Genomic DNA, 72,089 nt, shown 5'->3' with positions numbered 1-72,089 from the left:
TCTGTTCCGTTGCCTACCAAACACAGGGATCGCCGGTTTGAATCCCCATATTACCTCCGGCTTGGTCGGGCATCCCTACAGACACAATTGGCTATGTCTGCGGTTGGGAAGTCGGATTTGGGTATGTGTCCTGGTTGCTGAACTAGCGCCTCCTCTGGTCGGTTGGGGCACCAGTTCAGGGGGGAGCAGGAACTGGGGGGAATAGTGTGATCCTCCCATGCGCTACGTCCCCCTGGCGAAACTCCTTAGTGCCAGGTGAAAAGAAGTGGCTGGCGACTCGACTCCACATGGACCAGAGGAGGCATGTGGTAGTCTCCAGCCCTCCTCGGATCAGCAGAGGGGGTGGAGTAGCGACCGGGATGGCTCAGAAGGGTGGGGTAATTGGACGGGTACAATTGGGGCAGAAAAAGGGGGGGAAAAAAAGAATATAATCATCTTCCACTAGATCTCTGGTCATAAACTCCAAGGAATAACAAGTAAAAGACAAAGTCGTCTGATTCCTCATTAATTCGTTACCACGTTAAAGTCACCATTTCTGACCTCTCCTGTAAATGTTGAGCATCTGTTCATCCATCCATCCATCCATCCATCCATCCATCCATCCATCCATCCATCCATCCATCCATCCATCCATCCATCCATCCATCCATCCATCCATCCATCCATCCATCCATCCATCCAAGCCTTGCTCTTTTAAACAGTGTTGATAGATTTGCATGTCTGACATCACTTGTGATGAGTGACAGATTGACTTTTCATCTCGCACAAAGGAATTCCTTAAGGTGTGTAGGGTCCTTGATACCCCCACCATCACCACACAGACACACAGTCGGTCACACACACCCGAGGGGAGAACAGTATCTTGAGTGTGTGGGTCCAGTGGTGTTAAAATGCAAGACAAATAACCTCCAGAGCGGTACAGCAACACTCAGAACAGGAGTCAGATGGCCTGACTCAGCCGTCATGTCTACAAAACTGAATCCACTTTACTTTGTGTGTGTGTGTGTGTGTGTGTGTGTCTGTGTGTGTATATGTGTGTGTGTGCATATGTGTGTGCTGTGAAGTGTACTGGGTGATGCAGTGAGTGTATGGAGGTGCAGTGTGCGGTTTGAATGAGTGCGCGTGTGTGCGTATGTATATAAACTATATAAGGCTCTGTAAAGTATGAGGGGCGTTATGATGTGGTGTGTGTGTGTGTGTGTATATGTGTGTTTCTGTGGGTCCTCTGGCAGTAACTGAATCCCAGGCAGGCACTGATCCTTAACATTTTAGGATTCAGTGCTTCTACCCAACAGTTTCATATAATCCCCTCAAGCTACTGCTTATTGCTTTACCGTGGGTGGGACACAGATATACAAACTCACACACACACACACACACACACACACGCACACACTCAAACACATTTGCACCCATTTTCACACTATCCACATATATAGATGTACATGCACACACTCTCTCACACACATGTAAACACACTTGCACAAACATTCAAATTCATGTCCTTACACTTGTGCATACATACAAATTGCCATAAAATCACATATGCAAACACATGAAGAAACATGCACACACATGCACACACATGTTCACACACACACACACATTTCAAATATTAGTTTTGCAGCTCAGCACATATGTCACGTCATATAAATGATGAAAGTACAGTGAGATCCTTGATGAAAACCTGCTCCAGAGCACTCAGGTCCTCAGACTGGGACGAAGGTTTACCTTTCAACACGACACGACCCTAAGCACACAGCCAAGACAACGAAGGAGTGGCTTCGGGACAAGTCTGTGAATGTCCTTGAGTGGCCCAGCCAGAGCCCAGACTTGAACCCCATTGCACATCTCTGTAAAGACCTCAAAATAACTGTGCAGCGATGCTCCCCATCTAACCTTACAGAGCTCGAGAGAATCTGCAGAGAAGAATGGGAGAAATACCCCAAATATAGGTGTGCCAAGCTTGTAGGTTCATACCGAAGAAGACTTGAGGCTGTAATCGCTGCCAAGGCTGCCTCAACCAAGTACTGAGTAAACGGTGTCAATACTTATGTACAGCAATATTTCAGTTTTTTATTTTTAATACATTTGCAAAAATTTCTACAAAACCTTTTTTGCTTTGTCATTATGGGGTATTGTATGTAGATTAATGACAACAAAAAAGGAATTTAATCCATTTTGGAATAAGGCAGTAACATAACAAAATGTGGGGAAAGTGAAGGGGTGTGAATACTTTCCGAATGCACTGTAGACGTACCTTTAACAAAGTTTTTTATTGAAAAAATTGCAGCAGTTCATGTTCCTTTTACTGCGACTGAGGCTTAATCTGTCTTGAAGATATAGCATACAGATTCGATTTATCCAAGTCTACCATATCAAGAATATTCCTATGGATGCTAGACATTGCCTTTGTTAGGTTTTCATTTTTGATTAGATGGTCAGAAAGAGAAGAAATATGGAAAACAATACTACTAACATTTCGACCGCATTTTGGGACCAAAGAAACAGTAGTGATAGACTTCTTTGAAGATTTGTGGAGAAACCTTTGAGTTTACTTGCAAGGGCACAAACATTTTCAACACATAAGCATCACAATTCCGTAAAATTTTTTATTGGAATTTCTCCACAAGGAGTTATAACATTAATCTCTAACACATGGGAATTGTTGGACTTCAGCTCACTCTACCAACTCATCTTCATCTATGTGAGAGGGTAGCCCTGCGTGTTTGTTGATAAAGCAATAGGAGAAGATGTTCGGTCTCAAAACCATCCGTTTTATTTATCAGTAAATGGATAAAGCATACAGAGCTCTGGGTCTAGATCTTCCTATCCCTGACAAACAACCGATTGTGTCAGTTCACGAAGTCTGACTATCTCTCCTTTCCCTGACCCAGTCTTTATACGATACAAAGTGTTGACTGAATATGGATGTGTGGTCTTCTTTCTGATTGGTCCGTTCATCTGACTCCGTTTCCGCCTCACTGATATCCGGACTCCAGGTAATCTTCTTCTCCATCTGCTGTGACCTCCTTGTTGCAGCTGCCGTCGTAAAATCCTGTTCCTATCTCTGAAACCACAAATCACAGCACATCTCGTCTCCACTCCCCCCTGACCACAACACTTCCATTGTTCCCCTTCCCATTCAGAGTCGCCAACCCTATCCAAGGTCAGCGACCCTCACACCTTCCATGGTGATAGACATCTTGTCTCTACTCCCCCTTGACCACAACACCCTTACTGCTCCCTTTGTTATTCAGAGTCGCTAACCTTATCTAAGGTCAGTGACCCTCACACCTAATTTACTCTGCATTCCTCTGTCTACTAACATACTCAGTACTTTTCCACTGCCACTATAGACCCTCATGTCCTTGTAACAAGCCCTGTTCCTCATGCATATGTTTTCCCAATGATTAATATATCCTTATATCCCTTATTCCAATTAATACGTTGTAATCATCATTATTAAACATCACACCATTACATTTATCTACAAGTGGAAGAGCCAGTGATAAATTCATCACTGAAAATTGTGGACTGCTGGATAATCTACTGCCAGGTGATGTCATTCTTACAGATAGGGGATTTAATATTGAAGAAAGTGGTGCCCGTTATTATGGAGAAGTTAAAATCCCAGCATTTACTAGAGGGAAGAAGCAACTTGCTGCACATGATGTGGAGAGTACATGAAAAATTGCCTCCATAAGGATTCACATTGAGAGAGTGATTGGACTTGTGCGTAGAAAATACAGAATTCTGCAGTCTACCCTTCCAACAGGCTGTTTAAATAAAAAATATGTTAATGGTGTAACAACAATTGATAAAATTGCTTTGGGTTCTTGTACCTTATCAAATACTTGCACTAGCATAGTTCTTACAGAATAAATTGGGTTTCAGACTTTCCTTGTAAAGTACTTAGTTACAAGTTCTGGTAGTAGGCAGTTCTTAAAAAATGAAGATGCTTCAGCAACAGTAGTTTTCCACATCTCTTTATCAGACAGGATTCTTTCAATAAATACATCTTTTTCTGTCCACAAGACAAAACCTCCATAGATGGCTTCTTTATACAGACTGATTGGGCTCTGTACCTGGTAATAATATGCGTGAGATCTTGATAATTGCATACTGCCACTACACTCAACAAGGCAAAACTTTTTTTCTTTTTTAGGCCAGCTTCAATGCTCGAGTCATGTGTGCAAAAAGAGCACTTTATTTCTAATGAACCAATCCCACAACAAGAACAATATGTGATTCCGTCTGGGGATACACCCATGAAGGGTAGATCCTTTGAAACCACAAAGCCACAGTCCTTTACTTGAAAATTTGTGTATTTTGTAGCCATTATATCTTTGTATGCATCAAGTGCCACTTTTTCATGGGTGCATCCCCATCTTGTTGCCACAGTAGTGAAACTATATATAAGTGAGGGTAACAAATTCTCTAGATCAGGCTTTGGGAAGGGCATGTAACAAATAAAGAATCTTGAATCTTGATATTTATCCTACAGTAAGGAGATATGTTACATTACATTACATTACAGTAATTCAGCTGACACTTTTATCCAAAGTGACTTACAATAAGTGCATTTAATGTAGGAAATCAGGAGAACTACTAGTCATTAGAGGTCATAAGTACATCTTCTCTCTAAACAAGCATCTAAGAGCAAAATCAGTGCTAAAGTAAAAGCGCAAGAAAGATTTTTTTTTTAATGAGTGAATACAATAAGTGCTAAGAGCAAGTAACAAGGTAGTAGTTCTTGAAGAGGTGTTTTCAACCTGCGCCGAAAGATGGGCAGTGACTCCGCTGTCCTGACATTAGTGGGGAGTTCATTCCACCACTGTGTGGCCAGGACAGAAAACAGCTGCGACCGGCACGATCGGCAGCAGGGGCCTCTGAGCAATGGGGCAACCAGGCATCCCGAGGCAGCAGAGCGAAGTGGGGTGTAGGGTGTAGGGCTTGACCATGGCCTGGAGATAGGAAGGAACTGTTCCTTTCACTACCCTGTAGGCTAGCACCAGAGTCTTAAACTGGATGCGAGCAGCTACTGGGATCCAGTGTAGGGACATGAGAATGGGAGTTGTGTGGGAGAACTTAGGGCGGTTGAACACCAGACGAGCTGCAGCTTTCTGAACAAGCTCTAGAGGTCTGATGGCCGACGCTGGGGCTCCAGCAAGGAGGGAGTTGTCATAGTCCAGCTGGGAGATGATCAGAGCCTGGATGGGCACCTGTGCCATCTCGTTAGTGAGGAATGGGCGAGTCCTCCTGATGTTATAGAGCAGAAATCTGCAGGAGCGAGCAACCGATGCAATGTTTGCAGCAAATGACAGTTGGTCGTCCAGGATCACACCCAGACTCCTTGCAGTCTGAGTTGGCGTCACCATGGTGTTGTCAATGGTGATGGCCAGGTCTTGGTGAGGGCAACCTTTCCCTGGGAGGAACATCAGCTCTGTCTTGTCCAGATTGAGCTTCAGGTGGTGTGTTGCCATCCACTCCGAGATATCAGTCAAGCACGCAGTAATGCGTGTCTCTACTTGTGTGTCAGAGGGAGGAAAGGACAAGATCAGCTGGGTGTCATCGGCATAACAATGGTAAGAGAAGTCATGCGAGCGAATAACAGAACCAAGGGATGTCGTGTACAGGGAGAAAAGGAGAGGACCCAGAACCGAACCTTGTGGAATGCCTGTAGTCAGTCTGCGAGGGTTCAACACAGATCCCCTCCACGTCACCTGGTAGGAGCGGCCTGTCAGGTAAGATGCAAACATCGAGATTGCAGAGCCTGTGACACCCAGCCCCTCGAGGGTAGAGAGGAGGATCTGGTGGTTCACTATGTCGAAAGCAGCTGACAGGTCCAGGAGTATCAGGACAGAGGAGAGAGAGTTTGCTCTCACAGTGTGCAGCGATTCTGTCACTGCAAGGGGGGCTGTCTCTGTCGAGTGACCTACCCTGAACCCAGACTGGTTGGGGTCCAGGAGGTTGTTCTGGTGGAGGTACAAAGAAAGTTGGTTAAAGACTGCACGTTCGAGAGTTTTGGATAGAAAGGGTAGAAGGTAAACCGGTCTGTAGTTTTTGACGTCAGAGCGGTTAAGTGATGGTTTCTTGAGAAGGGGGTGACTCTAGCAGTCTTGAAGGCAGATGGAAGGCATCCTGCCTGGAGGGAGGTGTTGATGAAGTGGGTTAGAAAGGGAAGGAGTTCAGGTGCTATAGACTGAAGAAGAGGGGAGGGGACTGGGTCAAGGGAGCATGTGGTGGGGCGACTGGATGTGATGAGGTTGAGGACCTCATCGGGGGAGAGGGGAGCGAGGTGGGATAGGGTGGGATGTGGAGAGATGAGGGCGGGTGCAGAGGGTGGGCTAGTGCAAGGAGCGCTAACCGGGTGGTGAGAAAAGGAGGATCTGATGTCGTTTACCTCCTTGTCAGTGAAGGTAGCGAAATCATCAGGGAGAAGGGAGGAAGTAGGGGGAGGAGGTGGGGGTTGAAGAAGTGTAGAGAAGGTTTTAAAGAGTTTCTTAGGATTAGAGGAAGAGGATAGGATTTTAGAGCGATAGAAGGCAGCTTTAGTAGCAGAAAGGGAGGAGGAGAAAGTGGAAAGAAGAGATTAGAAGTTGAGAAGGTCCTCTGAGAGTTTGCCTTGTCTCCATTTGCACTCTGCCACTCTTAGGCTCCGTCTGTCAGTACGTACTGAGTCGGACAGCCAAGGGGCAGGTGGAGTTGGGCGTGCAGGCCTGGAGGTGAGGGGACAGAGATTGTCCAGACCAGTGCTTAATTTGTAAATGAGGAGGTCCCGGAGCACCGAGAGGGTGCTGCTCCGGTAGGTTAGGGGTGAGAAAAAAAGTAATGGAACGCTTTTTAAAAATGCACAAAACAGTGCTTTTCATGATGCTGAAACAGCTATGCAACAGTCACGTGCTTTTCGACCAATAATTTTATTGTTGCTTTTATTAAATAGACGGGCCTAACCTAATCTGATGTGACAACGGCAGTAGACACATGTACAGGAGCAAAGTTCGCCAAGTTAATGCCAAGCTAAAGAAACTTTCAAATGTTTAGACAAAAAACATTAAACAACTTGCCAGCATACAATGCATATAAGCTATGGTGCTTGAATTACGCAATTTGACCCGATACATTGATCACCATCACAAAACTATAAGGCTCAATTAACAACACTGCGGAAAATAATTTTTAAAAAGTACCTTTTATTTATTTGTCCAAAACAGCCCACAAAACGTCAATAGAGCTTTCAGCGTCCTTCTCCCTGCTTCTTACTTTCTCCTAGTGTCCTGTGCAGTTCTATGTCCTTTAGTAATCCATGACCTCACATATAGAATGGGGTTGAACAGGGTGAGCGGTGGTCCAGCGAGGCAAAGAAAGAGTAGCATGGAGATGGTGGATGTGCAAAGAGATGACCTGTTGGTGGTGCAGAGTAGGTTCATCTGGGAAAAGCCCCTCTCACACTCTGCACTTGAGATGGTGACAGTGTTGACTGCTGCCAAGAGGTCTTTCAGTCCATCTGGGACACATTTCCCACCATTGTCCCTATATTCTCTATATGCCCGAATGACATTCCGTGCGCCATCGATTCTAAACTGCTGGCAGAGTCTTTCGACTTCATCTTCCCCAAACGGTGCCCCAGGGTCATCCCACCAATACTGTAGGAAGAGCACTTTTAAATCATCAATTAACTCATTGTATCCTGTTCGGTATTTCCCTTGTGTTAGCATACATTTCTCCAGATTCCTTGCCAGGCTTCCAAAAAACGCCCTCTGGTCCAAGTTTCTATTGCTCGTTCGTCCTGTATGTAGGGGTACACCTTGAAAAAAGTTCTTTTCGATTGCCCTCTGGCTCGTTATCCTCCTGCTTGTCATGTTTGCTAGTAGCAAGTGCTGCCATGCTTGTGCTAGCTGCTGCTGTGCTGTGCTGTGGCCTTCCTTGTTGGTCTTCCGAAATTACCATGGCTTTCTTAGGGTTTGGCTGACCTGCTGGTCTGAACAAACTAAACACATTTGACTGTCTTTTTGACATTTTTTAATCAATGGCTATTGATAGAGTAGGCGGCTAGTTGTTGTGAGTCTAATGTTGCGGTAATGTTAGCTCCTGTGACACGGCGTGCACTGTGTGACTTCAGTGACTGTCGTTTCTCTCGCTCTCTCTCTCTCGCTCTTTAAAAAAAATAGCTGATTTAAAATGCATCAAACGTAGGCAAACAAGGGATTTACGAAAAACATCAATGGGAAATAATAGAGTGACAGAGCAGATAACACTAAATATTAGAGAAAATGTCTTTACAGATTTTTATAGTGACGAAAGAGGTGGCAGAGCCAATCAAATAGGTACCGGTCCAAATCTGGGAGGTCCCAGAGCGCGCTCCGGCTTGCTCCGGCACAAATTAAGCCCTGATCCGGAGAAGAGAGGGTAGAGAGAAGAAGATCATTAGCAGTGACAGGGGGTAGGAGAGAGAAAGATTCAGGTGTAGGGAGGATAGAGATAACAGAGGAAAAAAGGTCAGTGCTGGAGAGAGAGCGGAGGTGTCTATGGGTGGAAACCATGTGGGTAGGGGGAGGCGCTGAAGGGGGAGAAGAGAGGGAGAGAGAGTAGGACATGAAATAGTGGTCAGAGAGCTGGTGGAGAGTAACAGAGTGATTGGAAATAGGACAGTGTCTAGTAAAGATAAGGCACAGCTGGTTGCCAGCCTTGTGGGTAGGAGGAGAAGGTGAGAGGTGAAGGTCAAAGGAGGAGAGGAAAGAGAGAAGAGTGTGAGAAAAAGAGTACACATCTGACAGAGCAGTGGGTGTGGTAGTGTTTTCTGGCGTGATCCAGGTCTCATTTAGAGCAAGAAAGTTGAGGGAGAACAAGGATGCATAGCCTGAGATAAACTCAGTTTTCGGCACCGCAGACTGGCAATTCCAGAGCCTTCCTGTCACCACTTGCTCAACGTGAGTGGAGAGAGTGGGATAGATGAGATTGGTAGGGTTACAGCGCCTAGGAGTGACCCAATGTCTATGCCAGCCCCGGGAAGAGGAAATGACAGGAATGCGAAGGAAACACATATAGTCTATACTAGGTACACAAAATAGAGATTACTGACCGGATCTAAAAAGAGCAGTCCTTGCTTGACTCAGTCTGCCTTGAAATGTAGCCAAAGCTTAGATTTTGCCTGTTCCCGAGTTATCTCCTCAACACATTTAATTTGCTCATCAGTTACACTCAGGTCAGTCTTTCCACAATGATCAATTAATTGTTCGTATGTCATGGCGTATGTTTCTTCATCATTTAGTTCTGATAAAACCTTTGGCATCTACCTATTCAATGATGCTAGGATGTCACTATCTGAATATGGCTCAATCAGTGAAAGAATAAATTTTTTTCCAAAAAAGTTGAAAAGTTTGTTTCCACTGAGACGTTTGTAAAACTTTGTAATTTCATCATGTGTTGGAGGAGGTGCTGCAGTAGTGGAAGATTGCTGGGTATTTCTTTGCCTCACTTCCCTTTGATCAATTGTAAGGTCCAAGTTTTTCTTCTTACATTTAGGGGCAGTGAAGTCTGTTTTAGACACCGTACTGTAGGGTACCTTTTCCAAAAACAGAGGAAGCATCCAGTATGCCTTCTTCTCTGTGCATGTCTTCGAATCCCTAATTTTTACTGTTGCCTCTATGGCAAAGAAGAGAGCTGCAACATGAGTACATGGCTCACTAAGGCCTGCCATACAATTGCAATGTCCAACTAATATTTGCCCATCCTTTTTTGAAATTATCCAGGGGTGGAGGCTGTTTCATTCATTCTTTGTGAGTGGCATACCTGGAAAAAAGTAAGAAAATAAATTATAATTGAATAGCATTTAAAGTAGGCATCTAAAGCATCAAACAAATTGCACATTCCTTGTTAATAATTAAAGCAAATTATATCAAAATAAACAATGAAAGCGAAGTTTGTTTAAGTTTGGACAATAACTTTAACCCCTGCTTTATTGGACAGGGTCCATTTCAAATGAATGCATAGTACAGAAGAATGAAATATTTTCTCAAGTTATCTTACCCTGCAGCAAACAAGGACATTCCCATTAGAGACTTTAAGCAATGATATTTCTTTAACCCATCCACACAAAAATTGATTGTAGGCCTCTAGACTCCTGAAATTCTTGAGTTCTTCATGGGTGTAGGCACTCTTTGTAAATAGCAGGTAGTTAATAATATCTGGATATGTTATTGTAGGATAATCAGCTACGCTTGTGGTCCAGTTCTTTTTAGGAACAACATATGGATCCGTGCCATCCACTAAGCTTATCTTCTCTCAATATTGTTTTTTTGCTTTTGGCTCGACTTAATTAAATTAGTTCTTTAGACATGCCATTATAGTTCTAAATGATTGATATATTGGGCTATACAAATAAAATTGACTTGGCTTGAATCCCAAATAGCAAGCAAAGAACAAAACTTCTTTCAGTAAGTCAGAGCCAGCAAGGTACTTATCAAGTTTAAAAAAAACAAAACTGTTCTCTAGATAACAAATGGCAGCAGACAATAATTTTACGAAGTAATAATTTACTTTTCTTAACTTTTAAACGCACTTTCGAGCAAAAAAAAAGCGGCAAGAATACACATTGCATTGAATAAACAAACGGTTGCTACATGTATCCACAACTAGATTGTGATCCAATATGGTGGCAACGATAAAGTCATGTGGCCAATGAGAATAATGAATTGCCTTGCTGAAGGGCCGTGGGTCTAGACATACTCTTAACTTGTGTGATTTGGGCTTGTATCTACCTACCAGATTGCAGTAACCGTTCACTTTCAGTGCATCCCCCCCCCCCCCCATAACCAGTTAGCTTGCGGTTGTCAGTCATTACTGGTGTGCTGGGCGTGAGTGGCAAAGTCTTTGTCAGGTATCACATTCGCTTGCGCATTTGTATCCAGTTTGAATGGCAGTTTAAGATTCTTTGATCCCAGACCTATGTCTATATGCACTCTCCTCATCTTTACTCTCTGCCATGACTGTCTATGAACAGCTGAATCAAAATAAATATCTTCCTTAACCATGTGTACATTTCGGTGCCCTGTTCTATTTGGAGTGTGAGTCTTGGATTTACATACTCTTGCAAAGTGGTTGAATTTTCTGCATTTTAAGCACCGTTTTCCCTTTGCTGGGCATTGGGTTTGCTTGTGGTGCCCTCCACACGCATCACAGGCTTTGTTATACATCTTCTGGTCTTTGCTTGGCCTGTCTGCTAACATTAGCTTTGCTAATATTTTTCACTGCCTGACTTCCCAGCCTTACGGTGTACTGCGTGAACTTCATGGCTCTTGTTAGCCATAGCTTTTAGCTGCACTTGTGATAGCTCGTAGGAGCAGGCTATATTGATTGCCGCATTCGGCGTTAGCTCTGGTCCCTGACTAAGCAATTTTTCGTGCATGCTATGTGAGTTAGTAGCAAATACTATGCGGTCCCTGACGATCTCTTCACTATTTGCATAATCACAGTCCTTAAAGAGCAGTTTGAGCTCCGATACAAAGTGCACCAATGACTCACCACTCCCCTGCATCTTCTCATAGAATTTGTACCTGGCGAAGACTGGGTTAGCTTTCGGCGTGAGGTATGCTGAAAACCCGTCGTAGTACGTGTTTAACACTTTTGCATTGTCCTCCGTTAATGTCCAAGTATTACTTATGTCCCTTCCTTTGTCCCTGATCCACAGCAGGAGAAAACTGCATTTTTCCTCCTCCTTTTTTTCTTTTGAGCAAGCCCGTAAACATGAGCTTGGCATGTTGTTTGAATCGCCACCACACATCAGGTAGGTTGGATGATTCACAGTTCATCCGTGGGGTAGGGACACCAAAAGCTTCCATCTTTTTTGTTCTTTTTTTTTTTTCAAGTGGGTGAGCAGTTTTAACTACTTTAAGTTAATTACTCTAACACCATGTTGTGACTATTTTATATAAATTACTCGGTACATGCAATGTCTGAAGCTCAAGGTATCCTGTTTATTCTTCATGCTATGCATGGTCTACTGTGAAGCAGCTGTGGTAACAACCAGTGTTTTTAAATTCAAAAATCACATTTGAGCGGAGCACAATCTACAATAGGGTGATTTGGAGAGTGGGGTTTAGAAAGATAAGGGATTTAGTGTATGAGTATGTACCAGGGTTGATGAGGGCACAGGTACTGGTATATGGGGTGATGAAATGTGGTTGGGAACGGTGGAGAGGATATTTGGAAAGATCAAGGGGCGGATGCCTAGAGAATGGGTCAGTATGATTGTGTGAGGGAGAGGCTGTGTTGGATGAGGAAGGAGAGATAGAAATGTATGTGGGAGAAGGAGAGAGGAGAGTGAGTCTGAGTGTGAAAACAAAAGTGATGTATAGATGTTTAAGAGGGGAAGAAGTGAGAAGACCTGCTGTGGAGAAAGTGTGGGAGAGGGTTATGAATGAGATGGATGTAGGGAGGATATGGAGAAATCTGGGACTGAAGTGGAAGTGTTGAATGTGAGAATTTTGATTTTTTTTTTTATTAAGGCACAATAGGGTGTTCAATAATGTAATTAGTAAGTTTGATGTAAATGTGAAGAAAGAATGTGGTGTGGGAGTGGAAACGTTTATGCATGAGTTTGTTGAATGCTGTGAGCTGGAGGGATACATGTTGAAAATGAAAGAATTAATTAGTAGATGTTGGCGAGGTGGGTTTGACAGAATGGAATGGAGAGAATTGTGGTTGTTTGGGGTGGCTGGCAAAGTGAATGGCTGTAATGTTAATTTATTAGATTGTTTTAAGACATGCAAGGTTTGCTGTCAAGCTAAGGAGGAATATAGCCCATTACAAAAAGAGGAAAGCTGAGGTGTGGAATATTTTTAGGAGTGTAATGGAAAAAGATGTTAATATATTGTATGGTTATGTTAGAGAAGAATAGTTTGTAGAGGGGAGCACTTTTGTTGTGATTGGGGAAGGAGGGAGGGTAACGTTGGATTTTGGTTAAATAGTATACTGTGTGTCGTATATGTGCATTTTTTGTTTGGTTTCTTTGATTTGGTGGGGGGTCTGTAGGCTGGAAGCCATGCCAAGGCCTACAGGTTGCCTCACTATTTTCTGTTTTGTCTACCTGTGTTGTAATTTTTGAATCTTGTCCTCTGATTCTGTAGAGTTTGATGGGTTTGTGAAATGTTTTATTTCCCTATTGGTTTGGTATGTGTGGTGTATTTTGAATGTTTTTTTCTATAGAATAAAAGAAAAGAAAATCTATTGCGCAGGTCAAATTCAAGTACTTTTCCGGTTCTAGTGCATTTCACAATAAAGGTCGTATTTGTAGCTGTACTAAACATTACAGAAAAGAGCTCTTGTAACCATAAAATGCCCTCAGTGTCCCTTTTCCCCCCTCTTAAGTGTTTCACTAACTGGGTAGGATAATTTAGTGTGATTGTTCCTTATCTGGCAATTTCCTGCGAACCTGTTATGTCAATCCTATATAATGAAATCTGAAGCAGCTGGTCACACCACTTCCAGGTTTCCCTCAGAATGCTTCACCAATGGGACTGGCTCGCCATCATGTTTCAGCTAAGAATTAATCCAAGCTGCAAATCCGGGTCATCCATAAACTAATCTTGAGTTTCCAGAGTAAGAAAAAAATACAATCTCAACTTCCCTTGCAGACATGACAAAGTTCAAAACATTAAAACACAAAAAAACAAAAACAACTGATCATCTAGTTGGACTTTATAACTTGTTTTCTCTTATCAACTAGAATTTGTTTTTCTAGCTGGGTGACTGCACATGCTTCCCTTTGTCTCTCAATGGGTAGAAAAAATATGGCGCTCTCTCCCGAGCTGATGGGATGCTCCGAGGGTCAAACATCCTGACTTGTGAGGGGTTCACCATTATACTTTTATGTGGGTTACAGTTCCATCGACTCCAATGTGAAGCTTTCGGCCTCATTAATGAATGAATTACTAGTGGTTGAATTGGGAATTCTGGTCTCTTGCACACACAGTATACATACCTTCCTTCTCTCCATTACAAACGCTAGCTCTCTCTCCCTTTACCAGTCATAGTGCCAACATTCAAAGTTTTGACTCTCACCACCACACTCCACCACACTGCCTCTGGACATGCCTTCCCCCTCTCCTTCCCTTTCGCCCATCAGTAGTAGTAGTAGAAGTAGTTTTTTATTGAAACATTTAAATTCTACATACAACACATAAAACAAAAGAAAGAGAGGGGAGGTAAAAAAGAAAATTAAGAAAATTGAAATTCAATGCATAAATGAAAGGGGGGGGGATCCTAGGGGTTCTCTGCAAGTTCAAGTTCTATCAAGTCAGAGAGTTCCATAGCATTCTTCTTCTCCATTAACCTCAGTGATGAGAAATAATGACAGTTACCTATGAAATATGCAGAAGTTTTGGCTGCGTTTTCAGGAATCTGTTCTTATATAAAAAGAACTTTCCAAGAATAATAATTGTGTTACTTGCCAAATCATGTGTTCCTTCTTTCAGAAGCATACCAAAAAGCACATTCTCTTTTTTTAGATCAGAGAAATTGTCATATTTAGGAAACAACCAGTAATGAAGAGGTTCCCAAAAGGCACCAGCAAACGGACATTCATAAAACACATGTTCTCTTGTTTCAATGTGTTCATTGCAAAATTAGCAGTTGTTACAGTCTAAACCAAATCGATGTCTTAAAAATTCTATAGAAGGATATATTCCATTGAGAATTTTAAAGTGCACTTCATTTACTTTTGTTGCAATTGGAAACTTTGTTGAATTTTGTTCTAAATTTTTCAGGTTCATCTTTGGAGAAATATTGTAAAATTGAGTTTCTGTTTGATGAAAATGATATAATTCTTTGACAGACTCTCCAGATTGTGGTATTAGGCAATTTTAGTAGTAGTAGTAGTAGTAGTAGTAGTAGTAGTAGTAGTAACAGTGGTTGAATTCTGCTTCCGGCCTCACCCAGTACCGGTGTGGGAAGATGGCGGCGCAAATTCTTGTTTGCGGCGGCCTCACCCAATATTGTCCATGCAGTGTCTTTGTCCACGTCTGTGTCAGGAGGATTCGCCCATTCCTCACCGACGAGACGGCACAGGTGCTCATCCAGGCTCTGGTCGTCTCCCGGCTGGACTACGGCAACTCCCTCCTTGCTGGCACCCTGGCGGCGGCCATCATACCTCTAGAGCTTGTTCAGAAAGCTGCAGCTCGTCTAGTGTTCAACTGCCCTAAGTTCTCCCACACAACTCCCCTTCTCATGTCCCTACACTGGCTCCCATTAGCTGCTCGCATCCAGTTTAAGACTCTGGTGCTAGCCTACAGGGCAGTGAAAGGAACAGCTCCTTCCTATCTCAAGGTCATGGTCAAGCCCTACACCCCCACCCGACCACTTCGCTCTGCTGCCTCAGGACGCCTGGTTGCCCCGTCGCTCAGGGACCCCTGCTGCCGATCAACCCAGTCACGGCTCTTTTCTGTCCTGGCCACACAGTGGCGGAATGAACTCCCCACTGATGTCAGGACAGCGGAGTTGCTGCCCATCTTTTGGCGCAGGTTGAAAACTCACCTGTTCAAGAACTACTACCCTGTTACTTGCTCTTAGCACTTACTGTATTCACTCATTAAAAAAAATCTCTTTCTTGCGCTTTTACTTTAGCACTGGTTTTGCTCTTAGATGCTTGTTTAGAGAGAAGATGCACTTATGACCTCTGATGACTTGTAGTTAAATGCACTACGTTAAATGCACGTATTGTAAGTCGCTTTGGATAGAAGTGTCGGTAAAATGACTGTAATGTAATGTCTTCATTTGATGGCTGGCAGAGCTGACGCTGGATCAGCTGGGAGAGCTTGGTCTGTTGCGTCCTGTGGCCCAAGGGACCATGGCCCTGCCTGGAGCTGCGCCCGAGGAGTTAACACTGAAGGTGGTTTGACAGGACGCGGAAGCGGTGCAGGCTAACCTAACTGCTAGCCCATGTGGACCGGCATTTCTGATAACGCCTAGGGTAGTCTGGCGGCGGCATCACCTGGCGTTGACTGTGTTTTTGGTGTCGTTGTGTGGTGAGGTGTGTCAAGGGTGTCTGGCTGGAAGAGCTGGCATTGGATTGGCTGAGGGAGCCTGGTCTGCTGCGTCTGGTGGGCCCAAGGACCACGGCCCTGCCCAGAGATGCGCCCAAAGAGGAAACACTGAGGGTGGTCTAACAGAACACGGAAGTGGGGCAGGCTAACTGACTGCTAGCCCATGCAGACCGGCAGTTCCAACAGTCATCCTGGGCCAGGGTGACTGTTGGAACTGTTTTTTTTGTTTTTTTGTTTTGTTTAGGTTGGATATATGTGTTAGTTTGGATATGTGTGTTCTTGTAGTTTTTGGATTGTATTTTTGTCTTTGTGTTGCACCATTGTGGGCTGGGGTAAACAATGTTGCGTTTCATTTCATGTACGCAAATACATGAAATGAAATGACAAAGTGGTCCTGATTCCTGAATTGGGAATACAAAGCTCCCCGAGACTGTAACTGTGGTTGAGGGCTATAGGCTACAGGTAGTCCCCGGGTGACGAATACCCAATGGACGGACTAGTTTGCGCGACGCTCACTGCGCGTTTCAGGCGGTTCGTCGGCCTGAGGGAGAACAACGTCACACCGTCGTTGCGGCATTTTAGGTCAGATCGCATAAACGTTGTGTGCGTTGTGTTTTGACTTTTACCCTCGTAATCATGGCTTCAAAGCATAAATCTGATGCAAGTGATGGTGATGCCTCGAAGAAAAGGAAAACGATCACGACTGAAATGAAAGTGGAAATAATAAAGCATCTGGAGAGAGGTGAAACGCTCGTACAAATCCCCCCCCCCCACTTACCTTGTGAGGTGGGGAGGCGAGCCTCGAGCGGGCTCTCGTTTCTGGTGTCAAACGGCCGGCCTCCGCCGGTCGCGACCCACTCCAGGGGCAGTGGCAGGTGGGGAGTTTGAAATGTAAAAATGTTTCTTTAATGTTTTTTATACCTATACACACCTCTCTCTCAATTATAAATACTGTGCTGTAGTTACATTTATTATTATTACTGCATTATTATATTGTTTTAGGTAAAATATATACTAAGACATTTGACTAATTGACGCTAGATGTGAGCTGTATGCAACTGTTCCAACTTACATATGCCGGCTGCCATTCCCCTCATCACATTTTCTTTTTATATATCTTATAAATCCGTATAATTTTTTTTACATGATGATGCTGGTCACGTGGCTTGGGTCCTGGACTCTTCTGGTGGCGCCTGGGCACTGCTTGGCATCCTGCGCATCATATTCTTCATACGTTTTATAAGTTCGTCATAATTGTTTTTATCCTCTTTCAATGTTGTATTGTGTAAATTGTGTAAACACAACACTCATTGCACGTTGTCCATCTTGGGACAACTGTTGCTCTCCCTGAGGTTTCTTCCTATTTTTTCTCCCTGTTAAAGGTTGTTTTTTTTTTAGGGAGTTGTTCCTTATCTGATTAGAGGGTCTAAGGACAGGATGTTGTGTTGCTGTTAACCCCACTGAGGCAAATTTGTAATTTGTGATATTGGGCTATACAAATAAAATTGACTTGACTTGACATACAAATTCGTTTTACGAACAGACTCAAAAATGGAACTCGTTCGAAATCCAGGGACTGCCTGTATAAATAAACATGACTTGATTTATGTTTTTGTAAATCACTTTTTTCTGTGGGTTTCTTTGTTGTTGAACAAACATAGACTGTGCTATAAAATGTGTAAATGATACGTGTGTATATTTATTTATTTTATTTAACCAGGAGGATCCCGTTGAGATTACAAACCTCTTTTTCAAGGGAGACCTGGCCAAGATAGGCAGCACAGTTACAAAATCACACAGTTGCAAAATTACACATTTGAAAACACAAACAAAAGACAAAAAAATTAGAAAAAAGTAAATTACAAGCAGATTATAAAAAACAAGTGCATGTTGTGAAATCAGCTTCAAGTACTCTCAATTTGGATTTAAAACGGCTCAGTGGGATTAACTCTGTAAATTCCCAGTCATTCTGCAACATATTCCAGGTTAAAGGTGCAGAATGAACAAAAGCCTTTTTACCCAATTCAGTGCGGGCATATGGAACAGAAAGCAACACATAGTCAAGACAACGAAAGGAGTAAGGGCCATCCAGCACTTCTCAGTGCAGTTAAGTCACAGATGTAGGAAGGCAGTAGACCGAAGATTGCCTTATATATAAAATTATACCAATGACTGAGCCTTCAGGTGGCCAGAGCAGGCCATCCCACCCGAGCATACAACTCACCGTGATGTGTCAATGATTTGCAATTGGTAATAAATCTCAAAGAAGAATGGTAGGCAGTGTCTAACGTGTGGAGACTTTGAGCAGAAGCATTCAGATACAAAAGATCTCCATAATCCAACACAGGTAAAAAGGTGGCAGCAACAAGTCGCTTTTTTACATTTAAAGAAAAACACAACTTATTTCGAAAATAAAAAAGATTAAAATGTATATATATACACTACCGTTCAAAAGTTTGGGATCACCCAAACAATTTTGTGTTTTCCATGAAAAGTCACACTTATTCACCACCATATGTTGTGAAATGAATAGAAAATAGAGTCAAGACATTGACAAGGTTAGAAATAATGATTTGTATTTGAAATAAGATTTTTTTTACATCAAACTTTGCTTTCGTCAAAGAATCCTCCATTTGCAGCAATTACAGCATTGCAGACCTTTGGCATTCTAGCTGTTAATTTGTTGAGGTAATCTGGAGAAATTGCACCCCACGCTTCCAGAAGCAGCTCCCACAAGTTGGATTGGTTGGATGGGCACTTCTTGCGTACCATACGGTCAAGCTGCTCCCACAACAGCTCAATGGGGTTCAGATCTGGTGACTGCGCTGGCCACTCCATTACCGATAGAATACCAGCTGCCTGCTTCTGCTCTAAATAGTTCTTGCACAATTTGGAGGTGTGTTTAGGGTCATTGTCCTGTTGTAGGATGAAATTGGCTCCAATCAAGCGCTGTCCACTGGGTATGGCATGGCGTTGCAAAATGGAGTGATAGCCTTCCTTATTCAGAATCCCTTTTACCCTGTACAAATCTCCCACCTTACCAGCACCAAAGCAACCCCAGACCATCACATTACCTCCACCATGCTTAACAGATGGCGTCAGGCATTCTTCCAGCATCTTTTCATTTGTTCTGCGTCTCACAAACGTTCTTCTTTGTGATCCAAACACCTCAAACTTGGATTCAGCCGTCCACAACACTTTTTTCCAGTCTTCCTCTGTCCAATGTCTGTGTTCTTTTGCCCATCTTAATCTTTTTCTTTTATTGGTCAGTCTCAGATATGGCTTTTTCTTTGCCACTCTGCCCTGAAGCCCAGAATCCCGCAGCCGCCTCTTCACTGTAGATGTTGACACTGGTGTTTTGCGGGTACTATTTAATGAAGATGCCAGTTGGGGACCTGTGAGGCGTCTGTTTCTCAAACTAGAGACTCTAATGTACTTATCTTCTTGCTCAGTTGTGCAACGCGGCCTCCCACTTCTTTTTCTACTCTGGTTAGAGCCTGTTTGTGCTGTCCTCTGAAGGGAGTAGTACACACCGGTGTAGGAAATCTTCAATTTCTTAGCAATTTCTCGCATGGAATAGCCTTCATTTCTAAGAACAAGAATAGACTGTCGAGTTTCAGATGAAAGTTCTCTTTTTCTGGCCATTTTGAGCGTTTAATTGACCCCACAAATGTGATGCTCCAGAAACTCAATCTGCTCAAAGGAAGGTCAGTTTTGTAGCTTCTGTAACGAGCTAAACTGTTTTCAGATGTGTGAACATGATTGCACAAGGGTTTTCTAATCATCAATTAGCCTTCTGAGCCAATGAGCAAACACATTGTACCATTAGAACACTGGAGTGATAGTTGCTTGAAATGGGCCTCTATACACCTATGTAGATATTGCACCAAAAACCAGACATTTGCAGCTAGAATAGTCATTTACCACATTAGCAATGTATAGAGTGTATTTCTTTAAAGTTAAGACTAGTTTAAAGTTATCTTCATTGAAAAGTACAGTGCTTTTCCTTCAAAAATATGGACATTTCAATGTGATCCCAAACTTTTGAACGGTAGTGTATATATATATATATATATATAAGTATATGTGTCCCAATGATAGAATCCCACCTTTTTGCCAGAAAATCATGTTATCACACATTTTAACTTGAGCTTTAATATCAAAACAGAAGAAATGTCAAGTAATGCCTTTGTGCGAAATTAACTCCTTGGCTATACTGTGTGGTGGTTTTAAAAATTGTTATGTAAATAAAGCAGTTTCTTAATATTTTCATTATTCTAATCATTGAAAAATTATAATTATTAACACATCTTATTATCTCACCATGTAAACACCAAATTCCATTGTTTAGGGGTCAGGAATAAAACTGTTCCCTTTTTCTTTTTTTTTAAGCAATATATTTAATGAATTTTGTTTGCAAATTACATCAGAACAAGTAATAGCACAGTACAGCAACCATTTTCACCCCCCCCCCCGCTCCGCTTTTCTACTTGTTACAAAATTAGGCTCTTTGCAAAACTTGCTGACCCCTTCCCTCTTAGTTTTTTGCCCCAGGCAACAGACATTCCTGTAGCTGAGCGTCGTCCACTGACCCCTCGGGCAAGTGCACGGTCATTGTACAGGCGCGGATCCCCCCCAGGGGCTCCAGAACATTGAAAACCCTGTCCCACACGTCCTGTTCAGGATCATACCGCTGCACAATGTCCACCATACACTTGCTATTCCAGGAGTAGCCTCCCACCACATAAATCTTCTTATTAAACACCGTCACCCCGACATCGCTCTGACCCCGTGGCATGGGCGCCACCACAGTCCACTGATCCGTCCTGGGGTTGTAGTACTCACAGGCGAGGACATCATCATAGTCGGTGCTGCCCCGGAAGTGGTTCCCGCCTATGACATAGAGGCGGTCTTCAACGGTGCACATGCAATGTAGGCCACGGAGCTCGGTCATGTCTGCCCGCTGGCTCCACTCATTGGCCTCCGGATTGTAACACCATAGCCCCTTTTGGAAAGTGTCCCTGGTGATGCCACCTGTGTGACAATGGGGACCGTTAATGAGACAAGGAGAGATCAAGTGTCACTGTTAAATGCATTCCATCTATCCATGTGTTCATGAAAAGGCAATGCAATACACTGAGAATGAGTGAAAAAAAAAAGGAAAAGTATTAACCGAGACAAAGGGAATTTGTGTGTAGAGGTCTTGGTTTTGGTGAGAGGCATATAAGTGCATGTATACAGGATATTTTTTCAAGATTTCTACACATATGTGGATTGAAGAAGGGAAAGTGAACAAGAAACACTTTGTCATCCATCAATAACCACTGCTGATTTCTGCTTGGGCAAGGCACTAAGCATCTTATTGCTCCAGTAAAGCTTCTCAGTGGTGAGCAGTAGAAGACGTGTCTGCACAGGACAAGACCCAGTTGCATGTGACTGAAACAAGTTGTCTGGTGTAGACCCCCTGGGGCTGGTAGGGGGGAATTATCTTGCCTAGTTATACACACACACACACACACGACTGTAAAAGAAGAAGCGTTCATGGGAACTGTTTCTGAGGTGTAAGGAAAGTGGATTTTCCATGAGAGAAGTGTGACTCTTGACTGAAATATCCATCTCTACAGCACAGTCTAAATAGATCATGAGTCTCCGACCTGCTTGTTCCCTGGCTGGGACTGCTATGTCCTTGTATTTCTGGCATCTAGGAAATAACTCAGGCTATTTGTCTGTTTTTTTTGGGAGGGGGGGTCTTTGTCTTCTTTGGGACTGATAAATGGTCAAGAGGGTGAAGCGATATGAAAATAGAGAAATTGAGCCGTGGGTCTCAGGCGGAGAAGCCCTGTGTCAGCGCTCTTCCTCAATGTGGCCATGAAACAAAACACCTTCAGCGGGGGAGATTTACTCACGCCTACCCCAGCTCACCTTATGTGTATTTATTTTTTGTTTGTTTGAGTGTGTGTGTGTGTGTGTGTGTGTTATGTGATAGTTGGCTTGAGTTCAGCAAGTCAGCATTGCCCTGCAACCACACAAACATGCCGGCAATCCGTGATAAAAATTACATACAGTACAGCACAAGACACTGATGCATTTTATGCATTTTATTTTGTGAGAAAAGCCCTGTGATGGCCTGGCGTTCTGTCCAGGGTGTCTCTCCGCTTGCCGCCAAATGACTGCTGGGATAGGCTCCAGGATCCCCGTGACCCTGAGAGCAGGATAAGCGGTTCGGATAATGGAATGGATATATATATATATATATATATATATATATATATATATATACACATACATACATACATAGATACATACACACACACACACACACACACACACACACACACACACACATATATATATATATATATATATATATATATATAAATTACAGGTATGATGGCATGTATATCATTTAAAACAGGGGGACCCCTCCTTGGGGCACGGGGCCATTGTGTTGCATTGTGATGCTTATTGAAATGAAACAAACAGGATTAGAACTTTCTTTTTTTATGGTAGCCAAATAAGAAGTTTGCGCCGTATAAAGAGTTTTACTTGTCGAATGAATCACAAGAAAGACAAAGGATGTAATACAATATTGTAAAAGTAGTACAAATAAGTATAAGTCAAGTCAAATCAATTTTATTTGCATAGCCCAATATCACAAATTACAAATTTGCCTCAAGGGGCTTTACAGCAACACAACATCCTGTCCTTAGACCCTCACATCGGATAAGGAACGATAAGTAGCTAAGGGAAGCTAAGAGAATGTTGGGTATTACAGTTCTCTTCTATACGATGTGCAAATAGCAGGGATTAGGTCAATAGAAGTCTGACCCATTCACATGTCAACAATATAGCAAAAATTTAAACAGATATTGAGTTCTTGGATTATAGTATGTCTTTTTTCAGTATATATTCCGTTTTCTTTTGCATTTCTTTTTTTTTTAACAAATATGCAGGAATTCTTGGTCACATTGAATGCAAAGACAAACAGTTTGCATATATGTTTGATATTGTTGCAAAAATCTAAATGAGTTTTTTGCAATGTGACTTTAACCTTAATCAGTCCTCCTGTTTAAAGAGGACAGTGAGAGAATATGTAGTTGTAGTGCAGCGGAGCTTTGTTTAAAGGTCAGACAGGCTTTGAAGGCGAGTGTGCTGTCTGAGGTACACGATGGTCAGGCACACTCCCCCGCTGCAGGATGCTCGACTGTCTCCAGAGGAGCAAACAGTAATTTGGCACAAAAACAAAAAACAGGCTTTCTGGAGCTGGAGGCTAAAGAGGGCTGTTTTCATTACGCCCCCTTTCCTTCTCACACCACGAGCCCACGAATAGAATTCATCTTCTCTGTGTGTTTTTTGTTTTTTTTTGCCACCATGAAACCCCCTCAAACACATGCAAAAGGAAGGCTGAATTGTTAACTGAATTAATTCATTTCTTGACCTTAAGGTTTGTAAGGTCATATGTTTTAAGAAACATTTTATAAAGTAGAAAATAATTCATTCAGTCCTTGAGCGACAATAAAATGCCAATTGTATTCTATGTAATTAAGATATAAATAAAACTGATAAGTTAGAATTTGTTATGACTTAAATTGACCTTACAACAACAGTTATGATTTAGCTGACAATGCGACAGTGATAGGACAATCGAGGGGCATGGTGAACCCAGTGGCTTACATGAAGCCAATATTTAATAACAATATTTAACAATATTTAACAAAGCATGGGTTGCATTCCAGGTGCAGCTGTTCTATTTACCAGGACGGCTTACTTTTATTACTCTTACACTAAAATTATTATATAGCCGTCGACCCGCTGCTGCTTAAAGACGACACAGCGCCTCAGCAGAGGACTGCAGGTCTGCAGGTTTTCACCTTTTTTAACGGCTAGCCGATGCAGGTCAACCACAGGTCTTTTGTGTTTCCTGACTTCTCGTACCCACAGGGGCCATTTCTGTTCTCAGAGACATGAGCGTGCCGTCGGCTGAGTGTGTTAGGAAACTACCTCTTATCAGCCTGAGGGGAGTCTAGTAATGCTTGTTACTGCAGAACAGGAAGTGGTTTGAAAACAGGTCAGCCAAAAGCACTATGTCTGCTTCTGTCTCACGTCGATAGCTGATTTCTTGGCAGACTGTCCCCTTGGTAATCTCTCAACAGATATGGCTATTTGTGTATTTACTAACTGGAAGAAATGCACATGTATTTTGTTGTGTTCTGACAAATGGTTCATTTACCAGGACAGTTTACTCCCAATAATAAAATGTTATTTTCACAATTAAACAGGTGCAATGAATTATGTTTTTTGGTTATTGTTGCTCACAAAAATTCCAGTGCTTGAAATCATTATATCTTTGAATTTATAAATAATAATATTGATAATTAATTACATTTATATAGCGCTTTATCTTGACACCCAAAGCACCTTGAGGTGAAGGGGGGGGAGACTCACCTCAACCCTCACCAAAAAGAAGCGATAATAATAATAATATGATAATATGAAATAATAATAGGCAACAGCTTATTGCACAACCCAACCAAAATGAATGACTAAAAGTCACCTCAGGGAACAGTTTGTTTATCTGGGCAGACTTCCCCAGTATTGGTTTTATCGCTATAGTTTGCGATTACAAAACTGAGAGGTTTTACTTAAAACCTTGTTGGCCATTTTGATGTTTGTTTGGTCTGATGATTTTTTTTGAGGTAAGATTTCTTACCTGTATTATTTTCCAACATTTCTTCTTTAAGGCTACAATCCTGAAGATTGTCATGTTTGTTTTAAGATACTGGCAGCAACAGTAACACCGGTAATTATACTGGTGTTGGACAACTAACAGCGTTGCCAGTGCTGTTGGGCCACCACCCTCTTCACCGCCAAACAACAACAGAAATAAAAAAGACTGAACCTTCTGATGTTTTACTATCTATCTGCTGGCAATGGTCTTCAACTAGCTTGGCTAGCCGTATCATGTTAGCCATGACAATTTTGCTTCTTCTTAAAACTTGTAGCTACCTACCTTATTATTATTATATATTATTATTATTATTATTGTTGTTATTATTATTATTATATATTATTATTATTATTGTTATCATTTCTTTCACGTTTCCTGTTTTACATCCTGTAGAGCTGTGTCCAAACTATGGACCTGAGGCACTATAGGGCAGATGTCACTTGATTGACAGTACTTGTCGTAATATGTGGGCTGTTCCGAGTAGGGCGATGTTCTGGACTGCATAGATGTTGATGTTGCCTGGGATACAGTTGGTGAACTTTTCCATTCCGTTCTTCACGAGTCCTAGAGCTCCGATGACCACTGGTGTTGTTTCGGTCTTCATTCCCCCACATCCTGTTGATTTCAATCTCCAGGTCTTTGTACTTGGTCAGCTTCTCTGTGACTTTCACTGAGGTGCTTTTTTCGTATGGTATTGCCATGTCGATGAGCATGCATCTCTTTTGCTTCCTGTCCTTGATAACGATGTCAGGCTTGTTGGCTTTTATCTCTCCGTCAGTGTGGATGGGCATATCCCAGAGGATGGTGACATTGTTTTCAGTGACCGTCTTTGGCTGATGTTCGTACCACTTCTCAGTCGTCTTGATCTTGTAACTCCTGCAAATCTTGCAGTGCAGGTATGCTGCTGCCTTGTTGTGCCTGTACATGTACTCGGTCTTTGCCAGTTCCAGCAGCCTGAGACAATGTGGTTGATGGTTTCTTCACACATTCCACAGATTCTGCATTTTGGGTCTGTTCCATCTTTGATGATGTTATGGTGATAGGATCGGGTAGCCAGGCTCTGGTCTTGTGCAGCGATTATCAGGACCTCCGTCTCTGCTTTCAGCCTGGTGCTCCTCAGCCACTGGTGTGTCTTTTGTTGGTCCATGTCTGCGTCTTTCATTCTTTTTGGGTACTTCCCGTGCATTGCTTTGTCGTCCCAAGTTTTTTGCAGTTGCCGCTGGCCATGGTGTTTTGCCTTCTGCTTCACTCATTTGGCATAGATGGTAGTTGCCTCATTTTCTGTTGGTGGGGTTTCTGGGACATCAAGCTCTTTCTTGAATTGTGCAGCTTCTTTATTGATGGAGTAGATCTGATATTTTAGTATTCGGAGGAATGGGTCATCTGTTTTTGTCAGGTATGCATCCAGTCCGAAAGTGGTAGTCTTGAAGGTCATTTCGAGTTGGACTAGGCCTCGTCCCCCTGAAGCTCTTGGTAGGTACAACCTGTCGATATCTGCTTTTGGGTGGTGAATTTTCTCCATGGGCAGCATCTTTTTTGTCTTGGTGTCTAGTCTCTTTATTATTATTATTATTATTATTATTGTTAGTATTCTGCATTTGGCTTTGGTGAAGACGTAAAACTTGATATGGTATCACCTTCCCTGCGAAGGTCCTACCCAACAGTAACCATTAAATTAAACAGCTATTTAAAAGCGGTCATGATTTGAGTATTGGTGGATTAGATTTCATCTTAGTTATTACAACAGTGATACATGGAAAGTATAAAAAAGGACATTTGTTTTTATGTAAATCCTCAGGATTGTAGCTGTAAATGTTTCTCTTGCATGCAACTAAACCTAACAAGATGGTTATTATCAATTGCCACTCAGGGGATTTGGGATCTGTGGTGGCCTGGGGGCCTGTCCAGGGTGTACTCCCCACTTGCCGCCCAATCACTGCTGGGATAGGCTCCAGCATTCCCACGACCCTGAGAGCAGGATAAGCAGTTTGGATAATAGATTGATGGATGGATGGATAGGATTTGGAGTATTTCACAGTACCTGAGACATACATGAGATCCCCGTGTACTGTTCCAGCATGTCCATAGTGGGGCGCTACCATGCATGTCACAAACGTCCATTCATTCTTCTTCGGGTCATAGCACTCCACTGTGTCTGAAATTTAAAACAGAAGGGTGGGGTGAAACTTTTACAAACTTTTACAGTGGTTAACCTTTTGTCAAGTCAAAGAATGAATTACTTGTTGGCCGAATTTTAAAAAAAAAGAAGAGAGAGACAGCAAGATGAACTCTTTGAACTACTTTACCATGGCAAAACCTGGGTGATGTGTCTTTTCTGTGAAAGTGTACGTATGTATTCAGTGTCCATACAAGAAATTACATCCTGAAAGATCAAAACCTCCTTATTACTTGCTTTGCTAATGAATTACAGTTGTAAAGCTTGGTATTTAACACTCATTTTCACTGCAGTTTGGTCAGGCCAATCTAAACCATCTGAGTTTCCCTTTAAAATGAATTATGTAAACCCATTATTATGTAAACATGACATGGATTTTTAGAAGGCCATTGATAAAGGCACTTTGGACAAAGCTGCATCTAAGTTCACTAAAGTCTCTGTTAGTATTCAGTAACACCAACACAAGAGTCTTCAGTCCCCCATTATAAACCACATACTTAGAATCTTTTAATAAATCTTCCTCTTCTTCTTTTGGCTTGTTCCTTGTTTCTCAGGGGTCACCACAACGGATTTGACAGTTTCCATCAGTACCCTATATGGGTACAGCACCAATGGCAGTGGTTGTTAACCAAGGCCTTGACTGGTCCAATATGGTCTTGTCAATCCGCATAATGATTTGACAAAATTTTACATCGGCTGCCCTTCCTGACACAACCACTAAACCTATGGACAGGGGCACAGGTAAAGAGTTGGATGCCATTCCAGTATTCATGGACTTGCGCCTATGCCTGTCGTAAAAATCTTTAAATAAATCCTCAATTCAATGGTTGAGTAAAAACGTTCTCTTTTTTTTGGATCCCCCCCTCCCCTTTTTCTCTCCAATTGTATTCGGCCAATAACCCCACTTTCCCGAGTCATCCCGGTTGCTGCTCCACCCCCTCTGCCGATCCAGAGAGGGCTGCAGACTACCACATGCCTCTTCCGATACATGTGGAGTCGCCAGCCGCTTCTTTTCACCAGACAGTGAGGAGTTTCGCCAGAGGGACGTTGCGCGTGGGAGGATCATGCTATTCCCCCCAGTTCCCCCTTGCCCCCGAACAGGCGCCCCAACCGACCAGAGGAGGCACTAGTGCAGCGACCAGGACGCATAACCACATTCAGCTTCCCACCCGTAGACATGGCCAATTGTGTCAATTGTGTCTGTAGGGACACCCAACCATGCTGGAGGTAACATGGGGATTCAAACCGGCTGTCCCCATGGTGGTAGGCAATGGAATATACCGCCACACCACCCAGATGCCCTAGTAAAAACCTTCTTGACTGGTTCACAGTTTCAATTAATTTAACCTCGCTGTCATTCTCATTATTTCTCTCCCAGGCCCACACTGTCTCAGATTGTTTTTAAAAGGAAAAGATAACACATAGGTAGATAGATTTTGATATAAATGAATTATTCATGCAGGTGACTGAAAATAAAGAGCTCATACAACCGAGATATCTGTCTCTGAAAGTTAGTTTTGTTTTGTTTTTTTGGCTGGGTTACAACATCGTTGAGTGTTTCATGAATGCTGCCATTAAAAGTGTTTTAATCACTCAGAGAAATCCCCTGCAATGTTTTTTGTAAATGTTCTGATGTAATATCAGCGCCACCGATGGTAAGACTTGAGCTATTGGGATCACAAGTCATAACATTAACCGTTTCTGTTTTTTTGTTTTTTACCCCACTTTGCTGTTCTAGGGGACACAGTCTAATTCATACTTGCTGTCCTCCAAGTTACTTTACACCATCGTGTATCGACACACATTGCTCCTACAGAAGACTGCATGGGACCTCTTAGTGGCATTATAACAGTCATACAAAAACATTCACGACTTTCTCCTAAATGGCTGAGCAGGCCTGAAACTTTTCTTACGGGCTCTCAGCTAAACCCCTTGAATGTTTTTATGTTACATTTTCTATCCCTTTAAAGGTAATTGTCTTCTCACCGATCTCTCCTGAGGCATTCCTGCCCCCGACTGCATAGAGCTTCCTCTTGAGGGCACTAAGGTGGAAGAAGGTCCTCTTCTCATTGAGTGAGGCTATCTGAAGCCATGTGTTAAAGCGAGGGTCATAGCGGTAGGCGCTGTCCACTGCTGTCTTGCCCTTGGTGTCATAGGTGCTCTGGCCTGTGGAGCAATTGTTGATGTGAGCTCAGTCATGTCAGTCCAATGATAACGAAAGAGTGAAGAGCATGAAACATTTTTTATTCTGTTTGAAATGTATGTGATGGGGCTATATTCATTTCATACGTGTTCCAAGCAGTCCCAGGTGGAAGTATACAATGTGGTAACTTTATCACTGGGGTTTTTAGGTTTTTGCTACAGCCCCAGATACGAATCGTGCTAGTTTGTTCCCCCTTTTTTTGTACTAGGAATATATATATAGTAGGTTCTCTGACCTCCGACAATGAAGAGAAAGCCTCCCAGCAGGGCAACACCATGCTGGTATCGTGGCACATCCATGGGTCTCAGTGCCCTCCAGTGGCCGATGTCCTCATCGTAAAGCCTCAGTTCTCGGCTGACCACCAACTGCTGCCTCATCACCCCGCCCAGTGCCAGCAGATGTGTGGCATTTGAGCGTATTCGTGTGCGCTCGCTCTGGAGGGCCGGCTGAAGAAAGGGCATCATCTGGTAATTACTGGCCTCCAGCAGCAGGTTGACACAGGCTGTTTTGGAGCGCATCATAGGGTTGCCTCCTTCCTGGTCATCCTGAGAGATCTGTATGAGCTCCACTGGGCTCATCAGCGGGAAACGGATATGCCGCATTAGAGCGTAGATGGAGGAGAGGCGTTTTGGGGCATCATGGTCTAGCCAGGCTTGGACAATGTGGTACAGCTCCATTTCAGAGAAGCCTGTGATGGAGTCACTAGCCAGGGCATTGGCTATGCTGGTCTCTGACAGTTGCAGATAGCGGCCACACCGCACTAACTCTGAGAGGTTCTGGCTCACAAACTCAACTTGGTTTGTAATCCAGAGAGGAAAAACACAGTCACAACAATCATTGGAGTATTCATCATTCTAGTTCCAGTCCAGTATTTTCACAAAATTAATCTGATATTTTATCAAGTTGGAGGGTAAAAGAGTAAATTCTTGGTTTGGTTCCTGAACTGGAAAAACTGAAGAAACTTTTTCACAGAAGCTTTAAGCTAAGCTCTCCTATAAACTTTGCAAGCCACATCAATTGATTGGATTAGATTCGTTTTCACATTACTCACCTACATTCACCTGCACATCCTCCAACAACAGGTCTGTGGCAATACGCTCCACCTCTACACAGTTGTCAATAGTAATCTGCATCGCAGACATTAAAATAGACCAGATAGAGTTGGTCAGTATGAGTCGAGAGGTAGCCATCTGCTTTGCACTCTATTATTAACAGTTAAAATGCTCTTCATTTGCAACAGAATTTGCATTGAGAACAAATGTCAAAGTGTTCCAGAGAAGAAAAAGCAGTAACACAAGGAGGGGATAACAACAGAAAGAAAGAATGAAATACGAGGCAGGGGTGTCGGGCTAATATCAAAAACACTAAGTATTTTAAAAGACAGGTTTTTAATCTTGAAAAACATTTCTGTCATGCTACTATTTTCTCTCTTGTTCCCTATCCCTTGTTAACTTATAACCAAGATATATATGGCTCACCCATATTGTTTTCCCTGTTCTACTATAGATGCAGTGGTGCTATAGGAAGTTTGTGAACCCTTTAGAATTCTCTGTATTTCTGCATTAATTTGACCTACATACAGATCTTCATTCAAGTCCTAAAACTAGATAAAGAGAACCCAACCAAACAAATAACACAAAAATACACTTTCATTTATTTTTTGAGCAAAATTATCCAACTTAAACATCTTTTTTTTTTGGAAAAAGTATGTGATCCTTTGCCTCCAGTAACTGGTGTGACCCTCTTGAGCAGCAATAACGTCAACCAAACGTTTCCGGTAACTGGTTTTTCTGTTGGAGGAGTTTTGGCTCATTCCTCCTTACAAAATTGCTTCAACTCTGATGTTGGTGGGCCTCCTTGCATGATATGCTCTCTTCGGGTCCTTCAACACTAATTCTATTAGATTAAGGGCTGGACTTTGACTCGGCCATTAAAAACATTACATTTCTTCTGCTTTAACCACTCACTGGTAGACTGACTTGTGTGTTTAGCATTGTCTTGCTGCATGACCCACTTTCTGTTGAGCTTCAGTTCATGGACTGACACCTTGACATTCTCCTGTAGAATTTGTGGTACAATCCAGTATTCATAGTTCTATCAATGATGGCAAGCCATCCTAGTCCAGAGGCAGCAAAGTAGCCCCATACCATGATACTGCCACCACTGTGCTTAACGGTTGGGATGAGGTTCCTATGTTTGAAAGCAGTGTTTGGTTTTCGCCAAATATATAACTTCTCATTTAAACCAGAAAGCTCTATTTTGGACTCATCCATCCACACAGCATTCTTCTTCTAGCCTTCTGGCTCATCCACGAGGTCTTTAGCAAACTTTAAATGGCAGCAATGTTCTTGGAGAATAGTGGCTTCCCTCTTGTTATCCTGCCATGTATACTATTCTTGTTCAGTGTTTGCCTGATGGTGGACTCATGAACACTGACCTTCGCGAGAGAGGCCTGTAGACAGGTGCATGGGAAGATGCTTTAAGTGGGGGGGAGGGGGAGGACTGCCAACTGAATGTAAAATGAAAGATGTCATTGTATCTTTTTTTTAATTTTTTTTTTTTACTGTATAGCACATCACAGCCACTCACTAGGCTGGCTGCCATAAGCTACACACAAAGCATGAAGCAGCTCTAACGAATGCAAATGACCTCTCATTGGAATGATCTTTCAAAATTCTCCGTGCCGAATATTCTTCCAGGAAATTTTATATTTGGTTGAAGGGGCTCCTTGTACCGACCGACTCCAGTGGCCCTGGTCGTCCCAGCACAGGCAGAGGTAGCACTAGTGGGTGGTTGTTTACCAAAGCCCCTGCTGCTGCACTGTTGGAGTGACTGGTTGTGTTGCGCTGCTGCTGCTGCTACTAGCTTGAACCTTATTTGTGGTAGCCGATGGAGCGGATTCGATTTCAGCAGTCTTGTTGTTTTCATCCTTGCCATCCTCGGTAACAATACAATTGATAACATTCGTTTTTGTTTTTTGAAAAAATTAACGTTTCTTTAGAAAAAAATCTCATATTCTTTTTGTTTGCTGTTGCTTGAATGTGTGGGCGAGGGTCACATAGTTTCTTGGAGGAGGAGGAGTCAACAAATAGTTTAAGTAATTAAAATATATTTGTCCACACATACCTACAACTCTGTTTAAACCCATTCTACACACAATTAATGTTTTTAAAATTTTCATTTCAATATTTAAAGTTTACAATTACTGCTGAGTGTAAGATGCTACAGCCTGCAGCCACCACAAAGGGGGGGGGGGGCTAAAGCCCTGCCAGCCTCGCTTCCCACGCTAGTGCCTGTAGATCCTTAGTTGTTACCTTGGGTTTTTTGTGACCTCCTGGAATACTATACGCCTTGCTCTTGGAATGATTTTTGTTGTACGACCACTCTTGGGGATAGTAACAATGGTGCTGAATTTCTTTCATTTGCACACCATATTCCTGACAGTGGATTGGTGGAGTCCAAACTCTTTAGAAATAGCTTTGAAACTTTTTCCAGCCGGGTGAACATCAACAACATTCTGAGGTCCTCAGAAATCTCCTTTGATCGAGGCATGTTAAACTTCCACAAACCTGTGTGGTGAATACCAGACTTTGATAATGCAGACCCAGGTTTATGTTCTTTCAATAGATTTTATGTTCTTTGTTAAACTCAAACCTGATTGCCATCCCATTGATTTAGACACCTAACTCCATTTACCCCTTTAAATAAATTGGTAATCCTAGAGGTTCACATACTTTCTCCAAAAATTATATTTACTCAGGTACTCGGAACATTTTGCTCAATAGACAAATGAAAAAGTAAAAAAAAAATGTTGTGTTATTTGTTTAATTGGGTTCTCCTTATCTAGTTTTAGGACTTAGATGATGATCTGATCACATTTAAGGTCAAGCTTATGCAGAAATACAGAACATTCTAACATAACCTTTCTAGTGCCACTTAGCTGTATATAAACAGAATATAATGCATTGTTTTATTACATTCTAATCTCACTGCTGTAAAGCTTAAAGTTTGAGTAATAGTCGAATTTCAAGATGTTTCAAGCTGTCGAGCTCTTTGGGCAGGAAGTGATCATCAGCAGTTATATAAATAGGAAAGTGACTTAGCAATAATTGCTGCAAGATCAGATACTGATACAGTTTGATAATGCTAAACTGTGTCACTTTGCATTTATTGATCCCTTTTTCTTTAGTCAAACTAATGTAGAATTGCTAAGTCGATGCATTAAACAAATAAGTACAATTTCTTTCCATGAACTCAATCATACAATACAATCGGATCCAATGGGTGAACAACCTCATCAGTATCTTAATCAATGCGACAATTCGAAATAACCTCTCACCTCACTGCTTAGCAGCTGTTTACAGAAGCCAAGGACAGGAAGGACCTGCAGAAAGTTGGCAGCCTCCAGTGTGTCCTGCAGATTGGCCAGGCCCAGACTGATTTTGGACGTGTAGATGAAGTCAATGATGGTTTTCAGACCTGCTTTACAGACCCCATGCAGCTTTATCTCTCTCATTTCCTGCTCTCTCATCCCTCCTGAATGACAATGCAGAGGGAAAGGTGAATGAAGTGATTTGTAGTGGGATTTTTGGAGATTTGGAGTTTTCAGCGCTGTGTGGGATGCTGAATTTTGTATCCCTAAAATAAAATGTCCCCCTTTAATCGGGTGTCTGCATTTAAAAGCGGACCTTGGTGTTGCAGTTTCATTTCACAGTAAAAAATGAAAAACAGATGTCCGATTGACTCTTTTTTCATAGTTTTTGTTTGGATTATCAATGCAGTTTGTCAAGCAAATTAGCATGTCGGAAAATAAAGCGTTTTTCCAGTTGAAATTTGCCTGCTTTCTTGTTAAACCGTGTTGATAGTTAAAATTCTATTGGTAAGATAAGTAATGTAAAATTGGTACAAAAAATACACAGATATATCTCTTAGGGATACAAAATTTGGCATTGGGCTACAAGTGCAAGAGTCAAGATTGACTGTTGCCTCTGTAACACAATGACACAACCATATTTTGTAACTAATAATACTAATGCACACGTACTTTCTCAGATAGCAAAATTGCTGTGGCCTGATCCTGTCCCACACCCGACACTTTAACCGGCCCACATACCATGTGGAATGATGGCACTTGGGCGGTCTACTCCTGTTTGCCAGATCTGGGCAAGAATCAAGCCATAGCAATGCCACACGTGCCACATATTTGCCAAAGGTGGCCCATATTTGTTTTGTGATATTTGGGCTATATTCACCATTTACCACACGGGCCACTTCAGGGTCACATCCAGATTATATGTTGCCGAGAGCACCGCATCTTTGCCAAAAAAGGCCCACATTTGATTTGGCATATTTGGACCATAGTATTTGCTATTATACATGTGGGCCGCTTCAGGCTCACATCCATTTTGTCAGGGCCAGAAGAAGGCCATCAGTGCCGCATCATTGCCTGAAGTGACCCACATCTGGATGCTATCTGGGTTGGATTGATTAAACAACATAGCATTGATGTTTTATATGAGGGGGTATATCGATGCCTTTATATTGTAGGCTTACCGATGCTGGAAAGCTTACAGTTTTGTGGGGGTTGTACTGTGGTTTGTATGGTGGATGGACATGCAAACATTTTCTGCATCTTCGCAACCTACCAAAGAAATTTAATGCGGAACCTCAGAAGGGTGAGACTGAATTGCTTCCTCTTTTCTCATACTGTTTTACTGGTTCATCTGAGTGTGAAAGTGGCACACTGCAATTGTTTTCAGCACCACTTTGCAAAGAATTTTTGTCATAAGACCAATACATTAAATAATAAACAAGTACCTTCAAGGTATCCCAGGTTTCTCTTCCTCTTTTACTATGAGTTTAGAGTAAAAGGCCAAGCTAATTTTGCAATCTTCCTCTTGAACTCACTGCATTAACACCTACCAGTAAACATGGCCTTGAAATAGTCACTGGCTGAGGCCATGATGACTCTGTGAACAGGGAAGGTGTCTGTGCTGTCCCCTGGCACCAAGATAACATCACAGAGGGTCTTGTCTCCTCGAAAAGTCTGAAGGCCCTGTAAAAAGTAAAAAACAATCAAACATTTACTGATTCAGCATCAAGGGCTAGCAACATGAAGATTTTAAGATAGGGTGGGCTGATTGTGCCAGATGAAAGAATCCAACTTTTTTATCTGACTCCCTTAACCTAAATGCATGTTCAATAAACCACGCACGCACGCACGCACGCACGCACGCACGCACACACGCACACACACACACACACACACACACACACACACACACACAATATCCTATGGGTGTTATGTTGTTGTTTTTTTTTATCTCACTTTCAACCACTCTTCTGGTAGGCAAGTGGTTTTCTGCTAATATTTCCATTCCTCAAAAAAGTTTATAAACCCAATCAAACATTAAATAATGGAGTAAATCAATCAATCAATCTAATAATCAGTAAATCAATCCATCAAACAAAAAGCTACAAATACAACCAGTCAAGCAATAATCAATAAACTAATCAATCCATCAGTGTGTTAGCTGATGGAAAGTATTTTATAAAGTGAAACCGAAAGATTTTTTTTCCAAGGCTTTTCGAGAGTGTCTGTAGTCTACTGTACCTGCAAGATGGCTGCCCCATGTTCACTGCTGCTAAACACCTTGCACAGGGGCCTGGGGGGAAGGCTTGGCTTCAGCAATCGGTCTGGTTGGGTGGGGGGTGCCTCTATGGGTGCCAGAGCTGGAGGCTTTACGGCTGGAGATGGATTTGGAGCTGGGACTGGTACGGAGGGTCTGTCATCTTGGCGATCTAAGTGGAGGATAGTCATTGTAATCACATCTCACAGTTATTTATCCAGTGGCATTGCTGTGTTGTTATTGTTGAGTTGTTGCTATATCTCAGTTATCCTTTGAACTGTTTATCTTGTGCCCTTCCCACAAAGAGGCCAGGATCAGCAACAGTTCCTCTCGAATTGGTAGTGAGTCACTTGATTTTGGCTCAAGGGCACGTCAGCAACATAAATGCTTGCCAACATGAGGACTTTAACACAGACCTTTGGATTGAAAGGTTGGATTCAATACACAAGTGTCACATCACCAGCCTGCTCCTGTGTTGTGTTGTATTTTATTTTATTATGTTTTTTAATGATTTTTTATTAAACTTCATTATCTTGTTTTAGTTTATCTCAGGAGTGGAGGCAGACGAGTAGATGGGTTTAAATATTTGAAATTTAAAAATTTCATCTCAACTGATATCTTTTATGAATACTAATAGTATTGTAAATATACTTGTTAAAGTGGGTGTGAGCACCCAAGTGCTACAGCTGAATATCCATCCACAGTGGGACTCTGATTAAGGAGTGGACACGGAAGCAGATAATAGTTTGCAAACTTTATCTAGGCACTTGGTGAGAGGTACAAAGTATATGGATGTGTGTGGTCCGAAAATATAAACAGAAATAAATAACCATGTATGGTTTCATATAGGCATAGATTTTGTAACTAAATAATTCCTTAATGTACTTCACTAGCACATTAAAGTTACAGTTGGCAACTTTTTGTGTTTTATTTGGTAAAAATGCCATAATACCCTTTCAGCTATCAGTAATATAAGTTGTCTGAGGTGGCAGAGTTAAAGATGCTTAGAATTTCATTCGGAGTGATGAAGGACAGGATTAGGAATGAGTATATTAGAAGGACAGTTCAGGTTGGACGGTTTGGAGACAAAGCAAGAGAGGTGAGATTGAGATGGTTTGGACATGTGTGCAGGAGAGATGCTGGGTATTTGGGAGAAGGATGCTGAAGATGGAGCTGCCAGGGAAGAGGAAAAGAGGCAGGCCAAAGAGGAGGTTTATGGATGTGGTGAGGGAGGACATGCAAATGGTTGGCGTGACAGAGGAAGATGCAGAGGACAGGAAGAGATGGAAATGGATGATCCGCTGTGGCGACCCCTAACAGGAGCAGCCAAAAGAAGAAGATATTCTATTTCATCTCATTTTATTTTGGAATAATCTAGACTATTTTTTTCTTATCCATTCAGGTCTTGTGCAAGCTATAATTTATCTATTCAATCAATTTCCATTTGTTCTTTTAAGCATGTAGTATTTTAGATTCAAATGTCTCAGCTTTTCTCGTGATTTTTTTTCTAATGAAATTAGGTTGTAAAAAAAATAATTAAAGGTTTGTGGTGCAAACATGCAAAGTGAATATGAGCAGAGACCTTGAGGAGCCGGTCTGTTAGGTGAAGCTGCTGGTCTATCCGGCTGAGGTTGAGGTCTGGGTCGGTCCCTGGCCTGGTACCTGCTGCCCAGACGAGAGAGTCTGCGGTGTAGCCGGCCTGGCCCACTGTCATTGCCACTACCCCATAAAGAGGAGGAAAATAAGATGTAAATATAGTTGTCTTGATCATGTCAATTTGCATCCCTATTGAATTTAAGTACCATTCGCTGGTGGGGAGGCAAAACTGGGTTTTGACATGAAGTGAAAGTGAGGGTTTAAATCTTCAAATTCTGTGGGTTTTACATTTGTAAAATAGTAGATTCTGCTTTCAAGATTTATCATGTCTGTGTATTTATATGGGTACCTACCTACAGAAGTTCAAAAGCCTGAAACCCATTTGAAAGCAGTCCATTTGAAAGCAGTATCAAATAATTGCACAAAATATTTCACCTTGTAGTATACACAGTACAAAAAGAAGATCACCTTTATGAGAAAATGCTGAAACCTTAAAGTATAGAAAATGAAAAGGTGAATCCCCAACCTCCTTACCCCATTTGATTGGCCTCCTGGGGAGGGTGATTGTTGTTGCACCACGAAGAATTCCTGAGACAAAAATATATGTTGAAGAAAAAGTAGTTTTTTATACCTCATCACACAGAATATATTGTTTTTAACCCAAAGGAAAATATCCATATGTTTTTATTTTCCACATTTGTGGAGGTACTGACACATGCCTTTGACACATTTTGGGTCCCCAAACAGCACTGTCTCTTAATTTCAACAATCCTGCTCCAACTGACACCATTTCCTCTCCCTCTCCTCTCTCTCTCTCTCTCTCTCTCTCTCTCTCTCTCTCTCTCTCTCTCTCTCTCTCTCTCTCTCTCTCTCTCTCTCTCTCTCTCTCTCTCTCTCTCTCTCTCTCTCTCTCTCTCTCTCTCTCTCTCTCTCTCTCGTTATGTCGCCTTCTCTCTGTGTGTGTAGGAGAGCAAAAACATATTAAACTCTTAAAATTGATCAGTTTAGTGTTACTTTGCTTGTAAGCAAAAGCTCTATTATTATATCTTGTAGAATGCAATATTTTCTGTGGGGAAAAAAAAGCAATAGTCACTCTCTAAATCGTCCACATGTTTGCCGATTACACAGCCATAATCCACAGCAAGTGGAGCCCAGAGTACAAATCACAGAGTATAGCACGGTGGCCCAGTGGTTAGCGCTCGCTTCACAGCAAGAAGGTCCTGAGTTCGAACCCCGGGGTTGTCCAACCTTGGGAGTCATCCCAGGTCGTCCTCTGTGTGGAGTTTGCATGCTCTCCCCGTGTTTGCAGTGGGTTTCTCCGGGTGCTCCTGTTTCCCCCACCATCGAAAAGACATGCATGTTCAGGGGTTAATAGTCCTTTCTGTGCCCCTGACTGAGGCATGGCAAGACGAACTGGAGTTGGTCCCCAGGTGCTGCATGGCGGCTGCCCACTTCTCCTAGCTACACAGCTAGGATGGGTTAAATGCAGAGGAAAAAATAGCCCCACAGGGATTAATAAAGTAGTAAAAAAAAAAAAAATCCAATATGGATCACGTCAACGTTTGGCGTGAGAGTCTTACTAGAGAAAAAAAGAGGATGGCATGAGGAATTTACAAGCGGGGCACCCAAAGCCAAAGGTGAGAATGTTATTTTAGTCAGCCTTTGTCAGTGCTCTGTGATGTATGTGTCATTGTGACTCCTCTGTAGGTTTCTTGATTGCTGATGCTAACATTGAATTCACGAGAACTATGCTGATGTCGATGTCATGTTCTGTTTGCATTCGGTAATCTTCATCTTTGGGTAGTTTTTTGCCATTGCTATTTGATGCACTTATAGTCTGCAAAGTGGGCACGTTGCCATGTTATATGTTATATTTTAAAGCTGTTTTGGCTTTACCTCATGCATAGTATCCACAAAGATGCCCCCTATTAAGTTATCACCTCTGTGACATTAGCCTCATCTTGCTTTGTCATGTAGTTGACAGTATTACTTTTACTTCGAGTGCTCTGGCGTTTGGTTTATAATGTTTTCCTAGGACAGCCCGATAGATCGAAATGTCAAATACTTTATAAAACGAAACTTGAGGAAATTTAACATGAAACTTAATGGAAAAACTCTAGTTAAGATGTGTACAATAACATGGCCTGTTAGTAAGTGTTAAGTGAAGAGGCTCAGTGAAAGTCGATTTACAAGTTACCTGCTTCAGCAGACTCGTATGTAGTTACTTGGTGTAGTAATTTTTTATAGGTGAAGTGTACACCTATAAGTTCATGACGAATAGTTAGTTACCTTTGAATGCAGATAGTGATAGCCTGTGGCCTACCTGGAAGATAGCCTCCTCAACAGGCTGGTTCTAGGGCCTCCTTCCAGCCTGCTTAGCTGACCGATGGAGACCTCTCAGACAAACCGATGCGGCAAACGTCTCCTGTAGTGCAACAGGCTGGCTGCAGGATGAGGAACATCTGGTTGAGCACTACAGTTTCCCTGCCTTAACCAAGACCTCAGTGACTTCCTGTGTCGGTGTGTCACTTCCCTTTCTCTCTCGACCTCTTTTTGTATTTCAGAGCTCCCAGCTCCAAAGTTTGCATCAAACTACAAGAAAGAGACCCAGGACCTTTTAACGCAACTAAATAATGTGAAATGATTGTTAAACTAGATATAACATTCCAGTTGTATTCAGGCTTAACTGTATCAGTTATATATGACTTAACCTGTCCACTTGTTTGTGTTAGAAACACATTATTTCATCATCACTGGAATCTGCTGGAGATTTAATCCATTTCGTACTTGCTGTTTTTAACTCTAAACCAAAAAATGTTGCCAAATAGAACTTGAATGAAACTGTCAGGAAATTAAACCCTCTAACATTTTTTGGAAAAGCTTTGGGAGTTCACCTTATATTTCACTGTTTACGGGGTGCTGAATTAATCAGATTGGCTAGCATTCAAAAAGAGATAATCTTTTTTTTTCTTTTAAATGAACTTTTTTAGATCTATCATGGCCTAGATTAAGTTATTTAGTGACATCAACCTACCTGCACATCCAACCAGTACTGCCTTGTGATAATGTTGATGTGATAAGTATGATATGCATTGATTATAGGTGTAAAAGTGCCTCAAGGTGACTATGTCTTAGCACTACAGGGTTTTACAAATAGTTTTCTGGTGGCTGCAACAAGAATTTTAAAAGCTGGACTTCTACAATGGATATATATGTAAAGGATACAAACCGTGGATTTGAGAAAAATTACTGAGGTCTGTAACATTTCACCAGGTATTTATTCAACAGCACTACTTTCAGCCTTCAAACCTTTAGCTCTTTCCATCAAACATTACAGTCTTTATTAAAAAAAAAAATCAAAATATCATGACAACTCTATCTTCCACAACCCAAAAGCAAAAACAAATTCATAATTCACTTACTTAGCCCGCCACAAAATTCACAACCACTCACCTCCACTTTCTAGACATAATGTCAGCCCTCTTATATATTATATACTCTTACACACTCTATTATATACTCTAACACACTCAGGTTACATCTATAAACAGTCCTCCTCTTGAGTTTATATCAAAGAAAACAAGCTCAATGACAAATATGGATAATGTGCTTGGATTTAAAACCTCCACAATGTGAGTTTGAAAGAATTTACTCAGTTTGAATTGTTGGATTGGTCTTTCAGTGTCTTACAATGGCAGTATTGGTCTGATTCATTTGTCAGTCCTTGTTAATGGTTTTAGTTAGCTCCCTCCTCAGTGTCACCCTCAGTTGATGGTTCAGAGTTTAGAGAACTGAATGAGGTTCCTGTTGATCTCAGCCACATTCCTGCAACCTGAACAAGACATTCATATACATTAAGATTTACGTTAGAATTGTGTATTTTTGGTAGCGGCATAACGAAGCTGGATTCAGTTAAAAAGACAACTCTTGAACAAAACATGTGGTTGGGTAATTCATCAGGGCTGATGTTAGTTAACTTTCAGTGTTAGACATATCAAGAAGTGGAGTTTACTTTGTGGTTGAAACAATAATAAATATGAATAGTTTTTATTGCAACACATTTCAGCAAACTCAGAATTTTCTCTTTTAGCCACAAATTAGGCAAAGCTACTGTAAGTCTTCAGAAAAAAACCCCACAACATATGTAAGTTAAATTCTTCAAATAAGCAAAATATATACTAGGTCAAAACCTAGTATATGGCTGGACCGTGTATGGCCAATGTTCGAAATTGTGGCCAATTTATTACAGGGATAGTCAGTGGTAGTGTCTATTATGTGAATTCCTGGATATTAAATGTTCCTCTGCAATTTTCTGTGGTGGTCCCAGTAATATTTGTTGTTAAAGTATACTGAAGTAACATATCACATGACCTCAAGTAAAAAAAAAAGTTGTAAATGCAGTTGCAAGAACAATACTTTCCAGTCATATCTTGGGATGTTTGATTTGATAGAGAACTTAATTTAATTGTTAGTATACCTATTCTAATTATCTGTTAACTCTTCCTCCTCTTTCATCTGTTTATATCTGTGCATGTCTCTCGTTTTTCTAAGAGTCACTCTGTATTGACAGGCAAATTCACAAAGAATGGATTGCAGTCACTGATAACACCATGAAATAGTAGTTACCCTAGATGTAATTCAATTTCTATGAGTACGCGCGTAGCCCTCTAACGGGTTTCGCTATTGGTTTACCCTTTGAGCCTTCTGAGCCACATATTTCCCCTCACCAGCCAATCAAGTGGTAGGAGCCACACAGCACTCCACCACCTATACAACCCCAGCATCTCCGCAGCTTGTCTCCCTTTGAACTCATCGACAAAGACAAGGGCCAGCTGGGCTAGAGGTTATAGGGCTACGCACGTACTCATAGAGCTGGAGTTACATCCAGGGTAACTACTATTTCAGTGTCGTTCGTGCTCCACCCTCTAACAGACTTTGCTATTTGTTCACACCTAAGACGAAGGCCGTCAGGAATGAATGTACTCTCAGCTGGGCCCAACAACACTAGTCAGACAACAGCCAACCTAACACCCTACACAGCAGCAGTCCAACGGTCCAGTACTGTCCCCTCTCGGGGTCTTGTACCGAATTGCACCACAACAGTAGTCCAACAGTCAAGCACTATTCCACCTGAGGGTCTCGTATCATGCTGCAACAACCCACCGGGGGCTTGGCACAGCCGACTTGTCAGTTGACTGAAGACGAAGTCCTCTTTGATCACCAAGCAGATGTCTTCCACTGACACTCCCCTGAAATTTGCCATCAAGAATGCATTGCACATAGTAGAGTGCGCTCTGAGGCCCATAGGGGTGTGGTGGCCCATAACATCGTAAGCAGTCCATGGCAGACGAACAGTCGGTTGGATTTCTTGACCATTGCTAAGCGCTCCACATAACAACAAATCAATTTTATTTGTATAGTCCAATATCACAAAGCACAAATTTGCCTCAACAAAGTGTCCTCACCAGACACAGGGGAGGTAGGTGCTCCTTTTCCTTATCAGTGTGATTAGATTAGATTAGATTAGATTAGATTAGATTGTTTTATTAGCCACACAACCAAGGCCGGTGGACTTTGTTTTTGGTACACATTAAACTCTGCAGCACAACACATACATGGACAACAACAGACACTCCACATATTATCACGAACAATACAGTTACGCAATAGCAGAAATAAATATATCACGCATAACAATTAGGTGAATGGGGATATTTATGCCACTGGTGTGTGAGGAGGGGACTATAGGGAGGAATTCAGAGTCCTGATGGCTAGGGAGAAAAAAACTGTTTGTGAAGCATTTAGTTTTAGTGGACAGTGACCTGTAGCGCCTCGCTGAGGGAAGGAGCTGGAACAGGTGATGAGCAGGATGTGAGGGGTCAGAGATGAGGAAAGGGGAAAAGAGGGGGAAAGAACCCTCTCAGAAGGATAATCCTTGGCCTGAATGAGGGGGTAATGGCCTTCGGCTGGAAGGACGGGTTGGGGTGCAGTTCCACTGACCCCTTGTTATCAATGGCAGACATGCAGGAGAGATGTACCGACAAGGCACACAGATCCCCCGCTCTCATGGCCAACATAAGAGCCAAGAGAATAGCTGTCTTGAAAGATAACAACTCCAAGTCCACCTGGCCAAGCAGGTCAAATGGTGGGCAAGCCAACCCATCCAGAACAGTCTGCAGGTCCAACCGAGGAACAAGGTGTCGAGTAGGGGGCCCTCAGCCTATGGACCCCCATCTAGAAGTACTTGACCAAGGGGTGGCTACTCATTGTGAAGTGGCCAAACCCATCATGGCCCGCTGTCATTGCTGTTTCAAACACCCCCAAGGTGGAAGCAGCGTGACCACCATCAAACAGGTCCTGTAAGAACATCCTGCAAAGAGAAGAATGTGGATTGAGGTCCCTGGCCTTGCACCAGATTGTAAAAACCCACCAGCATGTAGAATAAGCCCCTAGAGGTGGAAGGGGCAAGTGCATTCTGCATAGTTGCAACCACCACCTCAGGGAGGCCACTGTTGCTCAATCTCATCCTCTCACCGTTCAAACTATGAGGCGCCATCCCAGAACTGGACACAAGGGGATCGCACCCTCTGGCCACGGACCCGCTACCATCAGCTAAACCAGGTCTGAGAACCACCTAGCACCCAGGCTCTATGGCGCCACAACTATCACTGATAGATATTGCATCGGAATCCTGTGAAGTAACTGCATCATCAGCCGCAGGGGTAGACGCTCTCAAGGTGGCTGAATGAAAAAGGGAGACGAGCTGTGAAGACACTGGGGTTTTATGGGTGGTGGGGTGCTGTGTGACTCCTACCACTTGACTTGCGGATGAGGGCAAAAGATTTGTCTCATTTGCTGAGGTGGAGCCTCGAAGGGTAAACTAATAGCAAAGCCCATTAGAGAGCGGAGCATGTATGACATAGAATTGCACATCACTTGCAACCGCTATCTGCCCCGTCTCAAGGACAGCACAAACATACCCATAAAGTTTTGCAGCTCAGTGCAATTTGCCCTTGTTTTGTGTCTGACTGAAATTATCCTTGAGGCAAAGTATGGCTTTGCGCCAAGAACACAGTAGACAGGCTCAATGTCATCCTTGATGTCATCCAGTATAACAAGAACTGTTTGACCTGGCATCCTGTGCCTGCGAATGATTTCAGTCTCAGTTAAACCAAAAAGGGATATTCTCCTTCAAAATATCCACTCAAGAGCATGCCTAGTATGATTATGCCTTCACCTGGCTACAATCACAGCTGCCATGATCACTGGAAAGTCTGTGCATCAGGTACCACCAACTCTCTAAAGATGCCAATAATTTTCACTCTAACTGCGTGTGGCTGTTAGTGCTGGTGTTTTGCAATTAGGCTCATTTGCATAGAAAAGGGCCAATTTTCAGCAAATGTATGCATATTACCTAATGTAAATATGTACAAATAGCACTGGAGCACAGAGAAGCTATTTGCTTGGAAGTGCAGTTAGGGTGCATGCCACCCTTTGCGGGTTCTTTGAGAATTACACGGTTTCTTTTTGTCTTATTTGTGCAGGTTTAGCAGCTGCAAAATCTGCACAGTCCTTTTGTGAATTCGCTAGTGAGTGTTTTGTCAGAGTGGTTGGGGTGCTTTAACTATGCGCTCTCCCTCATGCCTCTTGGCACTCGGCCAACCAGTCGTGTAACTTCAGTGATGTTGTTGGTCACCTGATCCTGCGGCCCAATCGTGTCAAACTGATCACTCAGTCAGCCACTCTAATTTGGTCGCTCAGTGAGTCAGTGAGTGAGTCAGTGAGTGAGTGAGTGAGTCAGTCAGTCGGTCAGTCAGGGGCAGTCACGTTTGTAGGGCTGGCCCACTGACCGGTCCAGCCAAGAACCAGGTATTTACTTCAAGTTGATCCCAGTGGCCTGAGTTTCAACAGGCCATTTTCTGGCCTCCTGCACTATGACAGCATCTTAGCATGTTGTCTACAGTCTTTATGTTGAAATTGACCTTTTCTACTCACCAGATAGAGCCATGGACAGGCGGAACTCATCGTTTAAGATTTGCAGTACTTCTCTCACTCCTTCCTCACCCTGGAAGTGCAAATTCGATTAACAGTTATCACAAAAGACAAAATACAGCCAAAAACCCCTTCATGTTACCCAACATGTTAATAAGTAGAATTAAAGTCAAAGTGAGTTTACACTTGAAACAGAAGTGGTAACAACATGAAATATTATATCTAATAAAAAATATGTTTTGAAAATAAAAAGAATGGATTTTTAGATGTATAAATGCTTATGGTTTGGCAATTCTATTGGACTATAAAAGAAGCAGAAAAAGAATATGATATAATCAATCCAACTTCCATCAATTTAAAAGTCATTAGAAGACGTGTTTTTCGGTGTGGTGGTTTGGTGTCCCCGTTGTTTACAAAGGTTCTCTCACTTTCACCTCTTCACCCATTTCCACCACATAAACACATATGCACATATGCATACATACACTAGAGTACCTCCACACACGTTACACCGCCTGATAAAATTTACCCTTGAACACCCCCCCCCTCTCCACACATGCACACACACATAAAAACACACAGATAATAACACAAACACACTTCCACAATCATCAGTGTTGCTTTTACCTTGTATGCTAGACCCCACACAGCTGGTCGGCCAATGAACACACACTTTGCTCCCAAGGCAACAGCCTTCAGCACATCACTTCCTGTCCTGATCCCTCCATCAAGGTATACCTCAATCCTGCCCTGCACTGTGTCAACAATCTCAGACAGCGCATCTATCTGTTAAGAGCAGAAGATTGGTGGCAGTGAGTAGATAAATAGTAGAGAACGATAACTGGCTGGATGGATGGATAGCTAGATAATCAGGCAGATTCAGAGATTAGTCAGACATTATATATAAAGACATTCTATATAAAACAAAAAAGCTCTTATGACACAGCTTAAATACAAATACACAAGCTGACCCCCTCTATCATCTAAACCTTACAGTAAAGGGTTAAATAGGACATGAGATTTGGAAGGTCCATCTTACCGTGGCAGGGCCACCATCCAGCTGTCTACCCCCATGATTGGACACGATGATGCCCTGGACCCCATGCTCCACAGCCAGCTCGGCATCCTCCTTGGTCAGGATACCCTTGATGATGATGGGGAGGCGAGTGAGTGATTGAAGCCAGTACACGTCCTTCCAGCTGATGGAAGGGTCCAGGGTGTTGGCTGGTATCCCATACTCCTCCGGGCCTGCAGCCTCTTGCTTTAGATAAAATAGGTTGTGCGACATGATGAGTACATTTGCTAGACAAATATGATTTGTACTACTACTGCAACTACTACTACTACTAGTACTACTACCACGACTACTACTACCACTACTACTACCACGACTACTACTACTACTACTACTAGTACTACTAATAATAATAATATTATAACAAATACAGATACTGCTACTACCAATAATAATGGGAAATACCTCTTACTAAATGTTAAGTGCTAAAACAACTACTGTGCTACAGTGTTTAGCCGTTATGGAGACTGGAATGTGAATGTGATGTTTGTTAAAATCAAGCCTGGGACAGCAACTGTGATTTAGAGCTACATAAATAAACTCACTTGACCATTTTGCATTAATTCTTTGCAAAAGTTGTTTCTATTACTGATACGAGCACTATTACCAATATTACTACAACATCTACACCTACTACAACAACTGCTACTACTACTACTACTATTATTATTATTATTATTAGTAGTAGTAGTATCATTATCATCAATAGCATTATTATTATGATGATGATGATGATGATGATAATAATACAATTGTGTTATTTTGTTTCACTGATATAGTTCTAGGCTTTTTTTAAAAGTGTTATGTAGTTCAGCTAGTTTGCTGTAAAAACACTATTTATAAACAAACAGCACCAGAATTTCTGAGCCAATATGAATCAAAAATGTACATTTTACATTTTCTATTGTGCATCGGTGATTATCGTGACTCTCTATGATGTTATGCTATTCTATGCTGTTATGGTGTTTTAGTGCATGATGTGATATGTTGTGTTATATAGAACCAATACTTTACCGTTACCTGGAACACCCCATCGAAGTTCTTCACCTTGAGGTGTGGGGGCAGTTTGAACTGGTTGCGGATGTCATTGCGCCGTTTCCCGGTGTACGGGACGTCCACGGTGAGGACCAAGGCCTTGTAACCTAGAGCCTCCACACGGTGCACAATCTGCTCCGACAACTTCCGGTCCCGGTACACGTACAGCTGGAACCAGCGGTAACCGTTGGGCGCTGCCGCCACTATCTCCTCAACGGAACAGGTGGAGTACGTGCTGGTGATGTAGCACGTGTTCACCGCCTCGGTGGCTGTGTGTGTGTGTGTGTGTGTGTGTGTGTGTGTGTGTGTGTGTGTGTGTGTGTGTGTGTGTGTGTGTGTGTGAGAGAGAGTTTGTGCAGTTGTTATTGAAGCAGAGGGAAAGAAAACATGAGAACTGACATGATAAAGGTGGCAAAGTATCAGCGTAGCACCATAATACCATCTAGTGGCTGCAATGAATAACAGGTTGGCTGCCGGTCGCATGGTGGGTGTCAAGGTAAAATTATACAGGTTTAAAGAATGATTTGTACTTGTCGTCAGTACTCAGTTATCAATTAGGTCTATCTATCTATCTATCTATATATCTATCTATCTATCTATCTATCTATCTATCTATCTATCTATCTATCTATCTATCTATCTATCTATCTATCTATCTATCTATCTATCTATCTATCTAACCCAGTCACTGAGGATGCACAAGCCAGTGCAATCTTAGTGCCGGCCTCTGGCAAAAAGTTTTTGCCAAATCAAACATGCGGCTCATAAATCTGATTTCCATACCGGATCGGCCGAAGAGTAAGACCAAGAGCGTCGGAGGTGGGTTCAAACTCTTCTAACATGGTGTGGCTGGGAGGACAAATGGGTTAGGGGTAATCTGAAGTAAGAGTATGTCAAGAGTGTGTTGGAAGTGTAGAGAATGTCGGACAGTGATGAGTATGAAGATGGAAACGAAGGTGTGATAATGAATTTCATCAGCGCATATGCCCCACAAGTTTGGTGTGATATGGAAGGGAAACAAGAATTCTGGAGTGAGTTGGATGAAGTGGTGGAGAGTGTACCCAAGGATGAGGGAGTGGTGATTGGAGCGGACTTCAATGGGCATGTTGGTGAAGGAGGTGACGAGGAAATGATGAGTCGGTATGGTGTCATGGAAAGGAATGTGGAAGGAAGATGGCGGTGGATTTTTCGAAACGGGTGGAAATAGCTGTGGTGAATACATATATTCAGAAGAGGAAAGGAACACAGGGTGATGTGTAAGAGTGGAGGAAGGTGCACACATGTGGACTATATCTTACGCAGGAAGCACGATCTGAAAGGGATTGGAGTCTGCAAGGTGGTGACAGGGGAGAACATAGCTAGGCAGCATCGGATGGTGGTCTGGAGGATGACTTTGGAGATCAAGAAGAGGAAGAGAGTGAAGACAGAGCCAAGAATCAAATGGTGGAAGTTGAAGAAGGAAGACTGTTGTGTGGCGTTCAGGGAGGAGTTAAGACGAGCACTGGGTGGTAGTGAAGAGTTGCCAGGTGGCTGGGCAACTACTGCAGAAATAGTGAGGGAGACAGCTAGGAAGGTACTAAGTGTGTCATCTGGATAGTGGAAGGAAGACAACGAGAATTGGTGGTGGAATGAGGAAGTACAGCAAAGTATAAGGATGAAGAGGTTGGCAAAGAAGAAGTGGGATAGTCAAAGAGATGAAGAAAGTAGACAGGAGTACGAGGAGATGCAGCATAAAGTGAAGAGAGGTGGTGAAGGCAAAGTAAAATGCGTATGGTGAGTTGTATGATAGGCTGGCCGCTGGACACTAAGGAAGGAGAAAGGACTTGTACTGATTGGCTAGACAGAGCGAGTGAAGGATGTGCAGCAGGTTAGAGTGATGAAGGATAGAGATGGAAATGTGCTGACAAGCGAGGAGAGTGTGTTGAGAAGGTGGAAGGAGTACTTTGAGGGGCTGATGAATGAAGAAATGAGAGAGAGAAGGTTGGATGATGTGGGGATAGTGAATCAGGAAGTGTGGTGGATTAGCAATGAGGAACTGAGGGCAGTTATGAAGAGGATGAAGAGTGGAAAGGCAGTTGGTCCAGATGACATGCCTGTGGAAGCATGGAGATGTTTAAGAGAGATGGCAGTGGAGTTTTTAACTAGATTGTTTAACAAAATCTTGGAAAGTGAGAGGATGCCTGAGCACTGGAGAAGAAGTGTACTGGTACTGATTTTCAAGAATAAGGGCAGTGTGCAGAGCTGTAGTAACTACAGAGGTATAAAGTTGATCAGCTACAGCATGAAGATATGGGAAAGAGTAGTGGAAGCTAAGCTAAGTTGTTTACAATGATGATAGACAAGGTTGACGGACGAGATCAGGCAGGATTCTCCATGGACCATGATGTTCACAGATGACATTATGATCTGTAGTGAGAGTAGGGAGCAGGTTGAGGAAAGCCTGGGGAGGTGGAGGTATGGACTGGAGAGAAGAGGAATGAAAGTCAGTAGGAGCAAGATGGAATACATACGCGTGAACGAGAGGGAGGACAAGGGAATGGTGAGAAGAGGTGAACGTGGATGAGTTTAAATACTTGGGATCAACTGTCCAAAGTATTGGGGAGTGTGGAAGAGAGGTGAAGAAGAGAGTGCAGGCAGTGTGGACTGAGTGGAGAAGACGGTGAGGCGTGATCTGCGACAGAAGGGTACTAGCAAGAGTGAAAGGGAAGGTTTACAAGATGGTAGTGAAAGCTGCTATGTTGTATGGTTTGGAGACAGTGGCACTGACAATAAGACAGGAGGTGGAGCTGAAGGTGGTATAGTTGAAGATGCTAAGATTTTCGTTGGGAGTGACAAAGACGGACGTGATTAGGAATGAGTATATTAGAGGGACAGCTCAGGTTGGACGATTTGTAGACAGATCAAGAGAGGCGAGATTGAGATGGTTTGGACAGGTGGGGACGAGAGATGCTGGGTATATTGGGAGAAGGATGCTGAAGATGAAGCTGCAAGGCAAGAGGAAAAGAGGAAGGCCAAAGAGGAGATTTATGAATGTGGTGAGGGAGGACATGCGGGTTGCTGGTGTGACAGAGGGAGATGCAGAGGACAGGTAGAGATGGAAATAGAAGATCCGCTGTAGCGACCCCCAATGGGAAAGTAGTAGCAGTAGTAGAACTAGCTATCCCTCCCTCCCCGATTCGTTTAGCCTGCCTACCTTTATCTTTGTTTTGCGAGTGAATGAGTGTCCAAATAATCTATGTCTATTTAGTTAACCCAAGATATATTGTAGCGAATTTGGAGGGCAACCACAGGAACCACCGCAGCCGGGACACGAACCCGTATCTCCGGCACTCGACTAAAGGGTCCGACCCATTAGCCAAGGGCTAACGTGTCTACTTATCCATGCACCTTACAGTACCCCCCTCCTTCGGGAAGCGCGTCCGCGCGCATCCCACTTCTGACACCAATGTAGCGAATTCGGGGGGCAACCACAGGAACCGCCGCAGCGGGACGCCAACCCGTATCTCCCGCATCGTGGGAGACATCGCCACCGCTCGACTAAAGGGTCCGACCCATTACCCCAGGGGCTAACGTGTCTACTTATCCATGCACGTTACAATATATTTGCTTAAATGTATGTAGGAATGCTGGCTAGTGTCCCATGTCTGTCTAATGTACAAATTATAGGACTGCATTGGGATTAGGATCCCATGGGTCTCGTGGGACTCAACGTAAATCTCGCGGGAACGGGCAGTTTTAACTTTGCTGCGGGCAGGAACGGGCGGTCAAAAAATAAACTGCAGGTCCTGGGATTTAGCTAGCGCTCACCAGAAGGATGGAGTCAACAACTGAAGTAGAAAAGAAGATCAAAGCAGGTTATTACAATACCAAAGCGAGGCAAGTCTGACATTTGGAAAAAATTCGCAGTTGTTACTGACAAAGACGGAAACGAATTGGACTTTGTTAGTTGCAACAATGTGCTAAAGTAATTATCTACAAAGGGCACAAATCTGGCACCTCTGGGTTGAGGTGACATACCTTCTCTGCTCTCTCTGGTCAAAGTAAGCTCTCCTTCAAAGATAAAGCACTTCTTCCTGCACATATTTAGCAAAATACTACCGAGAAATGTCTGGCACTGTGCTGTAGACACATTCGGTCGTATGAATTTGTCGTGAGGAAAGGCTTTGTTGACATAGAATAGAATAAAATAGAATAGAATGGAATAGAAAGCCTTTATTGCCATTGTACAGAATACAACGAAAATGGGAGCGCTACTTCTGATCAATGCGTTAAAAGACACAGGGAAACGAAACAAAATAAAATAACCCCAGCAAAACAAACAACCACAGCCAAAAACAAGTTTTAAAACAATAAGTAAAATAAATAAATACAATATAATTTTGCCCTTTAGATGTATTTATTTCACTAGAATTACTGTAATTATTGCGCTAGTATGATTCCAATTATGCACTAGAAAGTAATTTCGCATCCTGTTAATACTACACAACAAAACACACTCAAATAAGGAGACAGCATGGGCACTGTGATCGGTCTGCAGCCACGCAGCCCCATACACAGCAAGCTGTGATGTACTGTGTCCTGACACCCGTCTATCATAGCACAGCATCAACTTTTTCAGCAATCTGAGCTACAGTAGCTCTTCTGTGGGATTGGACCAGACGGGCTAGCTTTCACTCCCATAGTGGCTGCAATATTTTGGCTGATCGGTGTATGTTACATACGAATTTGCTCAAATAAACCAATATAAAATGAAGAATACTCTCTTCCTCTGATAATGTAACCAGCATACTGACCTATAATATAATATAATATAACCATCTATCCATTATCCGAACCGCTTATCCTGCTCTCAGGGTCGCGGGGATGCTGGAGCCTATCCTGTAGTGTATGGAGAAACACACGAAAGCAAATGTTTTTATTTGCAGTAATATGTATTTTATGTTTGACCTCTGACCCTCGATGTCTATTGGTTGTGTATGTTGTATAAATGTACGCGCGCCACTCCGGTGCGCGCCCCTCGGAAGAAGACAGAGCAAGAGCGTCACTCCTGTGTTTTCGTCCCTGCTTAACGCAGTCGTTTTGTAATGTTACTACGGTCTAGCAAATAAAAGAGGAAGACCAAGATACATCTTGATCGTTGTATAATTCAGTTATCCTGTAGATACACGACAAGTTTTGGTGACGAGGATGGGATTTTCCTCTTTATTTTTATGTGCAACGAGTTGCTCCCGTCTTGACCGGTAATTTTTTAACGATGCTAGCAGCTTAGCAGCTAACGTACGCGATGGCCCTGTATAGTACAGATATAGGACTGCAGTTCGACGGAACGGCACAAACCTTCGACAATTATGAAGAAAGGCTTATGCAATTCTTGTCTGCGAACAAAATTGAGCAAGATAGGAGAAGAGCCGTATTTTTGTCCGTGGTTGGACCGAAGAATTTTGCCTTGCTAAAGGACTTGATGTCACCGAAAAAATTCAGTGAAGTTGCTTTTGCAACCTTGGTACAGACGTTGCGGGATTTTTACACGCCAAAGAAGAAATTATTGGCGGAAAGATTTGCTTTTAGAAGCCGTCGACAACAGTCTGGAGAGACTTTTGCTGATTACCTTGCTAGCTTGAAAGGATTAGCTTCTACATGCAATTTTGGCGCGAGCCTCGAGGAGCAGCTCCGAGATCAGTTCGTGTATGGGACATCTAACAAAGAGCTGCGTCCAAAGTTACTGAATGCCGCCATTGGCGAGCGATTAACATGGCAAAAGATGGTGGAATTAAGGAACAATTTCGAATGCACGAATTCTGTATTAGAAAGCATGCAGAAGGGACAGTCATCTGCATATGCGAGCGGATCATGTCGGAGTGCGGAGACACCGAGAGCCCGGGACTGCGCGGAACCAGAGGGAGGTCAGCGACAGCCACCAGGACAGCTACAGGTGCCTCGGGAAAGGACACGGACCGGGGAGTTGCCGCTTCAAAGACTTCCAGCGTCGCGGATGTGGAAAGAACGGACATCTGGAGCGAGCCTGTCAGAACGAGCGTGAGTATGTGAAACCATACAAGGTGATGGTAAAATGCAATGGTGTTAGGATGTACACTACCGTTCAAAAGTTTGGGATCACATTGAAATGTCCATATTTTTGAAGGAAAAGCACTGTACTGTTCAATGAAGATAACTTTAAACTAGTCTTAACTTTAAAGAAATACACTCTATACATTGCTAATGTGGTAAATGACTATTCTAGCTGCAAATGTCTGGTTTTTGGTGCAATATCTACATAGGTGTATAGAGGCCCATTTCAAGCAACTATCACTCCAGTGTTCTAATGGTACAATGTGTTTGCTCATTGGCTCAGAAGGCTAATTGATGATTAGAAAACCCTTGTGCAATCATGTTCACACATCTGAAAACAGTTTAGCTCGTTACAGAAGCTACAAAACTGACCTTCCTTTGAGCAGATTGAGTTTCTGGAGCATCACATTTGTGGGGTCAATTAAACGCTCAAAATGGCCAGAAAAAGAGAACTTTCATCTGAAACTCGACAGTCTATTCTTGTTCTTAGAAATGAAGGCTATTCCATGCGAGAAATTGCTAAGAAATTGAAGATTTCCTACACCGGTGTGTACTACTCCCTTCAGAGGACAGCACAAACAGGCTCTAACCAGAGTAGAAAAAGAAGTGGGAGGCCGCGTTGCACAACTGAGCAAGAAGATAAGTACATTAGAGTCTCTAGTTTGAGAAACAGACGCCTCACAGGTCCCCAACTGGCATCTTCATTAAATAGTACCCGCAAAACACCAGTGTCAACATCTACAGTGAAGAGGCGGCTGCGGGATTCTGGGCTTCAGGGCAGAGTGGCAAAGAAAAAGCCATATCTGAGACTGACCAATAAAAGAAAAAGATTAAGATGGGCAAAAGAACACAGACATTGGACAGAGGAAGACTGGAAAAAAGTGTTGTGGACGGCTGAATCCAAGTTTGAGGTGTTTGGATCACAAAGAAGAACGTTTGTGAGACGCAGAACAAATGAAAAGATGCTGGAAGAATGCCTGACGCCATCTGTTAAGCATGGTGGAGGTAATGTGATGGTCTGGGGTTGCTTTGGTGCTGGTAAGGTGGGAGATTTGTACAGGGTAAAAGGGATTCTGAATAAGGAAGGCTATCACTCCATTTTGCAACGCCATGCCATACCCAGTGGACAGCGCTTGATTGGAGCCAATTTCATCCTACAACAGGACAATGACCCTAAACACACCTCCAAATTGTGCAAGAACTATTTAGAGCAGAAGCAGGCAGCTGGTATTCTATCGGTAATGGAGTGGCCAGCGCAGTCACCAGATCTGAACCCCATTGAGCTGTTGTGGGAGCAGCTTGACCGTATGGTACGCAAGAAGTGCCCATCCAACCAATCCAACTTGTGGGAGCTGCTTCTGGAAGCGTGGGGTGCAATTTCTCCAGATTACCTCAACAAATTAACAGCTAGAATGCCAAAGGTCTGCAATGCTGTAATTGCTGCAAATGGAGGATTCTTTGACGAAAGCAAAGTTTGATGTAAAAAAAATCTTATTTCAAATACAAATCATTATTTCTAACCTTGTCAATGTCTTGACTCTATTTTCTATTCATTTCACAACATATGGTGGTGAATAAGTGTGACTTTTCATGGAAAACACAAAAATGTTTGGGTGATCCCAAACTTTTGAACGGTAGTGTACATGGAGGTAGATACTGGAGCAGCAATGTCAGTTATCTCAGAGAGCCTGTACAAATCGAAACTGAAAAGGGTCGGAATTGCATTCATGTGACGTTACATTGAGAACATACACAGACCAACCGTTAGCTTTGTTGAGTAAAATCCTAGTGAATGTGCAATGTGGGAAAGAGCATTTACAGCTGCCCTTGCTAGTGGCCCGTGGTAAAGCACTGGCGCTGATGGGGCATGATTGGATTCGAGTGCTCAACTTAGATTGGTCAAAAGTGAACCGCGTTGCCACATCTGACCCAGTGGAGCAAGTGTGCTCAGAGCACAGAGCAGTTTTCAGCGCAGAGCTAGGCCGTGCAAAAGCCGTCACTGCATCCTTGCGTGTATCACCGGATGCTATACCAAAATTTTGCAAAGCGAGGCCAGTGCCTTATGCACTGCGTGAAGCCGTGGATAAAAAGTTAATTGAACTCGAACAACATAATTATCTCTCCCATGCAGTACAGTGAATGGGCTGCGCCGCTAGTGTGCATTCCGAAAAAAGATGGATCAGTGCGCATTTGCGGAGATTATAAGGTGACGGCAAATCAGTGGCTTGATGTAGATCAGTACCTGTTATGTATGCACACATCGACAGTGCTGCATTTGATTTGGTGCTGTTCTATTGTGCTGGGATCGATTGGTGATGCCTGCGGGCTCTGGGTTGTTTGATCGGGTCTGCCTTTGATGCTGTGTCAGTCTAAATAAAGAATGCCACGGAGAGGTTGTGTCGAGCGACAGCACTGTGTCCTGACGTGATTTAAAAATACAATATTGGCGACGAGGATGGCTGATATCTCTCTCCCACCACCTGCCCCCTTCCTGGCATTACCTGGCGAGCCTCCGGTACCATGGACTCGCTGGCTACATAGTTTTGAAACTTACATCATCGCCTCAGGGCTCGACGACGTGAGCCAGGCTAGGAAGACGGCTCTGTTGCTACACTGCTTGGGAGCAGAGGGTCATCGTGTGCTCGGGTCTCTGGGGAACGTCACAAGCTTTGCCGAAGCTGTGGGACTTATGAGCACCCATTTCGCTGCTCCACAGAGTGCCCTCCTTTGGCGATTTATATTCCATCAGCGACACCAACTGCCTGATGAGTCTGTGCGGCAGTACGTAGCTAATTTGCGAGGGCTAGCTAGCTCATGCAAGTTTGGCGCGCTTCAGGACGAGATGGTTCGCGACCAGCTAATCGAACACACCAACAACGCAAAGGTGCGTGAGACTCTCCTGCTGGAAAAAGACGATCTGCTGCTGTCCAGAGCAATTACCATCGCACTACAGGTTGAGGGAGCAGCTGAGTGTGCTGCTATGCTAAATACACAGCAAGTGGCCACCTACAGTCAAGCTGCCAACGACTCCTCCCTCTACTCACGGCTGCCCCTCGGGACGCAACCCAACCAGAGCGAGGCGGGCGCCGACTCCACTGGGGACGTCTTGCAACTGCAACGACGGCGTCCTCGGCCCCGCCCTCAACAGTCCTGTGGTAACTGTGGGTCTCGGTCTCATGTTTCAAGGGCTCAGAACTGCCCTGCCCGTGGCCAGACATGCCGTAGCTGCGGTAAGCACAATCACTTTGCCAACGTCTGTCGATCTTCCCCGGCTGGGTCAGAGGGCCACACCCCCCAGTCTTCAACCGCCGTCATTCACAAGGTGAGCTCTGCGCCAGTGTCATTCAAATCATGCACGGTCAACATTAATGATGTGTGCATCCCCCTGCTGTTGGACACCGGTGCAAGTGTGTCTCTCCTGAATGTTGATACCTACAGTCAATTTTTCGGTTCACTGCCACTGTCCGCACCCTCAGCTGTCCTCTGTGGGTATGGTGACTCCAAAATCGATCTGGTTGGCTCTCTCCAAGTGACTGTCCGCTATTGAACCAAGCTGGTGCCCAATGCAGTTTTTCATGTGGCACGCCGTGGGGCCAACCTGATGGGCCTGGACCTGTTCTCCGCTCTGGGGTTCTCCCTCTTAGACACAAGGGGGGCAGCAATCCTGACTGTTGCCACACCTTGGCAGCAGAAGTGGCCATCGCTGTTTATGGGGCTGGGCTGCCTCTCCGCCTTCACCCATCAACCTCTCCTCAACCCTGCTGTGAAATCTGTCATCCAACCACTGCGCCGCATCCCGATGGCTCTCCGTGATGGGGTCTCCGCCGAGCTGCAACAACTGCTGGAAGCTGGCATCATTGAACCGGTGGACGCGTCACCTTGGGTCTCAAACCTCGTGGTGGCTAAGAAGAAGTCGGGGGGCCTGCGTGTCTGCGTCGATCTACGTGCAGTAAATAAGGCAGTGGTCCCTGATAAGTATCCACTGCCCACCTCAGAAGAACTCACTGCTCAGTTCTATGGCTCTGAGGTGTTCTCCAAGCTCGACCTCAGACAGGGGTACTTACAGGTGCCCCTCCACCCCAGCAGCCGAAACCTCACAGCCTTTGTGACACATGCAGGAGTGTTTCGCTACACCAGGATGCCTTTCGGTCTCAGCTCCGCCCCTAGCTGCTTCCAGAAAATCATGGTCTCCGTGCTGGCTGGCATACAGGGCGTGGCCATTTATCTGGACGATATAGTGGTACACGGGCCCACCAGTGAAATCCACGACAAGCGCCTTAACATGGTCTTCGCAGCCCTGTCCAAGCACAAGCTAACTCTCAATGCTGATAAATGTGTCCTCTCTGTGCCAGCCATCGACTTCGTGGGGTTCCGGCTGTCAGCGAGCGGTGTAACTCCACTACAATCCAACGTGGACGCCATTCAGGCCATTCCTGAGCCCAGCTCGGCCGCCCAGGTCGCCTCCTTCTTGGGTATGACAAGTTACTACCTGAGGTTTCTTCCCCAGTACTCTGCGACCACAGCCCCCCTGCGCCAGCTGCTGCGTAAGGACGAGCCATGGGTGTGGTCAAAGGCATGCAGTGACGCTGTGCGTGATCTCAAGACTCAACTGACTTCACCACCAGTGTTGGCTCACTTCGACATCTCCAGCTCCACCTTTGTGACCTGTGACGCATCAGCCACAGCGATAGGGGCCGTTCTGTCTCAAACCCAGAACGGTGTGGAGAAGCCCATTGCCTTCGCCTCCCGTGCCCTCAACCTGACCGAGCAGCGGTACTCCGTGGGTGAGCGTGAGGCGTTAGCCTGTATCTGGGCTTGTGAAAGGTGGCACCTCTACCTCTATGGCCGCTCCTTCACCCTCAGGACAGATCACCAGGCCCTGACAGCGCTGCTGTCCACATCTGGGACAGGCCATAAACCCCTGAGGCTGCACCGCTGGTCTGACTGCCTCCGCCAGTACAACTTCAGCCTGCAGTTCACCCCAGGCAGAGACAATGTTGTCGCCGACCTGCTCTCTCGCTTTTTCTCCACCCCAGCTCCACAGACGGACACTGACTGTGTGGAAAAGGACATTGTCCAAATGCTACACACACCCCTCCAGGCCACTGTCTCTCTGCAGGAGCTGAGGGCAGCCTCCGAACAGGACCCTGTCCTCTCCCAGCTCCGCACCTACATCCAGAACGGCTGGCCTCACAAGGTCCCAGAGGAGCTGGCTGCGTTCGCCCGAGTCAGACAGGAGCTCTCCTGCTGGGACGACACCTGCGTGGCACGTGGGTTTTGCACAGTGGTCCCAGCTGCTCTCCGTGCACGTGTTTTGAATACGGCGCATGAAGGCCACCTGGGCATTGTGAAACTGAAACAGCGCTGCCGAGACCTGGTGTGGTGGCCGGGGATAGACAGAGATATTGAGGCTCTGGTGAAGGACTGTTCTGCCTGCCTTGTGAGTGGCAAGACTGGCCACCAGGCTCCCCCACCCCTGCAACCTCTCGCCTGGCCCTCTCAGCCCTGGGAACACCTGCAGTTGGACATTTGTGGTGAGATCCATGGAGTTCCCCACCACCAACGCTTCATGGAGGTCGCCTACGATCTACACTCAAAATGGCCTGAACTCACCACTTCCGGCACTGTGACCTCACAGATCATCATCGACTTCCTGGACTCTCTTTTCTCTCGCTGGGGCCTCCCAAAGGCCATCACCACTGACAACGGCCCTCAGCTGGTCTCTGCTGAGTTCACTGCTTATCTCGAAAGCAAGGGCATCCGTCATATACGCACTGCGTACTACCACCCCCAGGCCAATGGCGGCGTTGAACGTTTTCACCAGTCACTGAAGAACGGCCTCAGAGCACACATGGCCCAAGGGTGCTCTTTCACGCAGGCCATCCGTCACACTCTGCTGCACTATCGGGCCACACAGCACTCGACCACAGGCGTCTCCCCAGCCTCTCTCATGCTAGGCCGGGAACTGTGCATGCCCCTTGACAGGCTCCGCCCCTCCACACCTCAGGCACCTCCCTCTGGGGTCAGAGCCTCAGTCACTCGTCAGCAGACGCGGATGAAGCAACGGTTTGACCAGTCAAAACGAACCAGGGTGCCAGACATCAATGTGTCAGACTGGGTCAGGGTCCGCAGGCCCCACAGGGACAATAAAATGGCTTCATACTGGTCCTCTCCTCTCCAAGTCACCCGTCAGCTGGGCCCAGCCACTTACCTCCTCAGCGATGGCACTCGGTGGCACTCCAGTCGTCTACGGAAGGTGTCAGCTCCGCCACACACAGCTGGTGACACAACCATAGCCATTCCCTCAGCATGGCGAGACGCCCCGGGGCTTCATGCAGCTCCTACACGGGCCCCAGACATTTCTGGGCCTCACCTTCCCCTGCCATCTCCCTCCCCACCTCGGCCTGCCCAGCCTCAGGCTGCCCCGCGACCTGTTCGCACACGTTTACGCCCTGGCCACCTAGAGGACTTTGTGTCAACCTTTCATGTTTGAAATCCTGCCGGGGGGGGGGGGGAAATGTTATGTATGCACACATCGACAGTGCTGCATTTGATTTGGTGCTGTTCTATTGTGCTGGGATCGATTGGTGATGCCTGCGGGCTCTGGGTTGTTTGATCGGGTCTGCCTTTGATGCTGTGTCAGTCTAAATAAAGAATGCCACGGAGAGGTTGTGTCGAGCGACAGCGCTGTGTCCTGACGTGATTTAAAAATACAATAGTACCCACTTCCAAAACCGCAGGATTTATTCTCCACTTTAGCGGGTGGAAAGCATTTCACTAAACTTGACTTAACGCAGGCCTACACTCAGCTCGACATGGATGAGAAAAGTAAGCCATTTCTCGCCATCAATACACACAGAGGTCTCTATGTATGAAACCGTTTGCCAAATGGGGTCGCTAGCGCGCCCAGTATTTTCCAGCGCACTATGGATGAAGTATTACAAGGGCTTGGTGCCGTGGTATGCCACTCAGACGATATTTTGATAACAGGAACAGATACCACCGCAAATCTGCGCAATCTTAAACAAGTCTTACAGAGACTGGAAGAACATGAGTTTAGGCTTAACAAAGAGAAATGTGCCTTATTTCAGAACAGTGTGGCCTACCTCGGGCATGTAATTGATGCCGAGGGTGTGTGCCCAATTAAAGAGAAAACTGAGGCTATTGACAAAGCTCCTGTGCCGAAAAATGTGACAGAATTGAGGTCGTACTTAGCCATGCTCAATTACTATGGCAAATTTATACCAAACCTGTCCAGCGAAATTAAGCCTATGACTGAGCTCCTACATAAAGATAGAGTGAGACTGGACAAGAAAATGTCAAGAGGCATTTGAGCATACTAAAGCACAGCTTGTAGCCGTGTCAGTGCTTACACATTATGATCATAAACTGACTGTAATTTTGGCATGTGACGCTTCGCCTTATGGCATAGGTGCCCTACGTGTCTAGGACACTCACTAAAACAGAAGTCAACTATTCTCAGATAGAGAAAGAAGCACTTAGTATCATCTGTGGGGTGACCAAGTTTAATGACTATCTGTATGGACAAAAGTTTACTCTGCTTACAGACCACAAACCACTCCTAAAGGTACTAGGGCCCAAGACTGGATTGCCTACATTGGCAGCAGCTAGACTGGAGAGGTGGTCATTAATTTTAGTGGCATACCAGTATGACATACGTTACAAGCCACCCTTACAACATGCAAATGCGGATGCATTATCGTGGTTACCACTACAGACTCAAGAGGCAGACTCAGATTATAGTTCTGTGTTTAGGGTCTCATCCTTGGATAAAGTGCCAGTGTCCTAACAAGAGATTGCAAAACAGACAAAGACTGATGCAGTACAACAGAGAGTGAAGCACTTCACATTGAATGGTTGGCCAAAGCATTTGAATGAAGATGAGTTAAGGTCATACTTCATAAGAAACACTGAACTGACTGTTGAATCTGACTGTGTGATGTGGGGTTTCCGGGTAATCATGCCGGAGGTGTTAATACCACAGATGTTACGTGAATTGCATGAAAATCACCGGGGAATGGTAAAGATGAAGGCATTAGCCCGTAGTCACTTTTGGTGGCCAAACCTTGATTCTGACACAGAGTCACTGGTAAACAGTTGCAAGACATGCCAGTTAAACAGACACCAACCTGCCACAGCTCCTGTTCACAATTAGAGCTGGCCTCACTGTCCTTGGCAGAAGATACACATAGATTATGCTCAGAAAGGAAAGTTCAACTTCCTAGTGGTCACTGATAGCTATTCACGTTGGCCAGAAGTAGCTTTGATGAGTAGCACTACATCTGAAAATACCATAGAAGTATTTTTTAATTTATTTCTGATTTTTCTCTTTTTCTCCGAATTTAGTGGCCAATCGATCCCTATTTTAATTCAAACACCCACCCTCGTACTGCATGCGTTCGTCAACTGCATCTCTCCGGCCGGCAGTCTCGAAGGAGACGCCTCCCCACTTTCGTGACAAGGCGAATCCAGGCCGAACCACTGCTTTTTCCGACACACCTAGAGACGCATTCATGTGACGAACACAAGCCGACTCTGCCCCCCTCCCGAAGACAGCGTTGCCAATTATCGCTGCTTCATCGAGTTCGGCCATAGTCGGATCTGACGAGACTGAGGCGCGAACCCCAGTCCCCAGTGGGCAATTGCATCGACACAAAGCCGATGCTTAGACCGCTACACCACCGCGGACTCAAAGACCATAAAAGTTTTGAGGGGATACTTTGCCACTTGGGGTCTTCTAGAGGAACTTGTGTCTGATAATGGACCATAATTTTTATCTGCTAAGTTTGAAACATTCCTGAAAAACAATGGGGTGAAACACATTAAGAGTTCTCCTTACCACCCAGCTTGTAATGAGGCTGCAGAGCATTTGGTACAGAACCTGAAAACAGCTCTTGAAAAGGGAAAGAGTAGCAATATGATGTTGCAGCACTGCATACACAATTTCTTATTCTGTTATAGGAGTACACCACAGTCTACTACAGGGAAAACACCTGCAGAATTGTTTCTCAGACGTCAATTCAAAACCAGGTTGTCTCTCACCAAACCTAATTTCGCAGTCCATGCAACAGAGACAGCACAGTCAACAGTCCAAGCAAACAGATAAGTTGGCACAAGTCAAACACTTCCTACCACAACAGAAGGTGTTGGTTCGAAACCACAGGGGAGGGGAAGGTGTTAAATAGGTGCCTGGGTGCATTGTAAAGGTACTTGGTCCTGTCACATATCTGGTGAAAGTGTATGGAAAGGTGTACAAGAGACATTTCGATCCAATGATCAATACTGAGATTGAGAACTGTAAGAACTGTAATGTGTCAGATGAATCTGATGATGATCAGAGGGTTGTTCCAAATGTATCACATGCATGTGTAGCAATGCCTGAAAACATTCCAGAATCCACTGAGAGGGTTGTGCAGCAAGGATCCAGTGATACTGCTCCCTCCTCAGTTGCAGAGGGTGTGCAGAGGCTGCAGTGGCATGTGAAGCCGCCTGATAGATTAAATCTGTGAGAACCCTGTTGTTGTTATAACAATGTAATGTTGAAAAGATGTAAAAAAAATGTTGTACTGTAAATGTACTGGGTTCAGATTTCAGGGGAGGAGTGTAGTGTATGGAGATACACATGAAAGCAAATGATTTTATTTGCTGTAATATTTATTTTATGTTTGACCTCTGACCCTCGATGTCTATTGGTTGTGTAGGTTGTATAAATGTAGGTGCGCCACTCTGGTGCACGCCCCTTGGAAGAAGACAGAGCAAGAGGGTCACTCATGTGTTTTCGTGCCTGCTTAACGCAGTCGTTTTGTAATGTTACTACGGTCTAGCAAATAAAAGAGGAAGACCAAGATACACCTTGATCGTTGTATAATTCAGTTATCCTGTAGATACATGACATATCCCAGCAGTCATTGGGCGGCAGGTGGGGAGACACCCTGGACAGGCCGCCAGGCCATCACACAGGGCCAACAAACAAACACACACACACACACACACACACACACACACACATTCATACCTAGGGACAGTTTAGTATGGCCGATTCACGTGATCTACATGTCTTTGGAACTGAAGCCCCCGGAGGAAACCCATGCAAACACAGGGAGAACATGCAAACTCCACACAGAGGACAATACATATTATATAATATGGCGGCCTGTCCAGGGTGTCTTCCTGCCTGCCGTCCAATGACTGCTGGGATAGGCTCCTGCATCCCCGTGACCCTGAGAGCAGGATAAGCGGTTTGGATAATGAATGAATCAATAATATAATATAAACTCTTTCTTACTGCTGACGCTGCACCAATCCGCCTGTCAATCTCCCGCTCCATCCTACCCTTGTGAACAAGACCCCGAGATACTTGAACTCCTTCACTTGAGGCAACAACTCATTCCCGACCCGGAGGGAGTAATCCACCATTTTCCATAGAGAACCATGGCCTCAGACTTGGAGTTGCTGACTCTCATTCCAGCCATTTCACACTCAGCTGCAAACCACCCCAGTGCATGCTGGAGGTCGCGTTCTGATGAAGCCAACAAAACCACATCATCTATGAAGAGCAGAGATGCATTTCTGAGGTTCCCAAAATGGCTGCGCCTTGAGATCCTATTCATGAATATCAAAAACAGAGTCGGAGACAAGGGACAACCTTGGCAGAGTCCGACACCCACCGAAAACGTGTTTGACTTTGTGCCGAGAATGCGGATACAGCTCTCACTTTGGTGAAGAAGGAGCTGAGCCGGAAGGCAAAGCTCTCAATTTACCAGTCAATCTTCATTCCAACCCTCACCTATGGTTATGAGCTTTGGGTAGTGACTGAAAGGGTGAGATCGTGGATACAAGCAGCTGAAATGAGTTTCCTCCGTATGGTGTCTGGGCTCAGCCTTAGAGATAGGGTGAGGAGCTTGGACACCCGGAGGGAGCTCGGAGTAGAGCCCTGCTCCTTTGCGTTGAAAGGAACCAGTTTAGGTGGTTCAGGCATCTGATTAGGATGCCCCCTAGGCACCTTCCTTTGGAGGTTTACCGGGCACGGCCAACTGGGAGGAGACCCCGGGGTAGACCCAGAACTCGCTGGAGGGACTACATAACCAATCTGCTCTGGGAACGCCTTGGGATCCCTCAGGAGAAGCTGGAGGGCGTTGCTGGGGAGAGGGACAACTTGGGTGCCCTACTTAGCTTGCTGCCACCGTGACCCTACCCCGGAGAAGCGGCTCAAGATGAATGAATGAATGAATGAATAAACTCTTTCTTATAAATCAATGAGTTAGAATCTGTTATGACTGTGTCTGAGTTCAGCCACTCATTTTACCTGGCTTTTTAAAAAAAAATTGTTGCCTTTCTGTTTTATTTTGAAAATTTTACCCGTCTTGTCGTTTCAGTCCCTGCCCCTGCTTTTGCCACCAGTTAACCCGTGTTTCCTACAGCTATTCCCCATCCCCTCATTAGCTCCTCAACATGTATACTCCCCTGGAGTATACATGAGTTCATAATCGTATCAAAGATCTCGAGCACTGAGTCTACGATGTACAGTATGTTCATAAATGTGCCAAGTGTGCCTGGGCATAATTATGGACATGCGTACTACTGCGTAGTAAAACACACACACAAGAGTTAGCTAGCTGGCAAAATGTCAAGACTTTGCGCAGCGAAAAGCACTTCTTCCTGTACATATTAAACAAGATAGTACCGAGAAATCTGTCGCACTTTACTGTAAAGACATTCGATCATATGACTTTGTCGCTGGAGAGTGCACCTATGATGTAATTAGAACCTACACAGTTGTGTTTTGTGTTGAAGGCCTATGTGCAGACATGGATAATGTTTTCAATGTGCAGGTGCGCCGTCACCAGTAATGCTACAGATTATGTTTTCATCTGTGTCAAGATGTGCTGTCACCAATTATGTTTTCATCTGTGTGAAGGTGTGCTGTCACCAATTATGTTTTCATCTGTGTCAAGGTGCGCTGTCACCAAATATGTTTTCATCTGTGTCAAAGTGCACTGTCACCAGTTATGTTTTCATCTGTGTCAAGGTGCGCTGTCACCAATTATATTTTCATCTGTGTCAAGGTGCGCTGTCACCAATAATGGTTTCATCTGTGTCAAGGTGCGCTGTCACCAATTATGTTTTCATCTGTGTCAAAGTGCGCCGTCACCAATTATGTTTTCATCTGTGTCAAGGTGCACTGACACCGATTATGTTGTGGTGCTCCGACACCAAATTTTAAGTAGGCAAGTCTGTCACTATCTTGGCCCTGCTCTTATGACTCCTCTTCTGTTGCATGGTGGTCTCCTAGTAATAATTTCATTTAACTTCAACTGTGCAGAGCATTTTGCTGCTGCTGGTTGTTTTACAGCTGCATAGTTTCACGTCTTCCATTCGTTACTGACATCATGTTATGTTACATCTGATTGTAATGGGCAGTCCAGGGCCCGCTTTGACAATCTTGCATTGGGGCCCGGCACTGACTCATTACCCCCCCCCACACACACACACACACACACTATTTACCCCTAGCTGTGGCCATCTCTCCTTCATGCCAGGCCAGACAGTGGAAAGCAGTCGGGGCGATGCCAACAGGGAAGCTAATTTCTGTCCCCTGCACTGTGGTTCGAGTGTCGCTCACCGACACATCCCGTAATATTCGTGGTCTCAGACGGATCCTGAGAAGGAAAAGGTAAGTGAATAGTGATATCAAAATAAAGATACACAACCTAAATATAAACACTAAATCTCAGGGACTAGTGGCACAGAGTGAACCCCCCCCCCAAAAAAAAGGCTGCCGAGGAGCTTTTCTTCCAAATGTTATTTAATCATAAATCATGAATCGTAAATAAAAATCCATGAGAAACACAGCCATAGTGTGGACATGACCCAGTTAATATTTAATTGTTTCAAATGGGACTAAGTGCAATTTCTTTTTGAAACGCCTTACAACAGCCCTTTGTCTGAAATTGTACCATTTCAAAATTTGGTGAAATGCAAGTTGTAGTTTACCACTAATATTGTCCCGTATAACAATTTTTATGAGTCCGTTATTATGCCAGCCTGTAAAAAAATGTCCTGTAGAACAAAAGACGGCAGAAGTGGTTTGTTATGCTAGTGTGTGTGTGTGTGTGTGTGTGTGTGTGTGTGTGTGTGTGTGTGTGTGTGTGTGCAGAAACTGGAGTAACGAGTTTTCCTCTGCATTGACGCAGATGGGTGAAAATTGGACACCAACCCCCAAACACATCAGCGGAAAAACTGATGTTAAAACTGAAAAGGACACACAGGAGCCCCATTATATTAGTGCTGGGCGATATGGGAAAGTATCTTTCAGTATTAAGATATTTTCACAGTAGCGACATAGATCATATTCTGTTTGCATACACAAAAATAACATGTTTAAGAACTAACTGAAGTTCATCACACTGAACTGCTTGGCAATGTACAGCATAATATCAAACCAAAAAAAAAAAAACAAACAAAAAAAAACTAGTCTTCAAATAATAAAATCTGAAATATTCCATATCTCATTTGTGAGAAATTTTAGGTAAATAGATTGTCATTCTCATTTATTTAGACAGCAGAATTGCGTATCGCGATATGATTATCCAGATTTTATCCTGATACAGTACCACTGAAAGATTCATTCATCTATCCATCATCCAAACTGCTTATCCTGCTCTCAGGGTCGCGGGGAAGCCTATCCCAGCAGTCATTGGGCAGCAGGCAGGGAGACACCCTGGACAGGCCGCCAGGCCATCACAGGGCCGACACACACACACACACACACACACACACACACACACACACACACACACACACACACACACACACACACACACACACACACACACACACACACACATTCACAACTAGGGACAATTTAGTACGGCCGATTCACCTGACCTACATGTCTTTGGACTGTGGGAGGAACCCAGAGCACCCAGGGGAAACCCACACATACATGGGGAGAACATGCAAACTCCACACAGAGGACGACCCTCGACGACCCCCCAAGGTTGGACTACCCCGGGGCTCGAACACAGGACCCTCTTGCTGTGCGGTGACCGTGCTAACCACTGTGCCACCGTGCTGCCCAAATGATAAACAATACTACTGAAAATTTCCCCGGGCCTCAACCATCACAGAGGGGAGAAGGGATCTGTCCAAATATAGTCATCCATTCAACAACACAGTTGGCAGTCCACTCCATCGCTAGTGTTTGTACTTCTAGGACACAATAAGCGGAAAGGGTCACAGCCATAGCTGGCATCTCCAAAGGTGAATGAGGGATAGCAATACAAATTTATTTCTGCACTCCTTTTTTTCCGATCTTACCGTTTGTAGGCAAGTAGGTTGTCATCTCTGGTGCAGCACTCATCCGCTCCGGCTGCGTAGTAATCCCAGGTGGCCTTTGAGAGATGCTCCTTAGCATACTCCTCAAAGTCTGTAAGGCATACCATAGCCATCTCTGCACAGCGACCACCCTCTCTGTTTGGAAATTAAGTTCTTTGCATTTACTTTTTTTTTCTTTTTTCAAGAAGGCCCTCGTTCCCTCAGCCCCATTCCTCACAGCGCTGTGTGTATTTAGCGGTCACACAACAGATAGTGTGCATGGATTACTCAGATACGTTGTCATTCTATATGTCGTGCTATATATAAGCAGTGCCTCCATGTTATGCGTGTCATTTATTTCACCGAATTTTAGCAAGCATCTTAAACACACCACTGTAATCAATCCCTCAAGTTAAATAGGATTCACACATGTAGTATCGATCCAATGCCATTTTATGGAGTTATTTATTTAGCATAAAAACAAGTGAGTCAACAGCATACCTGTGCACGCACTGCTAACAAACAGCAGCAGGAAGTTCTTAAGCAACATGTATTTGTTTGCTCTATGTTAGGGTAACCACACCTAACGCATCGGTTTATTCCAGCTTTAAACCACCTGAGGAAAACAACTCTAACAGCCCTGTGTCTTTTACATTCACCAAGTCTCGTTAATTGTCAACCAATAGTTCAAAGTTCATCCCACCTCTGGGATAAGCGGCGCTGAAAGAGCTGCGACTCTTCTATCCATTAACTACTCCAATCAACATAAACAATGCAGCAAGCCAATGGAGTTCAAAAACAGGCCTGAAAACATCACCGCTAAAATACGAAGTCCGTCCATCAGCCAGTCATTATACAGAAAGAAAAATTTTTTTTTTACAAAGAAGTTTGCTGAAATCATATATTTTAACAAGCAGTCAAGATTCTGAGCTTGGGCAATGGAAAACTGAAATGATTATTTTTTCCTGTTTTCGACATGAGCAAATCACGGAGACATTGTGATTCATATGCCCCCCCAATGTTGCGTTTGTGTCAGTTGGAATCAATCTTTCATAGAGATTGGCACCAACAGCATGTGCAACCTTGGGGTGACCCCTGGTCTTATTGTGTTTACACAAGCTGGAAATGTGCTGATGGTGATGACAGCTTAGCACAGACAAGAGCTGTCTGTCGGCATAGGATGGCCTTGGTGGGTGCATACTGTACATGGAGACACAGATACACTCTACAACATGCATATGTTAAATAGATCCTGCATGCTACGTATTATGCTCTCACATGTGCACATGCACACACACACACACACACACACACACACACACACAAACACACTCACATCCATGCATGCATGTGCACATACACGTTCAAACACAGAGCACATAGCCAACTTCCATACATGCACACATGCGTAAGTTAATCCATAATCACTACCACTTAAATGCAAATAGTAGTGGCGCTGAAGATCTGAGCTTGACTTTTTTCCTTTTGTAATGATGGTGCTCAACTGTTGGAACTGAAACATTTTCTACTGTTGTAGTTATTCTGTTATTCTGGGACTAAACGCCTTCGATATGAACAATAAACATATAGCGTAGTAGTGCATGTACACTGCTCCCATATGTTTGTTTGTTTTGTTTTGTTTTTCAACTTTTACTACTTGTGGGGTTGTTTTCCCCTTTGAATCGAACTTTACATGGCTCTACATGTTGGGTCAAAATAACATGCAAATTGCCCATGAGCGTAATTCCCTCATTTGAAAAACACCTGGTGGTCCATTAGTACATATTTCTCTTTTGCTCTAACTCCATAAAAATTACTTTTTTGGAGACATGACTTTCGTTATAATTTGTGAGTAGCTGCAAACACACTACTGTACTGTGGTGTGTGTTAACATACTAAAACCGTTTTGGGGATACAAGCATCTCCCACCAGCATTTTATTTCTTGCAGAAATGAATCTGCAACTCAGTTGAATGTATTAGTTCCACTTATTCATCATTTTCAAAAGGTTTTCAAGTGTAAAATAGGTAATTCTTCTCCTTCTTCTTCTTCTTCTTCTTCTTCTTCTTCTTCTTCTTCTTCAAAAAAGTGAGTTGTGGCTACTGCAAGTGACATTATTACCAAGTTTAGTGTTGTTATTGAATTGCTCAAACTCAATACATAGATGCCATCGCTGGAGTGCTACTGGTTTGTAAAGACTGCACCATAACTCTGTTGTAATCTTTTCTTTCTGAAAGGAAAAAAACAATCCACTTTTCGAACAGACAGAGGAGACGGTAAACTGACGCCAGGCCGGCATTGACCTCTGTGCGCATTAAACTCACCGGTTGCAGTTTGTAATGTTCATTTTCTTTCCGTGTTGCTTTCACACTCTTGCTGGTGTCACCACCTGTGGAGGAGACACAGGAAATCAGGCAACAAGTAAAGCAAACGACTTGTGCGCTCATTAATATGTGATAAAATTCATTATGATGCACTATTAGTTGCACTGCTGCTGCTGCCTGTTGCACCTTCACTGCTGCTGCTTATTCTGTCTTTACAATCACTCCTACTGCAATTATGATCACTACTAATAGAAGTCAAGTCAGTTTTATTTGTATAGCCCATTATCACAAATTACACATTTGTCTCAGGGGGCTTTACAATAACACAACATCCTGTCCTTAAACCCTCGCATCGGATAAGAAACAACTCCCTACAAAACAAAAACCCTTTAACAGGGGGGAAAAAATGGGAAGAAACCTCAGAGAGAGCAACAGGAGGGAGCTCTCTCCTAAGACAGACAGACGTGCAATGGATGTTGTGTTTACACAATTTACAGAATACGACATTGAAAGAGGATAACAGCGTTATAATGGAATTATAAAATGTATGTAGGATATGAGGAGGAGGATGCCAAGCAGTGTCCAGACGCCGCTGGAAAAGCCCAGGACCCGAGCCATGCAACCACCACCACCATGTTAAAAAAAATAGAAAGAAAAAAGAACGAAGACTTCTGCTATTAACACCACCAATGACTGGCTGGCTGCACCATTCATGCTGCTACAGGCAACGATGATAAACCTGGAGTCTCCTCATAAAGCAGACTTATAAACGTTGCTAAATGATATCCCTGAAGTTCAACCCTTCTGTGAGGAGTACATATGTGTATTTCCCCACTACTTCAGACAAAGCTAATCTTGTCTCCTGATCTTTTAATTCAGAGGAAACGCGGGTCCATTTCTGAGCGAGTCATCGGCTAACGTTGATAATAATAATAATAATAGTCTTAACATGGGAATTTGCAGAGCAGTAGAACACATTTGATTACGGACACTTGAGGGCAGTGCAATACCGAACAAGGGTTCATTCTTAACTTTCCCCCTGCATGCAATGCTAGCAAAGCAGGTACAATGTAAACATCAGCAGGCCTTCCAGTAAGTGAAAGCCCATCTGACCAGCATGCCATTGTTTTAATGTCCCCGCAGAAACACATGGATTCAAGTGACCCCTGACCTCACTCCGTGATGAGTGAGGTGTAGTGAGCTCGTTATACAGACAACTCATTCAGATCTGCACGTCTATGTGGCATCTGCAGAAGTACGGCCCCTCTGCTCAGCTGTAAGGCGTTTCGATCAAATACTTTTTGCATAACATGATGTAGTTCATTTTCATTTTGAAAACATCTGAATTACTTTAAAGGGAATATGACTGTACAGGCACTGTTCTCACCGGGGGTGTACCAAATATATGTATTACAAATAAATGAATAATGTCATGAAATAGATGAACATTTTTATCCACCTATCTTTTGGAGAGAAAGAGGTTAGTTGTTAAATGTTGCATCCATTTAGCATAACAACATTTGGGATGAACACTGATTTTTAAGTAAAATTTAGATGTTTTGGAATTCAGCAATAGATCAGTAGCTTTAAAAGTTGTGGATTATCGAAATGAAATGATCAGTAAAAAGTATCTGCAGCGGTCCAGCTGAACATGTTTAATGGCTATCAACCATTGTCCCTAATGGGCTATGAAAGGTGTGGCCACTTGATGTCAGTCATTCAGTCAACCTCAATGGACGCCCAGTGCACATTGTCCAGGTAATTTCTAGAATACCTGTTGTGTGTTATGTAGGGAAGACCTTGTTTTTCATAATCAGACAAAAATAAAGCGAATACCGCATTCCTAACTGAGGAATGTGAGTTTCATTAAAGCTGTTATCCAC

General features: G+C 43.7%; 2 protein-coding genes across 5 annotated transcripts; both read right to left on the bottom strand.

Annotated features, from left to right (window-relative positions):
* Positions 1 to 20,549: 20,549 nt before the first annotated feature.
* On the bottom strand, positions 20,550 to 39,854 carry si:rp71-68n21.9 (kelch-like protein 9). The gene is made up of 11 exons (XM_056289608.1): positions 39,699 to 39,854; positions 37,910 to 37,963; positions 37,362 to 37,498; positions 35,764 to 35,951; positions 35,073 to 35,205; positions 33,490 to 33,686; positions 30,202 to 30,277; positions 29,386 to 29,943; positions 28,934 to 29,113; positions 26,813 to 26,926; positions 20,550 to 21,077 (listed from the first exon to the last, which is right to left on the bottom strand). Exons 2-11 carry the CDS (start codon positions 37,912 to 37,914, stop codon positions 20,581 to 20,583), a joined length of 2,085 nt encoding a protein of 694 aa, XP_056145583.1. The 5' UTR covers positions 37,915 to 37,963; positions 39,699 to 39,854; the 3' UTR covers positions 20,550 to 20,580.
* A 785-nt stretch (positions 39,855 to 40,639) lies between these two features.
* Positions 40,640 to 68,500, bottom strand: hao2 (hydroxyacid oxidase 2 (long chain)). Of its 4 annotated transcripts, none has more exons than XM_056289836.1 (8): positions 68,385 to 68,500; positions 67,887 to 68,039; positions 66,075 to 66,226; positions 47,457 to 47,746; positions 46,407 to 46,628; positions 45,995 to 46,153; positions 45,371 to 45,440; positions 40,640 to 41,207 (listed from the first exon to the last, which is right to left on the bottom strand). In XM_056289836.1, exons 2-8 carry the CDS (start codon positions 68,015 to 68,017, stop codon positions 41,152 to 41,154), a joined length of 1,080 nt encoding a protein of 359 aa, XP_056145811.1. In that variant the 5' UTR covers positions 68,018 to 68,039; positions 68,385 to 68,500; the 3' UTR covers positions 40,640 to 41,151. The 4 variants fall into 4 exon arrangements, with proteins under 4 accessions (XP_056145811.1, XP_056145812.1, XP_056145809.1 ...); XM_056289837.1 differs by having other exon boundaries at positions 47,463 to 47,746; XM_056289834.1 differs by lacking the exon at positions 40,640 to 41,207 and adding an exon at positions 43,546 to 43,745.
* Positions 68,501 to 72,089: the final 3,589 nt, after the last annotated feature.

Source organism: Lampris incognitus, chromosome 11 (genome assembly GCF_029633865.1).
Source record: "Lampris incognitus isolate fLamInc1 chromosome 11, fLamInc1.hap2, whole genome shotgun sequence".
Classification (NCBI taxonomy): domain Eukaryota; kingdom Metazoa; phylum Chordata; class Actinopteri; order Lampriformes; family Lampridae; genus Lampris; species Lampris incognitus.
The sequence above is the reverse complement of the archived record's forward strand: the minus strand, read 5'-3'. Positions and strand labels throughout refer to the sequence as shown.

Bases quoted from the DNA above. Each gene is read 5' to 3' on its own strand.
- hao2 (XM_056289834.1), bottom strand. From the start codon at position 68,017: ATGGCTATGGTATGCCTTACAGACTTTGAGGAGTATGCTAAGGAGCAT. The intron at 46,629-47,456 runs GTAAAGTATTGG...TTTTATCTAAAG, and splicing joins ATGGGGTGTTCCAGGTAACG to CAAGAGGCTGCAGGCCCGGA. The intron at 43,746-45,370 runs GTGAGTAGAAAA...TTCTCTTTGCAG, and splicing joins CCTGTCCATGGCTCTATCTG to GATGTTCTTACAGGACCTGT.
- si:rp71-68n21.9 (XM_056289608.1), bottom strand. The intron at 26,927-28,933 runs GTGAGAAGACAA...TTTAAATTTCAG, and splicing joins GAATGCCTCAGGAGAGATCG to ACACAGTGGAGTGCTATGAC. The intron at 21,078-26,812 runs GTACTGTGAAAT...ATTGTCACACAG, and splicing joins GGATCTCATGTATGTCTCAG to GTGGCATCACCAGGGACACT.